This window comes from Thamnophis elegans, unplaced genomic scaffold (assembly GCF_009769535.1).
Source record: "Thamnophis elegans isolate rThaEle1 unplaced genomic scaffold, rThaEle1.pri scaffold_166_arrow_ctg1, whole genome shotgun sequence".
NCBI classification, from domain to species: Eukaryota; Metazoa; Chordata; class Lepidosauria; order Squamata; family Colubridae; genus Thamnophis; species Thamnophis elegans.
Genome location: NW_022473635.1, coordinates 1 through 69156, shown reverse-complemented (window position 1 = coordinate 69156; position 69156 = coordinate 1). Strand labels below are relative to the sequence as shown.

The following is a 69156-nucleotide window of genomic DNA, read 5'->3' as shown; positions in this document are numbered from 1 at the left end:
GGGTGCGGATCTCCACGGGGAGATTTCCAAGCGTCGAGCTCAACTGAGAAGGCCCCCTCCCGTAGTCGCCAGTCGGCACTGACTGGCGGATGGAATTCAGAGGAGGCCCCTCTATGCGATCTGATGGGACGGAGGGAGGTAATTGGCAGAAGGCGGTCTCTCAAATAGCCAGATCCCTACCATGGAGCGCTTTATGAATGGTAAGTAGAACCTTGAAGTGCACCCGGAGACCAACAGGTAGCCAGCGCAGCTCACGGAGTATCGTGTTTATTGTGGGCGAACCGTGGTGGCGCCCACAATCACTCGGCTGGCTGGGGCGTTCTGGACTAGCTGTTCCCGGATGCTCTTACAGGGCGCCCCATGTCAGCGCAATTGCAGTATTCCAGCCTAGAGATCACAAGGACTCAGTGACTGTTGTGAGGGCCCCCTTTCAGGAGGCCGCACCTGGCGCACACAGGCGAAACCTGGGCAAATGCCCCCCTGGTCACAGCTGACAAGTGATGGGTCGAAACTCAGCTGTGGGTCCGAGGACTCCCAAGTTGCGGACCCTGTCTGAGGGGTATAAATTTTGACCCCCCAGCCTGAGTGATGGAACATCGGCCAAATTGTTGGGAGGAAAACACAACAGCCACTCGGTCTTGTCCGGGTTGAGTTTAATTTAAAATAGATTTAGCTTACAAGCAACTTTATATAGGATAAAAAATAGGTTTTATGCCTTGATATTGACCAAACCACTTGTATATTTGATGGCTTAACTATGTGAAACATGAAGAACCTCCAGTTCCCCTGAACATTTACATCTTCCATGTTTAAGTTTATCAAAAGTTTCTCTACCTCTGGGTTAGTTTCTCAATTATTTTCTTCCATAATTTTAATATTAAAATAAATTTTAACCTTAATTATGGAAGTCTCCATACATTAAAACTAAAACCTTTTATTTATATATGTATTTTACAAATATATATTTAGTCCACTTTTGAATGGTTCTAGGTGACATAACGTGTAGTGTAGTAAAATATAAAATATAATACAGTATGTTTATTTACTTACTATAATTGGAAGTTATACTACAATAGCCACAATAAAGTCACAGCACAAATGAAATTTTTTTCCAGTCCAACCGTGGTTGGCTATGTTGATATCTCTATATTAGTTCATATAATGAATTTGGTTTGTAGTATCTGGTAGAGAGCTCATTTACTTAGCTTAAAATTCAAGATGGAGAAGAACTTGGAAGGTGAAAGAACATAATCCCTGTTATATGTAAAGTTCATTTGTATATAAAGCTATAGAATTAAATAATTTTACAAGACCAATGAAAAATGGGGAAGCTAAAAGAAAAAGAGGATATTTGTGGCACACACCTGCATATTGTAAAAAGGAATATATGGCCATGAATTTTGACATGAAAATGTTTTATATTTAGTTTGCTATAAAAAAATAAGAGAACTATTGAATTACCTTTTGGCTTAGAGTTGTATGTATGTGTGTATCTTTGTTGTGTTTTTGCAGTCAAATGGACTTGAACCTCGAGAAAGTTTAGCTCAAGACTTGGGCATTTTAGAACCTAAAGCTCTAGTAGATGGGCCCTTGCTACTAGAAGTGGTCAGAAGATGTCAGCAGAAAAAAGGCTTTTCTAACAGTGGAGACGTAAGACTGTTAACATCCTAACCATGTTAATGAATTCTTCATTTTGATGTAGGTACTTTGAAGAGCAAATTATTGTTGAACTAGTGATGTTGATTTAAAATGTTTTGTAGTGTTTCCTTTGGAGAGAGTATGTCAGTACCGTTTTTGTGTGCATGTCCAAGTCAATCTTGATTCCTATTGATTAAGCAAACAAGTTCCTTAAGTTTTCTTGGCAACATTTTCAGAAGTGGTTTGCCTTTGCCTTCTTCCTAGGGCTAAGAATGACTGGCTCCAAATTGCCCATCTGGCAGGACTCGATTTCCTTAGTCCTGTTTACACATCTTAACCATTAGACTATACTGTCCATTAGACTACTGCTTAATTGTATTCTAATAAAATCATATTTTATATTGACTTGTTTTCTACATTTCTATTTAGGTAGCTCCAGTAATATCTGAAAATGTACATTCACCTCCAAAATCATCAGATGAAAGGTCTAACATACTTTCAGTGCCAAGTAAGGTAAGCTGGAATAGTAAAATAAAGCATATCTTTAAAAGTGATATTTCTAGAATCTAATGCTAGTCTACGCATTCTTTGTAATGGGAAAATATATATTACCATAATAGCAATACCACAAATATATACATATATTAAAGCTAGAAACATGGTTTTATAGAAATAATTATGGAACTTTATATATGCACATATAGAGCAATTGTTGGTGGATCTTTCACTGTTTTCATAAAATTGCTGACTTGTGGTTGCCAAAATTGGAGATGAGAAGGGCTTTGCGAGGCTTTTTAGCCTAGCAAATCTTTATTTTTAAATTATTTGAACTACCCTACTGCTTAAAGATGTTTTGAGGCCTAATCACTGGCAGCTTATAGAGATTTTCATAGTTGTAATTGCAGCTCTGTCTTTTCTTGAATACCTCCCATCCATCTTAATCAGAAACTATCCTGGTTGATTCTTCTAAAAAGTTAAAATTATTCTGCCTAAAGCTTTTGGTTCTGTACATTTCTTTTAAGGATGAAGTTGTAAGACAGTTTTGCCAGAAATTGCTTAATGGGTTTGATTTGGAAAATATTTCTGGGTCAGCTTGTTATTTTAAAGCAAAACAAACGAATGTATAGTTAACAAAAAACATATGAATGGGTTTTTATACAATCAAATATTAGAACTGATGGTAGAAAGCACCTATTACAGCTTCCTATTAAATCTGAACCAAACAGATATGGATTGTTCAATAAACCATGAATAAAAATACCCTAATTTAGAATTATTTCTGATTCTCAAGTACCATGTTATTGGAAGAATTGTTCAGTAATTTTATTGTCTTAACAATCCAAGTTCACTCTACAGGTAGTCCTTGACTTACAACAATTCATATTGTGATTATTTGGAGTTATGATTGTACCGAAAAAAGTGACTGATTGTCACACTTACAACCATTGCAGCATCCCTATGCTTATATGATCAAAGTGCAGATGCTAGGCAACTGACACATATTTCTCACCTTTTATAACTTCTGACAAGCAAAGTCAATTGGGAATCCAGATTCACTAAACAGCTGTGTTATTAATCTAACAAGTGCAGTGATTCACTTAACTGTGGCAAGAAAGGTCATAAAATGGAGCAAAATTCACTTAACAAATATGCAAATGTAGCCTCAGACATTTTTGCAGGTAGTAGCTATCAGGGATTGTGTATCAGGATTGTTTCCTTCTTAGTTCATCAACCTGGGAAAGTACGGTTAAGCGTTACTTGATCTTACCAATAACAAAGATGAAATGTAGTATCAAAACCAGGCTTATCTCTTGAAGGAATGAACCTGTAATACAAACTTTTCCTACAGTGAGAGGCTACGCAAGCTCAAGAAGAGAAGTGGGCGATTAACCTGTTCTAATTTTTGCTTCTTCCCAAAAGACATTTAATCAAAATACTTATAATACAATCTCCTTAAGACCATAAAACAAATCTTACTTTCTTATTTATCCAATCAATTCCTTGAATCTAGATGTAATAACCTGAAGAAATGAACACAGATGGTTAACTGAACTTCATGCTGCTCTTGTTCTCAGATGTTAAAACTGAATTTTTACTCCCCATTTATCATCCTGTAATCCCTTAATTTGGAGTAGAGTCAGGGTGACTGGATGGAACTAAAACATCCATCCAGCTAATGGACCTGAATATTTTCACTGACCATTTTTCACAACAAGTGAAAGTCCTTGACTTAGGATCATTTGTTTAGTGGCTGTTTGAAGTTATAATGTCACTGAAAAAACTGACTTACAGTTGGTCCTCACACTTATGACCATTGTGGCGTACCCACAGCCACATATTCAAACTTTGGACACTTGGCAATTAGAACATCATGGCAGACAATGGCAAGGAGGCCAGGTGCAGGCAGGGCCCTCCGCTAAACGCAACAAGCTATCCCCTCAACCAAGGGAAGTAAAGGAGGGAAGGGTGCCTGTAGGAAGTAAAGGAGAGAAGCCTCCCTGGGGACTTCTGGGACTGGTGACAGGGCCAGGGAAGGTTCCCAACCAGGGGGGCTGTTGAGGTTAAGGCCCCATAACCACAAGGGTCTCGGTGAACATGAGCCCGAGGTGGGCTCGCCCACGTAGCATGGGGAAATGCAGACTCCCACTCCTTCCAGGGCAGCAAGTCCCCTTCCCTGATAGACGAAAGATCTGGGGGTGATTCCCCAGATGCATCCTGGGTTACCCCGATTCCCCTAGCTCCTCTGTCAGGGAGGAGCTGGGGCCCTTCCAAGGTCTCTCCTCCTGCTGAGGAGAGGTCCAGCTCAGAGAGGCATCAGGGCGGGCCTGTTCCAGCTAGGCCTCGGCCTAGGGAGGGCAAAGGTTCGGCCTTGTCCGCAGAGATGAAGGAGGTCATCACCATTGCCATATCCCAAGGGATCGCTGAAGGCATTAAGCACAGGGAAGCGGGGCCTTTGGGACCCCAGTCTAAGTGAACCTCGAGTTCCACTCAGGCTCAGGCTCCAGCCTCTCCGGACACTTCGGTCGCCACAGAGCAGTCAGTCTTAGGATGGGGGGAGGCTGGAAGTTTTGAATTGTTTGAGAATGAGGATTTGCCTCCTGACAAGCCAGCCTTTACAGGATTGTTCAAACCAACATTGTTTAGGTCCTATTGCATAAGGCCAAGGTGGCTACCGACTTAGGTTCTACCCCTAAGGTTACAGCTGCTGCATCCTCCTCTACCAAGGATCCCAAAGAAGGTCTGTTCAAGGAGACTGCTCCCATTCAGGAGCTAATTCCAGTTCCAGATCTGTTTTGGGACGTAGTCCAGAGAGTGGGTTCAGCCTGGTACCTTGACCAATCCTAGCAGTGGATAACAATGTTCCCTCTAATTTTTTTTCAGTGTGAGCGGAAAAGTATAGTGTTTGAGCGGCACATTTTCATGCCTGAGCACCTTAATTTTTTTCACAGATGTCACCTAAGACAACAACGAAATCAGTATTATTTGAAACTCAAAGTTATGTTATTCAAGGTACCCGCTTAATTAAAAGTGTTTATATAATATCAGTATCACTTAACAACGGTCCTGCTTAGCAACCAAAGTTGGCTCAGAAACTGGCATGAAGCGTGCAAGTCTTAAAGCTGTCAAGTTACAAGATCCTCGCACCCCTAACCCTTTAGGAAAAAACCCCCAGGGATCTTCAAACCTGACAGCCTTAAGCCTTGTGGACTTCAACTCCCAGAATACTTTTCTGCTCACACTGAAAAAAAATTAGAGGGACATTGCTGACGGGGTGAAGCATAGCTTGCATTGTCCCTATGCGGATTCTTTTCCCAGCCTTGGGAGCTGAAGTCCTCCGTCCTCCCTTATTCCTGTTTCCTTTTCCTTCATTATATTCAATTGTTTCAATATTAAGTGTAATCTTCCTTCCTAACATTTTTCCATTTTTTTCCTTATATTCTTTTCCATTTCAACATTGTCTTTGTTCCTTCCATTCTTCCTTCCTTCTTTCAATCCTTCTAATATTTTTTCCTTCATTCCCTTGTCTGTTTCAATATTAAGTACATTTCTTCCTTTCTCCTATACTTTTCCATTTTCTTCCTTATATTCTTTTCCATTTCAACATTGTCTTCCTTTTTTCCTTCCTTCCTTCCTATACGTCTTTCCATTTTCTTCCTTAATTATCTTTTCTGTTTCAACAGTCTTTGTTTCTTCCTTCCTTCCTTCCTTCCTTCCTTCCTATACTTCTTCTTTCATTCATTATTTCTTTTCCATTTCAATATTAAGTGTAATTCTTTGTTCCTCCTTCCTTCTTTCAATCCTTCCAATACTTTCCTTCATTCTCTTTTCCTTCAATATTAAGTGCAATTCCTTCCTTCCTTCCTTCCTTCCTTCCTTCCTTCCTTCCTAAGTTATTTCCATTTTCTTCCTTATATAATTTTTCTGTTTCAACATAAAGTGCCTTCCTTCCTTCCCTCCCTCCCATCCCTTTCTTTATGTTTTCTTCATGCTTCTTTTCTTTTTCCTCTGCTCTTTTTAACCCCCCCCTTCTTCTCCTCCTCTACATTTAGGTTGGATTAGTTTGTACAACGGTCATCAAACTTCTGAAGTAAAATAAATAATCATATTTAAGAAGAAGAAAAAGGAAGACGTTTTTAGTTAAGTCAAACGTTTTAATAAAGTTTCATCTTTTAAGATTCGTCCAACACATCCAATTGTAACCTTAACAGTAAAGAATATCACCCCAGCTGCTAAAGGTTCAACCAGTCTGAGAACCATTGAAAAGACAACAGTGCAAAATCCAAAAGACACAACTTCCTCACCGCCATTGCTTTGGTACCAAATCTTTGAGGAAGGGGCTCCAGAAAGAAGGAGGAGGAGGAGAGGAGGAGGGAACCAAAGAGAGGCTTTGACCGGGTCTGCGCCCCACAGCCAGGACCGTCCTTGCACCTCAAGCCGCGTTTCTTCCTGCAAAGCCCTTCGGGCAACCGAGAGTTCCGTTTGATGCCAGAAGGGCTTTGCAGGAAGAAACGCGGCTTGAGGCGCAAGGACGGTCCTGGCTGTGGGGCGCAGACGGCAAAAGCTCTCTTTGGTTCCCTCCTCCTCCCCCTCGTTCCACAGCCTGCATGACGCTGCCGCTCAGGCTGAAGCTGCCGCTGAAAAAGTTTGGGGAGGTCCTTTGCAGGCAGCCAGTTCTAGCCGCCTGCAAAGGACTTCCCCACGTTTGCTTTGAAAGAAACCTCTGCGCGGGAGTTAGAAACCTCTGCGCGGGGTTTCTTGCCATGTGCGCGCCGCGCACCTTAGAGGGAACAGTGGTGGATAAATCCCTTTATTTCATGGAGGGTAAAATGGAGGATGTGCTGAAACTGACCGAGGTGGATGCGCCAGTGGTTTTCTTAACATCGACCTTGAACCTGCCAGCAGACCTCCTGGAAGGTCTAAAGGCCAGCAGACCTCCTGGAAGGTCTAAAGGCGGAGGATAAATGTTCTGAGAAGGCCTGCCATAAGACGCACCAGGCGGCCACCTGGACTATCAGGGCATCCACCTCGGCCTCTTTCTTCATCATGGCGTCCCTTCTTTGGCTCAGACAGCTGAGGACTAGGCCTCCCGCCGGGGGATCCCGGTGGAAGCATGACCTCAGCAAGATCATTACGGCTGTGGAATGCTCGGCAGATGCCTCATTGAACACTGCAAAATTTGCGTCTAGAGCATTGGCATCAATGTCACTTCACGGCGGCTGCTGTGGCTTCGTCACTGGCAAGCCGACATGAAGGCCAAATGGAAGCTTGCTTTTTGGGGAGCTCCAGGACAAGTTTGTCATAGAGACGAAAGACAAACGTAAGATTCTCCCGGCCACCTTGAAGAAGGGCGAGTGCAAGGGTTCTGGTTCCCTTCGGAAGCAGTCCTTTCGGGCTCCAGACGCTAACCAGCCGTCCACTTCTTCCACCTACCAGAGACCCTATTCCCAGGGTGGGGATAGGAATCAGAACAGGGGTTCCTTGGGTCACATGGCAGGCAGCAGCAGCAACATTCCTTTCGGAAGCTGTACTGTGGTGGAAACAACTCCCGCCAGTTCCGTAAGGGCAAGTGACCATCACAGGGGTCCTCGCATAGGGGGTCGGCTACAGTTATACGCCAATGTGTGGGAGGAGATCACCACAGACTCTTGGGTCCTCAACACGATCAGGAGGGGCCTGGTGTTAGAATTTCTCTCTTTTCCACAAAGGACATTCATCGGTGCCCGACCCCAAAGAATCCCCTGAAGAGGTCCCTTATGCAGGAGGAAATTGCTCATCTTCTCCTGATCAGGGCCATAGAAGCTGTTCCCCAAGAACAGGAGAGGCAGGGTTCTATTCCATACTGTTCTTAGTCCCCAAGAGCTCAGGGGGGTGGAGAGCAATGTTCCCTCTAATTTTCTTTCAGTGTGAGCAGAAAAGTATAGTGTTTGAGCGGCATATTTTCATGCTTGAATTTTTTTAACAGATGTCACCTAAGACAACAACGAAATCAGTATTATTTGAAACTCAAAGTTATGTTTATTCAAGGTACCCGCTTAATTAAAAGTGTTATATATCAGTATCACTTAACAACGGTCCTGCTTAGCAACCAAAATGTTGGCTCAGAAAGTCTGGCTTTTGAAGCACGCAAATCTTAAAGCTCTTGTTACAACACCCTCGCACCCCTAACCCTTTAGAAAAAAAACCCAGGGGTCTTCAAACCGACAGCTTTAAGATTTTGGACTTCAACTCCCAGAATTGCTCCTCCAGTCATGTTGGCTCAGAAACTCTGGCAGTGAAGCATGCAAGTCTTAAAGCTGTCAAGTTATAAGATCCTTGCACCATAACCCTTTAGGGAAAAAAACCACAGGGATCTTCAAACCTGACAGCTTAAGACTTGTGGACTTCAATTCCCAGAATTCCTCCAGTCATGTTGCGGCGATGTCATCTACGTGGATCTGCTCCATCTTCGGGTTTTTTCACAGGGGGCAGGGCTGCCGCTGAAGATGCCAACGAGCCCCTCCACCAGAATAACTGCTGCCGCCTCCCCCTCCTCCTCCAGAGGACCACCACATTTGCTGCCCGGCACTGCAGCCCGAGGTGAAGCCTCCAAAGCTCCCGCAGGCGCCCCGCCCATGGCAGCAACGGCGGTGCCTCCCACTCTGCTCGAGGCACCTCATCTGGGCTCTGGGTTACCCCTGCCACCGCCTCCACCTCCACAGTGTGCTTTTCAGAAGCCAGGAGGCCTTTTTTCCTGCTCCCACCCCTTCTTTTTTTTTTTTTTTTAATATATTTTACATTTTCACATTCCATTTTACAATCACTTATATACAGGGTATTTGCTATAAGAAAAAAAAAATTAAAAAAAATAAAAAAAATAAAAAAGAAAACACAACTCATCATTCACAACCCCACCTGACACTTCCATCCTCCATACACCCCATCTATCCCCTCCAACTTTCCTTTCCTCCCTCTAACGCTCCCCTCCTACTTCCCTTTCCCCTCAAACCTTCCTTCTCCCCTTACTCCCAACACGCCCTCCTTGCATTCCCCTTACTCCTTCCTTACTCCTCCCTCCTCTTTCCCTCTACCTCCCTCTTGGTGTATTCCTTTTCAAGTGTTGTTTATTATAATCTGATAAAAAGTAAATAAACCAAGGGAAAAAAAAATTAAAGAAAGAAAAGAGAAAAAAAAAAGGAAAAAAAAACAACCGTATATAGTGCATTCTTGTTCTATTGAGACTATGTTAACACCCACCCACCCCCAAAAATCCCCATCCCTACTCCTCCCGACTTCCCAGGGCCCACACCTGGCACTGCCTTCTATCTAAAGTATCTATATTCATATGGATTAAAAATAAAAGTAATATATTAAAGGGAAAAAAAAAAACCCAAAAAAGAAAGAAAAGAACAAAGAAAAAAGAAAAAAAAAAGAAACTCTTTGTGTTAAGCTTAGCCCCCATCTTTTATATGCTTAAATAGTGTAAGTCATTCTATCTATATTTTATTCTCGTCTCTTGCTTCTTTGTTATTTACCCCGACCTCCTGTAGACTCTCCCATTCCTCTTCCTTAACCTTGTATTCAGATAAACATTTATCCAAATTTGTATAGACATCAATATACAATCTAACTCAAAAATAATCCCTTCTAGTAAAATTTAGCAGCGTGGATCATTCCACATATTCAAATATTACTTTACAGAAGAATAATCAAACTTTCCCTTTCTTAACCTTAATTTCAAACAATAATTCAAAATAATCTGACCAAACTTTCCTTCTTAGTAAAGTTTAAGCAGCGTGGATCAAGTATTACTTTACACAAAAATCAGTTTGCATTCTATCTTGAAATGATCCCGACCAGCTTTCCCTTCTAATAGGATTTAAACAACGTAAATCATTCCGCATGCATTTTGCCCTCATCCCTTGCTTCTCTGATATTTACCACTATCAAATTTATGCAGACATTAGTTTAAAATTTAGCTCAAAATAATTTCACCAAGCTTTCCCTTCTAATAAAAATTAAATAGCATAGATCATTCCACATATTCAAATAATACTTTCAACAAGAATCAGTTTACCTTCCGTTTTAAAAATCTCATCCAGCTTTCCCTTCTAACAGAATTTAAACAACATAAATCATTCTGCATTCATTTTACATATATACATTCAGTATCACCCCACCAATATACGTAAATCATTCCGCATGCATTTTACCCTCATCCCTTGCTTCTCTAATATTTGCCACTATCAAATTTATGCAAACATTAGTTTGAAATCTAGCTCAAAATAATTTCACCAAGCTTTCCCTTCTAATAAAAATTAAATAGCATAGATCATTCCACATATTCAAATAATAGTTTCAACAAGAATCAGTTTACCTTCTATTTTAAAATAATCTCTTCAAACTTTCCCTTCTAACAAGATTTAAACAGCGTAAATCATTCTGCATGCATTTTACATATATACATTCAGTATCACACCCACCAATAAATTCCGCTTTTCTGCCGGAGAGAGGTCGCAAACCCCATTCAATCCACAACTTTGGTGAATATTTTAGAATGTCTAAATCCTCAACTCCGCTTCTCTGCTTCTCCGAGGGAGGGGGAGCTACCCCTCCATCTTGCAGCCATGTGGTCTGTTGCTTGCCTTCTCCTTCGGCTTGTCTCTCCTCTTTTCCAAGTGAATCAGGAAGTCCCGCCTTCAAAGTCTTGTAATAGAAATCTCGAGCCTCCGAAACAGAATTGAGACGAAGTCTTGATTCTCAAATGTGACCGTAATGCCGGCTGGGGCCTCCAATTTATATTGAATCTGATGATTTCTAAGCTCTTTAGTTAAAAAGGTATAGTCCCTTCTTGCCTTTAACATCTGGAAAGGTATTTCTTTGAAGACAATCAAGTCCTGGCCATCAACTCTCAAACTATTATTGTAAAATTTTTGCATGATCGCGTTTCTGGATTCTTTTGTGGAGAAATATATGATTATGTCCCTCGGGAGCTGTCGCTGTTCCGCTACCAACGAATTCTGGCAATAGATTTCCGAATCTGCCAATCAAAGTTAAGTCCCGGGCTTCCCACCGCATGGCTGAGGGCTTCAACAAAGGTCTGTTTCAGATTCTCTCGCTCCTTTTCGCGGAATCCTCTGACTCTTATTGCGAATGCCTTCTTATTAAAGTTTATCATAACGAGCTGTTCTTGAGTGTCTCTAATTTTTTGTTGTAATATTTGAATATTAGTAGTCAAATTAGAATTAGCCTCCTCCAAACTTTCCAATTTATTCTCTATTTCAGCGGTATAATCTGACAGGGCAGACACGGCTGCAAACGTATTCGCCTTCATTTGGTCAATTTTAGACTTTAAATCACCATATAGCTCCAATACAAATTCCTTAATTTCTTGTTTAAAATCATTAAACATTTGAAAAAAAAAATCCTGTGTTAAGAATTCTCCAGTAGAGGGCGTAGGAGACAAGGGCTGCGATTCCAGTGTAAATTCTTTAAGTTCCTTCACAGATTCTTTAGGCACATTTGTAGAGAGACACTTCGATTTTGACCTGGGTGCCATTATAAGTAAACAAATAAACAGCGCTTTCGCTCCCCTCTGTTTCCAAAAAAAAAAAAAAAATTATTTTGTTAAGGAGCGGTCTGCAGGAAGGTAAAACCGGCTACGTACATCCCTATCAGTCACCAACGGAGAGAAATCGCCATTTTGAAGTCCGTTTAAACAAAGAAGCCTCTAAGACAAATGGTGCTGGTATTTAATAGTAATAAAAGCATAAATCTCACAGGAGTGGGACCCGCCCGTATTAATCCTAGCTTCAAACAACTTTGCTTTGTCCTGGGGGGGGGGGGGATCGCCTGTCTAAGGCTGCAAAAAAAAGGCAGCTGAGAAGAACTGGCTGGAGATAAAAGCTCCGCTCACGCTGGATCTAATCTCTGTCCACAGCCAAAAAAAAGAGAAAGGCTGTGAATTACGAATAGACCCTAGCACACAGAGCTACTCCCTGCCCCTTATAGCCAAAAAGGGGTGATATCTATGATCTTATTTAGATATACAGACCAGATCTCTGAGAGGAGCTCGGTTGAGCCCTCCTCGGCAACAGGCTCCGCCCCCCCGGAAGCTGCTCCCACCCCCTTCATTGCCTTTCTACTAACTCCCGTGGCCTCATGGCTCCTCAAAAGCACGGCAGAGGTGGAAGGGGAGGGATAATGTGCGGGCCAGCTCAGGTGCTCCGTGTGGAGGGGAGGGAGGGTGCTGCTGACGGGAGTTTTGGCAGCTTCATCTCAGCCGCGGCGTCGGGCGGCAAATCCGGTGCTGTTAGAGGAGGAGGAGCAGCAGATCTTCTGGTGGCGGCAGGGGCATTGGGGGGGTTACTTCAGCCGCAGCGCGGGCACAAGCGGCTAGGATTAGCGGCCCACAAAGGACCTCCCCGGGCTTGCTTTGCTGAACACAGGGCGACTGACGCTAGTTTGAGCGGCCGCGGCCAGCACAAACTACCGTCAGTCGCTCCGTGCTCATCAAAACAAGTCTGTAGAGGTCCTTTGCGAACGGCCAGTTCTAGCTACCCGCAAAGGATTTCCCCACGTTTGCTTTGGCAGAAATCACTGTGCGGCAGTTAAAACTGCTGCGTGGGGTTTTCTTGCCACGTGCCCGGCCGCGCAGCCACGCACCTTAGAGAGAACAGTGGTGGAGCCATCTTGGATCTGAAACGCCTAAATCAGCATCTGGCGTACAAGATGTTCAAGATGCAGTCGCTCCACTCCATCCTGGACTGCGTCAGGCGGGAGATCTTCTCACGTCAATAGATCTAAAGGAGCCCTACCTGCATGTACCAATACACGCAACTCACAGACAGTTCCTGAGGTTCTTCTACGACGGGAGGCACTACCAGAACCGTGCCTTGCTGTTCGGCCTCTCGTCCATGCCTAGGACCTTCACAAAGATCCTAGCGGTGGTGGCGGCTCAACTCAGGAACCACCCGATTCATCTAGAATGCTACCTGGATGACATCATCATTCACTCTGCAAGTTGGGAGCAGGCCAGGCGAGACGTCCAGCTGACCATTCCCACGTTGCGTCTACACGGCTTCTCAGTGAATCTGGCCAAAAGCCAGCTGGAGCCGACCACACGCATCCAAATCTAGGCACAGTCATAGACTCTCACCTGTCAGGTATTTCTCACTCCAGACTGCCTGCAGAACCTCAGACACAGAGTACAGCAATGTCAGAGATCCAAGTTGGTGCCGATTGTCATGCTGTCACAGCTCCTCAGGATCATGATCTCCTGTTTGAAGGTGGTTCCCTGGGCACATCTCCATGCCAGGGAGCTGCAATGGTTTCTCCTGCTGATGCAGAGAGTCAAGACCCAACTCTTCAAGATGGGTGATCTGGTCCCTTGCCTGGTGGAGGACGGCGACAGTCGAGAAGGTGCCTCTTCAAGGAACCCGAGCGGATTGTGGTGACTTCCGATGCCAGCCTCTTTGGGTGGGGGGCTCACTGTCAGGGCCAACTCACACAAGGACTGTGGACCCAGAGGGAAGCCTCCCAAAGCATAAACTGGTTGGAGCTGAGGGCCGCCAGCCTCGCCCTAAGGCAGTTCTCGAGCCTGGTTGCGGGGCACCATGTACTCTTGCTGATGGCCATGAAGGCTCACATAAACACAGGGCAGTACCCACTCCAAAAAGCTCATGGCAGAGGCGGAATCTCTGGGCAGGTGGGCAGAACACCACCTGGCATACATCAGAGCGGACCACATCTCAGGGTCCAGCAATCAGGAGGCAGATTGGTTGAGCAGGCAGCAGATTGACCACTCTGAATGGCAGCTGCATCCAGACCTGTTCCAACAGATTGTGAGGAGATTCGGCAAACCACAAGTGGACCTCTTTGCCACACATGCCAACACACATCTGCCATGATTCTTCTCCCAATACCGTTCTCAGTGGACGGAGGGGACAGATGCACTGAAGTGCAAGTGGCCTCCAGGACTATTGTACGCATTCCCTCCTCTACCTCTCATTCCGCGTGGTATCCAAGCTCATTGCAGAAGGTGCGGAGATCCTCCTGGTCGCCCCCATTGGCCCAGGAGGTCTTGGTATTTGGATCTAGTGGGTCTCTCGATGCAGAGACTGTGGAGGATTCCTCAGGATCAGATCTCCCTCTGCCAGGGGGGTTCGCCACCTGGATCCCCAGTGGTGCAACTAGCTGTCTGGCACTTGAGGGGAAGCTCCTGAGGAGGCAGAAGATCTTGGACATGGTCATTCACACTATCCAGGCTTCCAGGAGGCCTTTGACCACCAGGATATACAAGCTGACCTGGGTTGTTTTCTTCCTGGTGCCAGAAACAAGGCATAAGGGATGTGTCCGTGTCTGTTCCCCAGCTGCTGGACTTTCTGCAGGAGGGTTTGGACAGGGGTCTGGCCCCCAGCACTCTCCAGCGTCAGGTTGTGGCCCTTTTACCATCCTGATCAAGGGGTCCTCCTGGCCCTTGAGCCAACACCCCAGGTCAAGAGTTTCCTGAAGGAAGCGACAAACATCTGCCCCCGAGCTGTTCACCGTTACCCGTCCTGGGACCTGCCATTCATCTGGGGTCGCTTGGTCACAAAGCGTCTTCCCACACCACTGGGCGTTGGTTGCAGGCCTGCATCAAGCTTGCCTACGAACATCAGGGCAGGGCTGTGCTTAGCCGGGTGACTGCGCGTTCGATGAGGAGCGCTGCCACTTCTGCGGCTTGGGCGACCCAGGCATCTATTCTCGATGTATGCAGAGCGGCCATGTGGGCTTCTCCCACTGCATTTATCAGGAACTATAAGATTGACACCTTTGCCTCAGCCAAAGCCTTTGGGCGAAGAGTTCTACAGAAGGTTGTGGATGTTCCGGAGACTCAAGTTTCTTCCCACCAGGGACACTATAGCTTGGGCATGTCCTACGCTTGGACTCTCCAAGCAGCACACTGAAGAAAGACCGTTGGCTTATCTGAACGGTCATTCTCAGGGCTGTGAGGAGAGTCCAATCCCACCCCGGTCTTCACGGATGCGAGGGTGATGACTGGACATGACTGTATGGGCTTCCTGCTCGGTGGTTCCTCGTTTTTTAAACTGAATAATGGAGGCAAAGGGAGGCGTGGCCAAGAGAAAAACTCACTCAGTCCTAGAGCAGATAGACTGTGTTAACCCACACTTGGACTCTCCTCGCAGTGCCCTGAGAAACAACCGTTCACGTAAGCCAACAGTCTTTAACTTGAGTATAGTGTACAAAATATTTAAAAGTATATTGATCCATAAGTTTCAGGGGAAAAATATCAGAAAGAAGATTTCTTAAGGGACAGATTTCTCTCAGAACTATATTCTCTATTTTTATCAAAAACCAATTTACAGTTTAAAATATTTAAAGTTAGCAAATTGAAGTAGAAGATATTTTAGTTAGATTCGATGGATGATTTAAGAACATTTGTCTTATCAGAAATATTTGCAGGAGATAACCAGGCTGAGCCCGAGGGAAGGGTCAAATGCGTTATAAGTTACGAGTCCCTGCATGTTCACAAGACATGCAAGTCCAGCCCACCTTGAATGCTTCTCTTCTACTCATTCCCTTGACTGTTAGTGGGTCAGATTTGTAGAGAGCTTAAGCTTGCAATAAATCTTTATACTCATGTGAACTTCTGAATGTCTGATTTCCACTTGACAATATCAGCAAAACAAGGCATGTGTTAAAAAATCCTCTTATACCTAGCATTTCTCTGATAGTGAAATGTTCACTGATGAATATAATAGCTTTTATAGTCTTATAAAATTAATTGTGAAATTATGCTTCTAGGAATTGACACTTGTAACATCTTTTAGATAACTTATGAAAAGTTGTAAATAAATAGTCAGTCAGCTTTGCCAGCAGGCAGTACAGGTAGTTTTTCGGGTTATAAAGACAATTGGGACTGGAATTGCCATTGGTAAGCAATGCAGTGGTGCATTTTCATGTGACTGTGCTGCTTAGGGATGGCGATCCCAGTTTTCATCATTAAGAGACCATTGTGTGGATCATTAAACACCGACCTTACATGACAGTGACTTCCAACTTCCTGCTCGCTTCCCCATTGACTTTCCTACTGGAAAGTCAGCAGGAAACTTCAGAAATTGCACTAGCACCATAGCAGCTTGCTGCAACATTGCAATTGCAAACCAAGTGCCAAGAACCCAGATCTCAATTGTGTAACTGCAGAGACGGTGCGATGGCCAGAACTCTGCAGACCAATTGTAAGTGCCCCTTGTTGAGCACTGCCACAAGTTTGAAATGTTTGCTGACATGGTGTAATGCAAACACTGCTCCTAGTGCATGCTGCTTTAGTAAGAAAATTCTGATTATTGGACAGGTGTGCTGAATCTTTTCTATTTGAGAGATTAATAATGCTTTTTTCTTCTCTACAATTCTTTGTTCCCAGACATGAAGAAATCCGTGACTTTGCGAATAAATGGATATTAGAAAGAAAAGAAGTACTTCAGAGGACATCAGGACGGATGCCTCTTTTTACACCCCCCTCCGGATGGAGTTGGGGCTGGGTAGTCGTGGCGGCGGCGGCTACCCATTGCCTACTTGTTAGCGGTTTCCATAGCGCCTTCGGTGTCTACATGCTGCCCCTTCTCGTTCTTTTGAAGCGAGTAACTCGCAGATAGGTAGGTCATTGTTACATTAAGGTTTCCAGCATAGCTTTGATATATTGTACTGCAGTTTTGTTTATAATTATGTCTTGCTTATTAACAGTCTTTAAGCAAATGGTTTAAACTATATGTCAATGCTCTTGAAATCCACAAGAATTAGTGTCATTTACATCAGTAAAACATACAAGTGAGTTGATAATATTTTTTTAATGATTTTTTTTATATTTTAATTAAATGCATTTGTCTTTTTAAGCTTGGATTGGATCAATCAGCTATGCCCTGATTATGATGTTTGGTCCCGTGTCTGGAAAACTCCTGTGAAATATGGAGCCATCAAAGTGGCAGTCATTGGAGATTTGATGACCATAGGGGTCTAGTGGGTCATCATATGCTGACAAATTTAAAACCCTATTTCACCCGGGGAATCATTGTTGGTGTGGGATCAAGTCTGGCCTACACTCCAGGTAATGCTTTACATTAAAATCAAATTTTGTCACACACTTCTGTTTTTGAAAACATATTTTTGCTTTGCTTTGCTTTGCTTTGCTTGCTTTGCTTGCTTTGCTTTGCTTGCTTTGCTTTGCTTTGCTTTGCTTGCTTGCTTTGCTTTGCTTTGCTTTGCTTTGCTTTGCTTTGCTTGCTTTGCTTTGCTTTGCTTTGCTTTGCTTTGCTTTGCAGCACTTTTCATGAGAAAACTTGTTAGGTAAGCTTTCCATTGGGAGAGCGAGTACGTTCAGCGAAGCGTTGTGAGAGTTGTGTTGCAGAACACACAAACCAGCATACAGAGCAGTGGTGGGTTTCAACTAACCAACTAAGGAGAGATAGTATGTCAGGTGCCATCATTTTCCTAGGGAGGACTTCCATCCTTAAGTAGAAGTGGGCCAAAAGACACCAGCCAGGAACATGTACAAACTGAAAAAGAAGTAACGTAGGGGATAAAGAAAGAGAGAAATGTAGTTGTTTCTTGGAAAAGGTGGGTAAACTTGGTATGCCCCTTTTCTGGGTGGCCATTCCTAGCCGCTTGCGCCCGGTGCTGCGGTTGAAGTGAAGCCCCAAAGCCCCCGCCACCACCGGAATATCTGCTGCCGCCTCTTCCTCCTCCTCCAACAGCACTGCCAGAGTCCATCAAACAGTCCAAGTCATAAACAGATAAGACAGTCCGTCATCAATGTCTTTCAGTTAAGGGATAATCCAATAACATAGTCCATAATCATACAAACAGTCCGTTTGCTAACTGTTGCAAAACTTACAATAGCTCACGACACTCAGATCAGATCAGCCCAGCATCTAACAAACAGAGAGCTAGCAGTCATTCTGGCTCTCTCGTGGCCGATTGAGGAAAAACAGCAACCAATCACATTTTACCGTATGATTTAAAGAAACAATTACAACATTGCTACATGATTTATATATTGCCAACCCAACTGTTAGATTAAATTCCTAACAAAACTCATTAGAAATAGTAGCATGGTTTTTAATTGTGTCAGATGAAAAGCAATGTTTAAGCTTTCTCCTTTCCCAGATACCTTTTTCATGTTAAATCAAACAGAGGGTGATGTGACTGGACTTCAATATAAAAGAACTACTTTAAATTTCTGTTTGTTTCTTGTAGGTGTCATCATGGTTAGTTTGTATTTTACTAAGAAACGCTCTTTGGCTACTGGCCTAGTGATGGCTGGAGGGGCTTCAGGAACGTTCATTCAGAATAAGCTGCAGCACGTTCTCATCCAGCAGCTGGAATGGAGAGGCAGCCTAAGGGCCTATAGCGCAATGCTGGCCATATGTGTTCTTGCTGCCCCAGATCTCAGGTATTCCACTATAGATTTTTTGTTAACATCTATTCGTCCAAAATTACTTTTTATCATCCCTCTCATTTATCATTCTGTCTCCAATCTAATTTGGTTTTCAGATGATAAGAATTCAGGAAAGGGCTAGCTCAGTTATTGTCAGTAAAGAGACCTGTCACTGACTGCTTATTTTATTTAATAAATTTATAGGGCAGCTTTGGGAACAGAAAAGCTGGGGCATATTAATTAGGAAAGACCCTATCAGTATGCTTTATAGTAAAAGACAAATCCTTTCTTCTGGGAAATATTATAGTTTAATTCCTGAAATTCATGTTTCTTGTCTTTTTCATTTCAGTAAAACTGTTAAGAGTTGGTAAACACATGCTTGGAAAAAAAGACTGTTTTCAGTTTAACACCCCAGAACTTGAGGCATAGGACTGCACTAAAGCAACTCAATTCATTTCTTAAATCACCCATGCTGTTTGCTTCCAGGAATGCAAATTGCAAATGAAGCAACTAAGTAGTTGTGTCAAGTATGCTAGAACAAATTTCCTTAACCTAGGGAAAATTGAGTTACCGTATTTTTCAGAATATAAGATGCACTCCCCCCCCCCCCGAAAAAGGGGGAAAATCTGGGTGTGTCTTATACACTGAATACAGGCATTTTTGGCCTCTGAAACCCCGCCCCTTCACAAAAAAATGGACGTGCAGAGGGTTTGGGAGGACTGCAAAGTGCTAATGGAGGCTGGGGTGGGCAAAAATGAGCAAAAAACAGACTGTTTTTTGCTCATCTCCCCCCCCCAGCCCCCAAGAGCACTTGCAGGCCTCCTAAAGGCTATGTGTGCCCTTTTGTGGCAAAAGGGCCTGTTTGGAAAAAAAAAACAGCCCTTTTTGCTTGTTACACCCCACCAGACCCCAGGAGTACCTAAAGGCTATGCATGCCCTTTCTTTTGGTGAAATACAGACCACTTTTTCCTCATCCACCCCCGGCCCCCAGGAGCATTTTGCAGGCCTCTGAAGCTCTCTGCATGCCCGTTTTCACAAATGAGGCATGCAGGAGGTTTGGGACGTCTTCAGAGTGCAAAAACTTTTTTAAAATTTACCTGATGTGTCTTGTACTCCGGTGCGTCTTATACTCTGAAAAATACAGTAAATTGCAGCTCCTGTTATCCAGTCAGCCTTGCCAAGTAGACTAGACTTAGAAATCAATGCCACATACTTTAGGTCTAAAATTACTTTTATTCAAGAGCTATAGTAAAAAATTCTTGCAATTCCCAATGTGCTTCGTTTTGCTCTCATTTATCTTTGTGTGACGTAGAGAGGGGTGTGTCTGAGATGATTACTGAAATTAGTTTTCTTGGAATGGACTTAAGCCACGCTTGTTTGATGATTGCCTTGGTAATGGCTTTTCCTCATGTTTTCTAGGCCTTATGCCTTTCCCACCGAATATACTGGCTGCATTTCGGAAATTGTAGGCACCAGGGTAGGAAAAAAAAATCCCAGTGTGATTCCTATTCATGATAAAAGTAAACTTTTTGTGTACAAGGAACTCATTCTCTCTAATGCCTATACCTGCTCCAGCTGTGTCCAGCAAGACATGTTAACAGAGGTTCTTGTGGTATATAAAATCATTTTTTGCAATCATCCTCAAAATAATTGCTTAAACATCACACAAATCCGTCCTGTGCTCATTTGTGATGCACTTTTTATGTTATCCCGGGTTGCACATAACTGTTGTATTTATTGCTTTCTGGTGAAATTAATCAGTATTGCGTACACAGTATAATTTCTCTCTTTTTTACTTTGTATTTTACAGATAGAACTCATCCAAGTGTAGTTGAAAAATTTAACACATCGCCTCTAAGAGGGTTTATAGTCGATGTAGGTTTATGGAAAGATCGCATTTTTGAGATATGGGTCGGTTCTCTTGGATTAGCAAAATTTGGATTCTACATACCTTTTGTGCATATGGTAAGTTGCCATTATCTTTTTTTTTTTTTTTTGGCTTTTCTGTATAGCTTGGAACGAGAGTCCCCAACCTGTGGCCATGACCCACTAGTGGGCTTTGAGGGTTTTGCAACCAGGCCATGGTAATGGCCGGCTCGTGTGTGTGTGTGTCGATGCTATCTTCACTTGCATGAGCCCCAGCCAAGCACATACAACACGCTCCCTTTAAATGAGCAGTAGGTAGGTTGCATGGTACTTGCACAAATGGAGTGTGTTATATTATATCTATAGTGTTCAAGTCACAGTACTTTTGACAGTGAATGTATGCCTTTTGGATTCAAGTTCTGTAAAGATGTTGTTGCCTTAAAATGGCTTCTACTGTACAGCACAGTGGAGTTGCCATGGTACCGGCTTCACAGTACTCCACAAGGGGCTCCCTCCAATACCGGATTGGGATAAATACATACCCAGACTACCCCGATTTATCAGCTAATTCTAACTATTTTAAGACATGTGGCCTAAACATTCAATTTTTACCATTTTAATCCTTAACTCAATTTTGGAGAAGGGCTACATCAATTTGGGCCAAGTTGATTTATTTTTAGTAGCTGTAAGATTGTTGTTTGTCCATAATAGGTAAATGGTCACTGAGAGCAAGTGTACATTTATTTCAATAGTGTCAGATACACAACTGCAGTCTTGACTGTACTAACTTTCAAACTTGAATAATACTTGGTCAATTACTTTTGAGGAATAATTTTGAAGAAAACATCGTGTCATTGCCAAAGGATCTAAATTTTGGTGCCACCTTCATATATTGGATTAAATCCCATAGTCCCCTGTCAGTTTGATTTTTGCCAATGCATTATGGAGGCACCAAATTGGAGAACACTAATGTATCCACTGAAGATAGACTTATCAGGAGAGGAGTATGAAATGTTTGAATTGTCAGTCAGTTACATCTATTTTTTTTTGCTAACTATTTGCATAAATCTTTAAACAAGTATGAATGAATTTGCGGCTATATTAATTACTAGGTTAGCTTAATTATGACTAGTGTTCACTAAACAGAATACTTTAAAGCCGACATGTTAAAATCGTGCTTCATTTTCTTTTTTGCAGATGAAACATGCAGATGATTTAGGTATTCCTATGGAAAAAGCATCCTACATTATGGTGGGACTTGGAGTAAGCAGCATGATTAGTTGTCTTCTATTTGGAAGATTTGTGATATTAAAAGTGTCAACCGACTTTATGTGAACCAGACATCCATATTATGTGTTGGTAAGTTACACAGTAAGCTTCTGAATGTTTTTTGCCTGAGAAATTATGGTTTTAGACCTAGAAACATCTAGAGTGTCATTTCTTGCACATATGAGTTATATCAGCACAACTACAAGTTAACACTGTGCCTTAAGTTAATTATTGCCAATCTTCTTGAGGCCATTCGTGTGATGGCTTGAATTCCAGTTCTCACTGGAACATGATGAGTAGTAATTAGGAATTAGGAGAATGGAATCTGACACATGAGGTGGGTTCTCATGGGAGAACCTACTGTATTTTTTGGAGTATAAGATGCACCCTTTTCCCTCAAAAAAGAGGCTGAAAACCTGGGTGTGTCTTATACACTGAATACAGCATTTTTTGCCACCTGAAACCCCACCCCTTTCACCAAAATGGTCGTGCATACCTTGTAGGAGGCTTTCAGAGAGCTCCTGAGGGTGGGGAGGGCAGAAATGAGCAAAAAATGAGCCATTTTTATGCACATTTTTGCCCTCCCAGCCCCCAGGAGCACTCTATAAGCTTTCTAATGCCGTTTTTTTGAAAAAAAAAAAAAGGGGGGGCTGTTTTTCACAAGAAATGGGCTGTTTTTTGCTCATTTTTTGCCCCCGACCCACTCCCCAGGAACACTCTACAAGCCTCCTAAGGGCTATTCATGACCTTTTTTAAAAAAAACAGGCCTGTTTTTGTAAAAAATGGGCCATTTTTGGGAGGGTTGCAGAGTGCAAAAACTTTTTTTTTTAATTTGCCTCTTCAAAACCTTGGTGCGTCTTATACTTTGGTGCTTCTTATACTCTGAAAAATACAGTAATTTCTTTATGGCACTCTAGCAGAAGACACTTGGGCACTTGGAGCCAATGCATAGGTTCCTTAATATGAGGCACAGAAGATGCATTACTATCATACTTGAGAAACAAAATTTTGGTAAGCAGAACTAAAATATTGGAAATTAGCAGTGGCAAAGCCTGATGAGTGCTGTTTTATCTTAGTTTTCATTATAGAGTAAATAATACATTTGGTTCATATTGAAATCTGTGTCCTTCATGTTTTATTTTTCAGGTATGGTCTACTCCAGTGATGGGCAACCTTTTGGCGTGGTGTGTCAAAAATCGGCAAAAAAATCAGCATAACTCGCGTTGTGTGTCACTTCGACAAAAACATAATTTTGCGCAATTTATAGTTTAACTACAAAAATATATAATTGCAATATAATTGTATTTAATAAACCAAAAACAAATTATTTAACATAGCTGCTTAGTAACTTCTTTGTTCATCAGTCGTATGTTGCCCTTGATATATTATCAGTATCACTTACCAACGGTCCTGCTTAGCAACCAAAATGTTGGCTCAGAAACTCTGGCATTGAAGCGTGCAAGTCTTAAAGCTGTCAAGTTACAAGAACCTTGCACCCCTAACCCTTTAGGGAAAAAAACCCAGGGTCTTCAAACCTGACAGCTTTAAGCCTTGTGGACTTCAACTCTTCAACTAAAAGAGAGACGGATAAATATTAAAAAAAATAAAACCAAAAAGCAGCTACTGCAGTGGCTTAGAATTTTACTCAATTACTGTTGAGCCCATGGAAAGTTCTGCAGCCCAGGAGCAAAGGAAGGGGGACGGAGAGAGAGAGATTGGCTGTTTGGGGTGCTTGAAACCACCTGGCCCTCCCCAAAGGAAACCCTCATTTGCAGGATGAGCCTCGACTGGCTCTGCCCAGCGGGGTTACCCCAAGCGCCATTGGGCAGCGACGGATGCTTATCCTTTTTCCTTCGGCTGCTTCAGCTGGGACTTCAGACACCCCAAGGGAGGGACTTTATCGGCCTCCCCCTCCCCACCCTTTGAATGAAGGTGTGATATGGCTCCTCCATCCCTGCTCTTTAAACCCAGCCAGAATTACAGGAGGGCTGCCCCCGTTCTGCTTTCCGGGGGTGGATCTTAGCCGAGGGACACCAAGACCCCAGAATGGGTTGGGGTGGGGGAAGAGCTTCTTGACGGAGGCCACGATCGACTTTTGGAAGTTGTGTTTTCGTAAAATAAGATTAACCTTTGGATGTGTTTGTTCCGCTCGGCCAGCAGCGTTTTCTCCCACTTAATCCCGGCGGATCCTGATATCTGAGCTGGAAAACTGCAACCCCCCGGAAATGATGACGCCCCCGCTGAGTAGCTGGGACTTGCAGAAAAAGGCTGCAGAGAGAGAAGCGTTCGATCCGTAATCCGTCTGTGGGGGGCGCTGGGGACAGGCCAGGCCCCTTCTTCCCACCTCTATCCCCCCCACTCTTGAGGGACAAGCCCTTTCCCCTGTCCCAACGGTGGAATTTGAGGCTATCTCTGCTTTCCCTCTCCCTCCCTCAGTTGTGCAGCAGCGGCAGCGGCAGCTCTCAGCCTGGGCGGCAGCGTCACACAGGCTGTGGAAGGAGGGGGAGGAGGAGGGAACCAAAGAGAGCTTTTACCGAGTCTGCGCCCCACAGCCAGGACCGTCCTGGCGCCTCAAGCCGCATTTCTTCCTGCAAAGCCCTTCTGGCGTCAAGCGGAACTCTCGGGTTGCCCAAAGGGCTTTGCAGGAAGAAACGCGGCTTGAGGCGCAAGGACGATCCTGGCTGTGGGGCGCAGACCCGGTAAAGGCCTCTCTTTGGTTGGTTCCCTCCTCCTCCTCCTCCTCCTCCTCCTCCTCCTTCCACAGCCTGCATGACGCTGCCGCCCAGGCTGAGAGCTGCCGCTGAAACAAGTTTGGGGAGCATGTGCGTGTCACCCGAAATGGCTACGCGTGTCAGCACTGACACGCGTGTCATAGGTTCGCCATCACTGGTCTACTCTATTATTCCTTATTGCACATCTTTTACCGCTCTTGTAGTCATTTGCTCCTTTTTGGGATTTTTCGACGCAGGGAACTATGTTCTCCTACCTATCCTTACATTTGATTTGGTGGGAGAAGAAAGAATGCCTGTTGCATGGGGATTTATGATGGCTGTCAATGCAATTAGCTGTTTTGGTCCACCCTTTGCAGGTAAACCAGTTAATGCGATTTGTCTGTAAAAAACACTGAGCCTGGAGAAAACTATATTGCTAATGTGTCCAAGAACTGACTCTTCCCAAGGCCTGCCCGAGTATTTATTTGCTTATTATATTGTATGCCTGCAAATCTCACAAATATGGCATACAGCAGTGAATTAAAAAGAAAAACCAATAAATATTTAAAAACAGTCATGTTTCAAAACAATAAAATGGCACCCAAGCAAGGGGAATGATATGAGCCACAGTAAGATAGCTGTCAGCGTTCCAAATATCATCCAAAATTAAATCAGAGTCCAAGGCAGAATATTCCTCAAAGTTCCAATTTATTAAGAGAGACATGTTGGCACATATGTAGAAACCTGAATCTGAAAGCTTCCTGGGTTTCCGCACCCAGTTGAAAGTTCACAATATTGCCTCCACACCCACAAGTCCATCACATGGTCCAATATTCCACTGCCATGCTGGCAGTTTCACCCATCCAGTTCCGGTCAGGCTCAGAGAGGTAGAGAACAAAGATGACCTTGGCTTCCTAGAAAGGAATTTTATTTTGATAACAATACATTCTACTTCTAACTATTCCCCCTCCCAATTCCCTACTAATGAAACAGCATAGTAGAAAAGAATATTAGTGTGGCAGGCCAAAGATCCTAAAAGGAATCGGCTGCAGACCTGACAATAGCATCACAGGATTTCCCCAGTCTGCTAGGACCCCCAGGTCTGATGGTACAGCCAGGTCCTGAGGGACTTGAATATTGAACAGGATGGACTTTGCCTCACTTCTGGGGGTAAAATATCTCAAAATGGGAGTGCCACACCAAAGACAGTCTGCCTTCTGAGACCCAAGTTTAATTCCCTAATAGTTGGGACATGCAGCCTGCTTTCTCTGGTAGGACAAGCACATATAATGAGGAAGAAGCAGTCCCTCAGATCTCTCTTCCCCAACTACTCTCACCTGGAATCAGCCCCGGAGAAAGGAAGTGAACTGGAGCAGCACTCTTATCGCCCACCCTCAATCAACTCAATCCAGAAGGACTCCATGGTCAATGGTATCAAAAACTGCAGAGAGGTCAAACAGGGCAAGGATGGATGCCTCACCCCCATCTCACGCTTGCCTGGCTTCTTGAGGAGCAGGTGAGGCAAACTGACCATTGCTAAAACCTACTCACATAATCCCCTGAACCAGTTTAATCAGCAAAGAGGGACATGGATCTAAAGAACGGGGCTGAGCTTACAGCCCCAAAGACCCTGTCCGTTTCCTCTGGTCAGACAGGTCCATTCCTGTTCAGATAACGGCAATATTCCTTGCTAGGTATTTCCACTGGTTCTGCAACAAGGCCAGCGTCCACTTGGTTCTCTGAGCCCCTCTTAACCCCTCTTAGCTCCTCAGGAGCCCAGAAGGACACATGCCCACCCAGAACAGAGTGGCAGGACACAATAAGGTCTGCACATAATAAGAACAGAGACTTAATGATGCTTTGCCATACTTACCACCACTAGTTAGGTCTTTTTTCCTCTTTCTTTTCTATGTATGCCTATATAGGTACTCCTTCTTTAATGACTACTCATTTAGCAACCATTTGAACTTATGACAGCCCTGAACAAGGGTAGTTACAATGGGACTTCGTACCTACAACCATTGTAGCATCTTGCACTCAAGTGATAAGAATTTCTCTGGCTGGCTGCTCACAAAGTCAGTGGGGAAGCCAGCAGGAAGTCAGAAGCTATGCTCATAAGAGGTTCTCGCTTAACGAACTGCACAGTTCTCACTTAACATTGGTAACTGGGGATTGCAAGAACTGTTGCAGCTAAGTGGTATGGTCGCTATTTTTTTATATAAAACTATGTTGCTAAATTATGGCGTTTTCAATTCCAATTAGCAGTTAAGCAAGGACCAGCTGAATAGCTTTTGGGATCAGGAAGGTGTATACTGTGATTACTTAAATCTTTTTGATACTGGAATGTATGGTATCATTTGAAAGGAAATTCTGTTTTGGGAAAGGAAGCACAAAAGTAAACAACATATTTTTGTTTCAGGTCTAATGTATGATACATATGGCAATTATACAATTGGCTTTGTAGTAACTGGGGTTTGCAATACTGGAGCAGCTGCCATACTTGCTTTAATACCCTCGTTGTAAAAATGATCAGTCCAGGCAACAAAAACTACATTAATGCTTCTGTATGTGCAATAACCAATACCATCGTGCCTTGGCAATCTCCAACTATTTCATTAGGGGTAAGGAGTATTTGATGACATTTCTTTCTCTAAACAAGAAAATTTCTTTCCTCTTCTTTTTCTTCCTCCTCCTCCTCCTTTGGTAGTATGTGTTCTGTACTAACCTGATCTTTGATAGGCATTTTATCACAATGACCCTTTCAGTTATTAGCATTTCTATTGACAGGTGGTAGAGAAATTAATATAGAATCTTCATCACGGTCTTCGTGATTTGCTCAAACAGGATGTGCCAGCTACATGAAGACTCATTTAAAACTCTCAGAGTTTAGAGGTTTTGGCATGAACCCTTGCCCTTTGTGTGGTTCCAGCTATTTTTTAGAAAAAATGCATCACAAGCAACATATTTGGCTAATTTCTCTGGAGATTCCCCCCCCAATTCTGTTATTTTCTTCATTTCATTCGTTCCTAGACAAATGCAAAGTATAAAAAGTAGTTTCATTGCCGTTTGCCTTTAAGATACTTAAGGCCCTTTTAATAAATTCCAATAGTAGGGAGTAACCCACTCTGAAATACCTTATACCCCTTTTGTCTGGGAAAAGGCTGCATTACACAGGCTGTTAAAAAATATCAGATGTTCATAAAGGAGACCTGATATAATTACTCTTTCTGTCAGAAATTCATTGGATACAGTACTAAAGCTGTTGAACCCATAGCAGCTGAATGTCTAGATTGAGGCCTCAGTCCCCATCTGTCTCAAAAACTGTATACTTAGTTCTTGTTTAGTGACCACAGTTAGGACCAGCAACTCAGTCATTAAGTGAAGTAGTTGCTAAATGGAGAATTATGTGACGGTTTTTGCATATGATTTTACTTGAGCCTTCCTGCTTACAGTATCAGAATACAACTCCAGTTGTATGGTTGGGAAGGTCCCCAGATTTGATACTTGAGAAAGCTGGGTAAAAGATTGGATCTTATAGTCCCTTTCCCTCACTCCAGTGCCCTCTGGAATGCTTGTCTTCATGCTGCAATAATTAGGAGGACGAAAGGAACAGATGCTTTAGATATTTACAATCTTTAGAGAGGAAGTGATTACAAGACAGTAAGGCTTGAGTTTTGGTTTGGGATCACAATTCTTACAAGCTGATTTAGGATGTTGGGAATTATAATAATCTCTATATATATTTTAAAATTGTCCCAAAGCAGAGTTTAAGGCTATGTGGAAGGATGGTTTATAGCTAATGAATCCAAAGATTATTTAAATTATAGATTTCAAAAGGAATATGAGTGATCATGATAATAGATGATAAGACTTTTAAAATCAGATGTACACTGTCTTTATCTCAGATACATAATGTGTATTCAGATTACGAGAGGAAATGGAAGAATGCTGTTGAACTGCCATCATTAATACTGTCTTTCATAATACATTTTTTGTTACAGAGTGTTACTTCCTCATTCACAAAATCTATGATATCTCCTGCAGCAAGTACCTCAGGCCATTCAAAAGGATTCAGCATGAAATCCTTTAAAGCATACTAAAATCAGATACAACATCTGTTAAGATGACATCAGAACCTAGGACCTCTGTGGCGACTGTGGAATATATGAAGGCTTTCCCGGATCAAGAGAACGATACAGGTGAGGGGAAATCAGAATTCGCATCTGTTCAAAGTCAAACTTCAATCTCCATGACCCAGGACCTACCCATACCTTGTAAAAAAGAAGATGTAGTGGTATTGCATGAGTATGAAAGTGACGAGGAAGCTGAAATTGCAACTGGGGGTAAAGCCTGGACAAGAGCTAACCGTGCCAGAACTATTCATGAAAAGAGAAAGGTCAGACTCTAAACAATTGGAGCGTTTTCCTCACAGAAGACAAGATGGGGTGGTTTTCTTAGATGAGTATGAAGGAGATGAAGAAGAAGCTGAAATTGCAACTCGGGTAAAGCCTGGACAAGAGCTAACCGTGCCAGAATTATTCATGAAAAGGGAAAGGTCAGACTCTAAACAATTGGAGCGTTTTCCTCACAGAAAACAAGATGGGGTGGCTTTCTTAGATGAGTATGAAGGAGATGAAGAAGAAGCTGAAATTGCAACTGGGGTAAAGCCTGGACAAGAGCTAACCGTGCCAGAACTATTAATGAAAAGGGAAAGGTCAGACTCTAAACAGTTGGAGCGCTTTCCTCATAGAAAAGAAGATGGCGTGGCTTTTTTAGATGACTTCATTGGTGATGAGGAAGAGCAGTTGAGATATGTGCCTTCTCCCTCTAACAAAAAAGAAGATGAGTTGGTGGTGGAGGATATAGAGGATAACCCTTATGATTATCAAGAGCAGCTTAAGAGCACAGCTACACTGAATCCAACTGAAGAAAATAAAACTTCTACATCATTGAAAGACTCTGGAAAGACTTCCCCACAGAAAGAGCAATGATGTGATATTTGCTAAAGATGAAGTTAGCAATTTACCGTCATAAGAGAGGAAATAGCAATAGTAGTACTATTAGTATTTAGGATTAAGTAATATTAGCATTATTAGAAAAAATAGATAATCCAATATTTTATTGTTTTCATGATCAATATAGGAAAATATAGGGGGGGAAACCAAAAAACCCCCCAAAAAAAACCAAAACAAAACAAAACAAAACAAAAAAAACTAGTTCTAGCATTATTAGCATTATTAACTTTATTATTAGTAGTAGTATTAACAGCATTTGATCTAGCACATCTGCATGACTTCCTAGTAGCAATTTCTTTGTGTTATTCTGTATACTTTTTCATGCTCGTTTACCTAACATTTACAAAAACAAAAAAGAACTAATTTTGTTCATCATATGGTGCACATATTCAGTTAACTATTCTTAATGTTGAGAAATTAGACAATCCAATATTTTATTGTTTTCATGATCAATATAGGAAGATATAGGGGGGGGGGAAAAAACCCCAAAACCCACAAGAAAAACAAACAAAAAAAAAAACTAATTTTGTTCATCATATGGTGCACATATTCAGTTAACTATTCTTAATGCTGAGAAATTAGACAATCCAATATTTTATTGTTTTCATGATCAATATAGGAAGATATAGGGGGGGGGGAAAAAACCCAAAACCCACAAGAAAAACAAACAAAAAAAAACCCCTAATTTTGTTCATCATATGGTGCACATATTCAGTTAACTATTCTTAATGCTGAGAAATTAGACAATCCAATATTTTATTGTTTTCATGATCAATATAGGAAAATATAGGGGGGGAAAAAAACCCCAAAACCCACAAGAAAAAAAAAAAAAAAAAAAAAACTAATTTTGTTCATCATATGGTGCACATATTCAGTTAACTATTCTTAATGCTGAGAAATTAGACAATCCAATATTTTATTGTTTTCATGATCAATATAGGAAAATATAGGGGGGAAAAAGAAGGTGCTAACTTCTGCCTCGCTGTTAATGTGCAGCCCCCCCTCTTTCCTTCCTATTGCAGAGCAGAATAAAAGAACAAACAGTTTTTCTGAGGCAGCCCCCCCCCCCCCCGCGACTCCCCTCCCTCTTCAGAGAGAGAGACAGGAAAGGAGCAAAGCTCTTAATTGCCAAGGCAAAGAAATGAAGACAAGAGAAAATGTTTTATCAGAATTCATATTCCTCACTCTCGTGTCCATTCCATTCACGCCAGAGTCCTATCTCCACATAGGACATTTCCCCATAACCGTCGTAAATGGGAGTCAGTTGTCCAGCCTCCAAATGTAAATCCCGGGACCAGGGAGATGCTGCAACCTCATCACTTAGCAAAACAATTCTCCATCACCATAAGTAAGTGAGGACTACTTGTAGTACAAAATAAACCAATACAATTATGCCACATAGACAAATATTGTACCCAGATCCATGTTGTCTTTTCACTCAGAGTGTACTTTTAACATCAGGTTGGAGGCATTATTTTCCTCTTTAACTTTAAGCATAAATGCTTCATTATCACAAAACACATTTTATCTTAGTAAATCTCTATTATATTAAATACAGTATGGCGCATCACAGATAATGTTTATTGCATTTTTGTGAAGGACAAAAATGTATGTTTTTGTTTTCAGTTGTGGTTATGAAGTCCATAATCAGATACCAAGCAAGTTATATCATATATTTGTGACAGATGAAGTTTTATTTACCATAATACAAAATAGCTACTCTCAGTACAAATAAGTTATTTGCATAGACTTTCATTTTCCACTTCATTACTATAGCAAAAGAAAACATATTTCTATTTATATTTTTTCTATCAATTTTAACTTTGTTTATAAAGTGACAGAACTTTAATTAAACCTGTATCATGTGTCATGTATATAAATTAAAATCTAAACAACCTTAAGAAGAGAAAACATGGAAGATGTAGTTATTTTATAGTCTCCGAGCACGATTCAAGGTGTTGGTTATCACCTTTAAAGCCCTACATGGCCTAGGACCCGGATACCTGCGAGACCGTCTTCTGCCACATACCTCCCTTAGACCAATAAGATCGCACAGGATGGACCTTCTCCGGGTGCCTTCAGCGGGACAATGCCGGCTGGCGACGCCTAGGAGTAGGGCCTTCTCTGTTGCCGCTCCGGCCCTATGGAATGAACTGCCCCCAGAGATCTGGGCCCTGCCCACTCTCATGGCCTTTCGCAAAGCCATAAAAACCTGGCTTTTCTGGCAGGCCTGGGGCTGTTGACCCCTTGATGGAGGTCCAGCCCCCTTTCGACTGGGTGTTTGTTGAGTTCCTTTTTTTAACTTTGTTGTGTCCCATTGTTTTTAAAGATTCTTTTTATTTTATTTTTTCATTTCTGTAACCCGCCCGGAGTCCCTCGGGATTGGGCAGCATAGAAATTCAATAAATGAAATGAATACTGGGAAAAATACTAGGCTACAGGAATATGATCCCACTCAATCTCAAGATTTCCAAACATGAAATATTTACCCAATCATATAAAAAAGAAGTTAAATTGGAGAAATTGTTTTGAATATTCAAAACAAAGTACCCATTGTCACTAGAATTATTTCAACACAGTAAGTTTTTATTGACATTTGTATCTATATTAATATGCTATGTTTTAAAGCACTGTAGATACTAATGAAATGCATTTATATTCAGAAAACCTGAATGTGCTTCCACTTGAGAATTCACATTTCTAGCTATTTATAAATAAGCTAATAGTTTTATAAGGAAACTTTTATTTAAATAAAGCTAGCTGATCAGACAGATAAATGATAGCATAATCAAGATTGCCATTTTTTCTAAAGATATGGATAAACAATTCATTAAGTGCAGAGGAACAATAAATGAAATAGATTGGAAGAAAAAAGTCACTTTCACAGGATTATCACATTTCTAAAGAGAAAAAACATAAACCTAATAGATAATAATTAACAATCTTCTTGCAATTATTGGGAATTATTTTGTGTATTTGGTTTAAAATAAATGGCCTAAACAGTGTACTAATTTTAGTACATTTTACAGTTAAAGGTTTAGCACTCCCTCTGTCATGATTAAACTATGTTCATATGTGTGGAAAAATTACTTGCTTCATTACTTTATATAGAAATCAAGGAATATTAGAAGTCCCTTGCTCTGCCATACTTTGGCCTGTATGTAATAAAGTCTGAAGATATTCTGCAAACTCTGATTAATGAACTGTTCTTGTCATATTAAATCCAATATATATATATATATATATCCAAGTGTTCTTTGAAAGTGAAATAAATTCAATAAGAAAAATAAATGCAACATTTTTCCCCCCAATAAGTATGTTTAATATTGCAACAGTATTAAAATCTTATTGCATTCTTATCACAGTCATGGAACTTCACCAAAACATCAAAATACCACTTTGAAAACCTATAAATCTCTAGTTTTGCCAGACTTTCTCATGCAGAGTTTTACATATTTTCTTAATAATGCTGTAGCATCACTCAAATCAACAGCGGAGAACCTATCCACATTAGTTTATTAAAATGAAATTTCACTAGATTTAACCATAAACATCCACAGAGACTCTAATTAAATACTACAAATACCGTATTTATCGGCGTATAACACGCAGTTTTAAAACTAAAATTGCAAGCTTAAACCCTGCCTGCGTGTTATACGCCGATACGCCGGGTCCCAAACTGCCTGCTCCAGCTGATTCACCGGCGCCCATGAAAGGAAGTTTTCTTCCCTACTGAAACAGAAGCCACAGCAGGAGAGCGAGGCTGCTGCCGGCCGTTTCACCTTGCGCAGCGAATTTGACTGGGTCCCGGGGCTTCTGCCGGGCGGCAGAAGCCCGGGAAGGCGAAAGGAAGTTTTCTTCCCTACTGAAACGGACGCTCTCCATGGATACTTTGACCTTCCTACAGTTGCTTTTCTGAGCAACTGGGAGACAGAAGGGACGCAATCTCCTTTCATTCTCCCTCTGCCTTATTCACTCGTTCGGGCAGCAGAGAACGGAAGAAAATTGCATAGCCAAGGACAAAGGAGCCTGCAGCCTCCTTCATTCAAATGTTCAGGCAGCGGGGATGGGGGGGGGGGGGCTTTCTCGCATGCCTTCTTTCTCTGAAGCGCTGCAAACCTTGGGATTGTGTAGCAGCCAAAGATCGCCTGGTTAAAAAGGAGGAAGAGGAGGCTCCACTAGTCCGGAGCCCATCCGCGGTGGCAGGGATCCCCCACACACATACACACACACACAAGGAGGGAGGAGAGACAGAGAGAGAGACAGACACACACAGAGAATGACAAGAGAGACAGAGAGAGGGAGGGGGGGAGATAGAGGTAAAGAGCCACACAGAGAGTGAGAGACAAACAGATACAGGGAGAGGGAGGGGGAGAGGGAGGGAGTGTTTATGCACAGAAGGAAGATTTAAAACTTCGGAGTGAATCCGGGAAGAGGGAAGAGATGGAGGACTGACTTTTCACTCCGATTTCTGAGCCCCCAGCTGTTAGTGACGGAGAAGGACGAAGGAAGAGATTGCATTTTTGTTAGGCTGAAAGAGCTGTGGCGTTTTAAAGAAGTCCCGTTCTTTTTATTTAAGCACGAAAGGAAAAATCTCCAAAAAGCCCGGGGCTTGCAAAGCATCACGGTCTCAGAGAATGCAAATGAAGGTGCTTATCTCCCTGCCCGGCTCGGAGTCATGCTGAGTCCTATTCAGAGGGCGGAGGGACGCTGTGCTTTTTTTTTGTTTTTTTTGTTTATGTTCTCACAACCATGCAAAGGTGGGTTTTGTGCTACAAGGATCTTTCTTTCTTTCTTTCCCTGTCTGCGGTTCCTTGCAGTTGCTTCGGTTTAAAGCACCGTTTCTCATTCCTTGCAAAACTGGGGCAGGACTGCCTCTCCTTGCAGCAGGCTCGGTTGCAAAATGTTTCCCTGATTTGGTTTATAAGTTCGCAGCAAGGCAATCCAACAAATAGGAAAGTTTTAATAAGATTTTCTGACTTTATTTGGTCTCTGCTGCCACCCCCAACCCCAACCCCTCCCAAGGAGAGAGTGGGAAGGAGAGGAAGGAAGGAGGGAGGGGGAAGGAAAAGAAGGGAGGGGGGAGAAGATGGAAGGAGAAAAGATGGAAAGAAGGAGGAAGATGGAAGAAGAAAGGAAGAAAAAGAAGAAGGGAGGGAGAAAAGAGGGAAGGAAGTGGGAAGAAAAGGGGAAGAGAGGGAAAGAGCAGAAAGACGAGGAGGATGAAGTTGATAGGCAAGAGGAAGGAGGAAGGAAGGAAGAAAGAAAAAGGGAGGGAGAGAGGAAAGAAGAAAAGATGGAACTAGAAAGGAAAGAAGGGAGGGAGGAAAGAGGAAGACAGGGAAAGAGCAGAAAGACAAAGGTGAAGGTAGATAGGCAGAAGGAAGGAAGAAATAGGAAGGAGGGAAGGTGAAAGGATGGAAGGAGGAAGGAACAGAAGCGAAGAGGAAGAGAGAAATGGAAAGAGCAGAAAGACAGAAAAGATAGATAGGTAAAAGAAAGGAAGTTGAAAGAATGGAAGGAGGAAGGAAGAGAAAAGGAGGAAGGGAGTGAGTGAGGAAAGAAGAGAGGATGGAAGGAGAAAGGAAGGAAGAGAAGAAAGTTTGCCTTTTAAGAGGAGTTAATGTTATAATTCATGTTCTAATGTTATAAATTTTAATCCAACATTAAGTTCCGAGCTTCCAAGTCATTTATTTTTAATGAAAAAAATTTTTACTCAAATTTTTGTGTTAAAATGGGGGGTGCGTGTTATACGCCGGTGCGTGTTATACGCCGATAAATACGGTACATTTTGTTACAGCTAAATACGAAGATTTTGGTTTATGTAGGTAAAGTGGTTTCCCTCCCACCTCCCTTTTTGGTTTTATTTTCACTCAAATGTCATTCCCCCCCCCCAAAAAAAGAAGAAGTTAAAAATCAATGCAGCGTCCTTTTCGTTCCCAGTCTCCATAACGAGTTGGTTCAGGGCCTCTGGGACCACCTTTTTCTTTTGTTGTTGGATTGATATCATTGGGAAATTCTAAACAAATAGGAAAAAAAGAGGGGAAAGTATGCAAACATCTTAAGGAATAGCAGATGCATTCAAATATCATCCATAGTTTTGTTGAATTGGAGAATTTTTCTTATTTTTACCACTCCATTCATTACCAGCACAATGGCAAAAAATTATTCAGTATTTTTGTGTGCTAGTTCTCAGTCAATTTGATGACAGAGAATCTGCTTTTCAAATGCATTTCAAATAAAAGAATTTTGTCAATTGTTTGTATGCCTACAGGTTTTATGAACCATGGTGGCACAGTGGTCAGGATGCAGTACTGCAGGCTAGTTCTGCAGACTGCCAGCTGACTTCAGTTCGGCAGTTCAATTCTCACTGGCTCAAGGTTGACTCAGCCTTTCCTCCTTCTCAGGTCGGATAAAATGAAGACCCAGATTAGTGGGGGCAACAAGGCTGACTCTGTAAACTGCTTAGAGAGGGCTGTAAAGCACTATGACACGATATATAAGTCTGTGCTATTGCTGTTCTTGCATTTGCAAAGTTCTGGGATAGCCAAAGTGTAGTTGTGAATATCCTGTCTGATACTTGGTATATTTGCTGCTTCCCAGGTTTCCATGCTTTACTTACAGATAGTCCTCAACTTATGACCACAATTGAGCCCAAAATTTATTTTGCAAAGCAAAACATTTAAGTGAGTTTTGCTCCGTTTGATGACCTTTCTTACCACCGCTGTTAAGTGAGTCACTACAGTTGTTAAGTTAGTAACATATTTGTTAAGTGAATGCGACTTTGCTTGACAGAGATGGCAAAAGGTGATAAACTTGACTCTAGGACACTGCAGCCATCACAAATATGAGTCAGTTGCCAAGCGTCTGAATTTTGATCATATGACCATGAGGATGCTAGAATGGTCGTAAGTCTGAAAAACAGTCACAAGTCACTATTATCCAGTGCCATTGTAACTTTGGTCACTATACAAACTGCTGTTAAGTTGAGGACTACCTATATATCCATGAGAAATCTTTATATTGGCTTTCTTCAAAGTGAAACGTAGGGCCACCCAGGGAGAATCCAGAATAGAGGGGGGGGAAACAATTGTTGGCTACCACCAGTAATAAAGTAAGCATTACACCCCTGCGAAAATTTGAAAGGAATGCCACAATACTCCAGAATGAGGTAGAAAATACCAATTTATGTCATAGAAAGGTCATTTTTGCAAAACCAGAAGTCAGATTTTATACAGCCTTATTTATTATATAAGCCAAATTAATGGACTGTCTACTTGTTCTAGCTTTATCAATGGGATTAAAACTACCATGATTCACCCAAGTAGAACTCAAATGACATAGTGGTTTGGTATTATAAGGGTTTGAGGCTTCTCTTAGGCATAAAAGACAGCTGGGGGACTTTCGGCCTTTCACTCTCTTCAGTCCAACCCACCTCCCCTTATTGTTGAGGGAAACGATGCAGGAATATTATGTATGTTGCCTGCCTTGAGCTCAATGAATATGAATACACCCACCAGTGGTGGGTTTCAAAAATTGTTCGAACCTACTCTGTGGGTGTGGCTTCCTTTGTGGGAGTGGCTTGCCACTCATGTGACCTGATGGGAGTGGCTTGCCACTCATGTGACCGGATATGAAGATGCCGACGACACTTGTCAGAACCACCTTAAATTACCTCACACACAGCACTGGCGTGCATAAGAATATGGTGTAAACTTGTTTTTTAAAAGGCATCTTTGGTTTGCGTTAAAACAACTTCAACACACGCACTGTTCTGATTGCACCACAAACGCAGTAGTCATCCTTACCTTTCACAGAGGCACTGAGTTTTATAAATAGGAGCATGATAGTGTAGAATAATCATATCCAAGGACCAGTGGTGGGTTTCAAAATTTTTTGGAACCTCTTCTGTAGGTGTGGCCTGCTTTCCGGGTCCACTGGTGGAACCTCTTCTAACCGTTTCGGTAGATTTGACGAACCGGTTCTACTAGTAGGAACCCACCTCTGACACCCACCCACACTGACACACCTGTTGGCTTTTAGTTTCAGCATGACTGGATTTTATAAATTTATAGGAAGTTCTACAAGCAATAGCGTTTGGGAATAAACCACTTTGGGAATGGTTCCCATGTTATGCAATTACTTAATTACAACTTTTTTAGGACAATGTGTAATGGAAAGAAGTATCCAGAGGGAGCAGATGACAAGCACACTGAAAAATAATGTGTACACTTTATGAATTTATTATGTTCATTCCTAATATCATGTGACACGATACCTGCATGGCACATTTGACCATGACACAAGGGTCAAAGATTTTTTTAAAAAAGATATTTTTTGTACTGCAGTAGAGCAGCATTTTTAAACATTATATTAGAAAATGCAGTTACTTCTTTGAAATGAAAAACTTTGAAAAACTCAAAGTTAATGATGTATTGTCTAAAATATTATATATCACAAAATATTTAGCTTGCATTTATATTTAAAGAATAAAAGGTATTTGGAAAGCCAAAGAAAAAGTGTAAAGTAACTAAAGATTTAATAAGACATCATGTAGGAATTCTATTTTCTGAAGAGACAGGCATAAAAGAAAAAATCGGCTCAGAGTTCATAAACATAAAAAACGTAAATGGAGAATCAATGGGGCAGAAATATTTTCAATTTTTCCCTCAACATCTTTTTCAAGAACATTAAACAATCTTCCAGACATAATTTCTATGGATTAATTTCCGTTACTACTTCCCTGAAGATATTTATAGCTTCTCAAGACTATACCTGTTTTAACACCATTTATTATATTTATATTTTACACACCCGCACTTACTTTCTAGTAATTCCTTTTCTACATTGGATTCTTCTGGTGTATCAAAACGACCTGCTGGTGTTACTGGCTTCTTAAGTGGTTGCTTGGTAGGTTCACTACTTCGTTTTGCACTAAAAGTATTACTTCTACTGTGCAGAAATGCTGAGCCTGTTACATGTAAACATAAGATGTATGTTATAGAAGGCCTAGATTTTGAATGGCCCATGGAAATGGGCAAAACCAAAGATAGTTATCATGTAAGAAAAGTGTAAATATGGACGCATACAGAATACTTATGGACAGGTTCCTGTTTGTGTCAGAGGCCAATTTAAGAAGGAAAAGGCCCAGAGTCAGAAACTGGATGTGCACTGAAGAAAGTGCTATATGAGTATGCGCAGGATCGCATTAATGATAATCTGTGACCAACCTCTCTATACAGTAAATATAGTAATAAGGTTTTCATTGTGATCTCCACGACAGAAATACTGTGAAGTGCCTCTCTTTTTTGTGCAGTTTTACAAGACCGCGTTTGGAGCACAGGGCAACTGCTGTATTTGCTGTTTTCAAATCCTGGTAGCGCTAATTACAAATGGAAACTACTCCAGATTTGGACCTCTTTAATATGACAGAAGTCCTATATGGTATCATGATTTGCAGGTGAGAATCCCATACAATGATCCATGTGGTATGCTTAAATTGAACAGCATGTTCAGAATTCTGCTCCACTACACATAATACATTTTTCTTCCAAAAAGAAGCATGTATATGTACGATTTTCCTTGTTTACCTATCAACTGCCCAGAGTCAACATGTGTGTGTGTGTGTGTGTGTGTGTTGCATTTGTGCTGATAAATAAATAAATAAATAAATAAATAAATAAATAAATAAATAAGAGACTAGTATAGATCTATTTCAAGCTATTTAGCTCTCATCAGCTAGCCATACCCTTACTGGGATTTGAACCTGGGCTATATTACATATTAGGCAGTTGTGTTAGCCACTAAGCCACAGGCTCTCCTCCTTTATCAGCTAGGCCAGGGAAATAGGTATTTATATGCCTCCTCCCATATTTGGGCATACCAGGGGTTGTGACACAATATGTATGTATGTATGTATGTATGTATGTATGTATGTATGTATGTATGTATGTATGTATATGTGTGTGTGTATGTATGTATATATATATATATATATATATATATATATATATATATATATATATATATATATATATATATGGTGTGTGTGTTTGTGTGTGTGTGTGTTTGTGTGTGTGTGTGTGTGTGTGTGTGTGTATGTATACACACACACACACACACACATACATACATACAAGTATTCTACAACACTTTCTTCTTTATGCACACCTTTCTTGCCGAAGGAGAGGTAAGTTAAGAATACATTTTTCTACAAATCCATCACTTCTCACTCCACAAAAGCTTCATTTTTTTTTTTACAAAGAAAATCCAATCCCTTTCACAAAACAATTTACAGAACAACCCTTGGACCAGCCTGGTGGAACAAAGGTGAGTTAGCAAATATTTATTAATTATTTATTAAATTTATGTACCACACATCTCACTATCCAAGCGACTCTGAACAACTTACAACAGAGCAACCATTAGCATTTTATTGGGAGAGGAAGACATTCTTGTATAGTGACTTACAAGAAATGAATCTGAAAATCCTGAAAAGCTTACCTGCTCCAAGACAGAGAAGCAAAAATAGTGGAAGAGGTTGTATCTACCCAGGTACCCCAGAATAAGTCCTATTAAATACCTGGGACTTAACACTACTCCGAAGTACAGGTAGTCTTTGACTTACAACAGTTCATTTAGTGATGGTTCGCTAAAAATAGTAAACTAATAGTTACTCATTTTAATAGTTGCTAATTTAAGAACTGCAATGTTTCACTTAACACACGTGGCAAGGAAAGGTGGTAAAGCGGGGCAAAACTCACTTAACAAAGTTCTCACTTAGTCTCATGAATGTTGGGCTCCGCTGTGGTGGTAAGTTGAGGACTACTTGTATTGGGCAAACGAAGGGCACAAACGGAGACTTCAGCCAAAGAAGAGAAACAACGTGAAAGAAACCACGTAAAACCCCTTTTATGAATGATCCGAGCGAAGAAGGTGCCGGGGTGGGTGGGTGGGTGAGCAGGCAGAGGCTGCAATCCAGGGCTGGCCCCCGCAAGAGCTGCCCCCTTAAGAAAAACTCGGGGTTGGCCTATCGCCTCCCACTACTCAACCTCCTCCCCAGCCCGGCCGCCAAACTCCGCTCCCCGCTTACTGGCTTGTCCGCCGCTGGAGGTGAAAGAGCGGCCCTGCCGGAGCGATAGGCGCAGAGCCATTTCCTGCCAAGGACCCGCGCCTTCAATATCCCTGCGAAGTGGGCGGTGCTTGTCGAGGAAACCCCGCCCCCGCCCGCCCCTTTTCCTCTGGCCTCCCGATGGAGGACAGAACTGCGTTTTGGGCTCTTTGCAGCTTTTGTCATGGAACGTGGCTTGTGGACTTCAACTCCCAGAATTCTTCAGCCAGCTTTGCTGGCTGAGGAATTCTGGGAGTTGAAGTCCACAAGTCTTCAAGTGGCCAAGGTTAGAGACCCCCTGATTTAGAGTATATACAGAGGAGGAGACGGGAGCCTGCTCGCTTTTAGACGAGGCCACGTGGACTTGAATCGTGGCCTGAGTTTTTCGCCAGGGTAAAGCGGCGTTGGATCGCGATCGATCCTTGCAACAGGTCTAAGTGAGCAACTAGTAGTGGTACTGTTATTCTTTTTAGCGACGCCCTTTCCTCTTTTTGACAACCTCTGCAAACTATATTGGAACTCTATGGGAAACCGCTTTCTCTTGGGACGTGGCTTTGATCCATAGGAGTAGGTCCTATTAGGCGGTTAAGCCTCTTGGAAGTCTACTTTGGCTCCTAGTGGCTGCATAGATAAACCTTGATGCGCTCTTTTTCGCAACACTATAAGTCGGTTTTGCAATGATTTTCTTCAAGGATTTTTTTTTTAAGCTTCCTAATCATTTGTCAGCGACCTCGGATTCTCTCGAGGTTTTTTCATCTAATCCCCTGTGTGGCATCACCCTTAACGCACTATTTTGGCTCAGAACTGCAAAAATGCCGTTTGCTGAATTCACACGCGCAAAACCTAAGCAAACGTATTATGCCTTAAGTAGATGGTCATATTCGGGGTGCGACTAAACGGCGGTAGGATAATCCAGTCCTGTGTGTTGGGCAAATGCAGACAAATTGGCATGAGCAATCAGCTTTTATGGCTATATAAATTATATATATATCGTGCCCTGCCAGGAGACAGGAGAGATTAAATCTGGGGTACCCGACTGCATAACAACTGGCCTTCAGTGCATTGCAGCTTTTTGTTTTGGAAAGAAGCCAGTCTTTAGGGACCATTTCTTGAAACCCTGGTGGAATGGAGGAAAGCCTATACTGGCAAAGATTTGGGGCTCCTAGTATTTAAAACAGCACAAACGCTAGCGCAGTGATGGGCAACCTTTTTGGCGTGGTGTGTCAAAAATCGGCCAAAAATTGAGCATAACTCGCGTTGTGTCACTTCGACAAAAACATAAGACTCTCTGTGCCGGCCTGACTGGAGAGAGGCGCGCACTGTTCCTGCGCTCCTCTCCTGCGGGTCCTCCCTCGCCGCACTGATGACGTGTGTGCACACGGCACGCACGCCTTACCAGCAGCCCCTGCGCTCAGAAAGGGGCGGCGGCGATACAGTAAGTGAGTGTGGGCGTGGGAGATCACACGTCCCGCCCCCCCTTCCTCCAGCACAGATTCTTTCATCCTCGGTGGCCGTGCAGGAGCCGAGGATGAATCGCATGAAATCCTGTGCGTGTCACCCCAAATGGCTACGCGTGTCAGCACTGACACGCGTGTCATAGGTTCGCCATCACTGCGCTAGCGTGTTTGTTCCTAAAATTGCAGATTTTGTACTCTTAAAAGCATTTTGTGCCTTAAATTACAGTTCCTGGGACTTAACCTAATCAGTGCGAACTGGGCAGTAAAGGAGGCTGCTCATTATAGTCCCTCTAACTTATAAAGCCAAATGATAATGATAGTTCTTGGACACACGTTACGTAAGATAATCCAAGTTAGATATTTCTGTAAGTCGTTCATTCTCTTCCTTTTAATTTTATTGGCTATGTTGGAATCTGACAGTTGTCATGTGTTTATGTGCGACTGCAAACAATGTGAAGCTGCTTGAACGTAGAGAGAATCAGTGGAGTTCTTCTGACTCCTTTGAGAGTTGCAGCTTCCCTCTGGATCCCACCTCCATTTCCAGGTGCTGGAACAACCCACTTGGAGGCCTTCTCTCAACACGGAGAAGTACCACATTATATTTGAATGCCTTTGTCAGGATTCCAAATAGCATCCAAAAGTAAATCAGAATCCAAAGCAAAAGAGTCCTCAAAGTTCCCATTTATTAAGACAGCCATGTCGGCACCTCTGGGAAAACCCGAATCGGAAAGCTTCCAGGTTTTCCCCACCTAATTGAAAGTTCAAGATCTTGCCCCCACACCCACAATTCCATCACATGGTCCAATCTCCCACTGCCATGCTGGCAGTTCCACCCATCCAGTTCTGGTCAGGTGCAGAGGTGCAGAGAAAAAGGATGCCCTTGGCTTTCTAGAAAGAATCATGTTTTGGCTACACAGTAGGTAACTCCATTGAATCCCCCCTCCCATTTTCCCACAATAGAAAAAGGCATAGTAGAATAAAAGAAAGTGTGGCAGGCCAAAGATCCAAAAGAAAGCTGCAGGCCTGACAGTCTTTTTATTTTGCAAAGTTGCTTTGGCATGGTGGAAATCTTCCTTGCATTATATAGGGCTGTGCAAAATGCCACCTAAGTGCAGCAGAATCCTTTGATCTTGTTTGATGACTTGATCTGGAACACAGTGGGATGCTTCTTCAAAAAAGGTTTCTCCAATTGGGGCCTCATTTTGATTCAAGTTCATAATTGGTGGGGGAGTTTATAACAACTCATCATTGGAAAGCTTCGTTGAAGACGTTTCATTTCTTAATATAATAATGTTAATGATTTGATCTTCTAGGATGCAACTGTCAACGCTGCTTACATCGCCAGCGTCATTCTGCTGAGCAAATATGATGATGACGTTGTGCAGCAAATGCCGATCTGGAGGAAGTGAGAAGCCTTGCATCATCTAGAGGTACGTACAATTAAGCTTGTGAATAAGATTATCTTTGAACGAAAGAGCTATTCTGGCGTGTGGGCTAATTATTTTACTTAACGTAAAATGTGAGTCATTAATGAGATAGCAGTGAGCACTTCTCCCTCATCAGTGCTGGATGCTGTGGTCTTCCCACTGAGGCCAACGTCAGCCTCTATACAGCATCTGTAGAAAGAGGAGCTTCCTACATCCCGGGGCTGAAATTAGGCTAAGAGCTTGGCTCTGTTCAAGAGTCCCCTTGAGAAACTCACCTATAGGGAAACCACCAGGTCAAAGGAAATTCTATTAATCTGGATCTGGAAGTCCAGAAGGGAAGGCTGCATCTCTCAAACCGTTGATTTTGATTTATATACAGGATGGTTGCACATCCTGGGTTTTCAGACCCTTCCAAGAAAGTTTCCCGAATAGACTGATTTGCTGATTGAGTGAAATAGCTTCCTTCTTTCCTGCCCCATGCAACCCCTTGAGAATGAGAAGGGAGAATCTGACAAAGAATTTTCCTTTTCCTTCCACCAATTTATGTATACTGTAGTTTTAAATTAATGGGGAGTTTTATTCGTTGCAGAGGTTACTGTTGTGTATACTTGAACTTGCTTCTCCTAAGTAATCTTTCTCTTATCTAGAACATCCTAAAGGAGACGCCAAGGTGCGACCAGGAGATCATCAACAGTGAAAATGCAGTGAAGGCCGTCACCCTTTTGTGGTAGGCATTTTTTTCATATTTCTGTGCTTTTCAAAAATGTTTCATACACACACACACACACACACACACACACAACCCAAAAGCCATGAACAGAAGCCATGCAGAGGGTTAAATAATTCTGCTCAATTCCCAAACTTGAAAGTGCATGAGAGGGGCAAGAGAGGGTGAAATACCCAAGTTGACCCTGCAAGTCCCAATGTCAGCAGCAAATTTGCCTGATGATACTGTGATGTCTGTTTTATCATTCTTAAATGATTCTTAAGTACCAGATGCCTTTGTTCTTAAATGCCCATTGTTCCAAACTAACAGACAAACTTGTTTTTTTCTGCTAGGACTTAGCATCCACCCGTGCAGTTCCCCCGAACATCAAGCAAAGTCTCGAGACAAATCCATAGGATGAGTTAGTAGTAGATACTAAATGTTCCTCTTGTTTGCCATAGGTTCACCATCACAGGTGTAGGGTCTGCTTGGGCAGGAGGTTAGACTAGATGACCTACAAGGTCCCTTTCAACTCTGTTTATCTGAATCAGCATCTGTATTCTGGTTTCCTTTGTTTCAGAGGTGTTGCTCGGTTGCTTGCAAGGCGATTTCTGATATTCTAAAGAGCCTTCTGGCGTGGCAGACAGATGAAGCTCACCTGAACAGAATAATCAAGGTACGATCGTGTGTGGAATAGTGCAATGAGATTTGCAATGTTGTCCCCAGACCTGGCCTCTTGCTTGGTGTTGAATCCTATAAGTCACCGGACACAAGGTGTGATACAGAATTATACTACTTTTATTTTGGTACCAAGACTTAAGGACCCCTTCTCTCTATAATTAGGAGTTTGATTTTTCCAATGGTATAAACCAGCCATTGAGAATGGAGCACATACCCACACCTGACGTAGCTCCCCCTCAGCTCCTGGCAATGCAATTTCCCTTAGGTGTGATTGGAGTTCTGCCTCAACTGCTCCCTTGGGCCGGGTGTGTGGTCCAGTTTATCTGTCCCTTCAGCAACCTTTTTGATCTCCTTCCTCCTGGTCCCACCTACTGGGACCGTTGGTTCTTTTGAACCAATATCTGATTCCTCCTTTTGTCTCCCTGGGTCTCCTACACCTTCAGTGCCAACCATTTCATGCCAAGGAGACACAGGCGGAGGGCACTGATGTCAGAGACCCTCCTTTTTAATGTTCCGGTTTTAGATTCGTTATCTGGGATTTGATCCCTTTTTACCTTGCCTCCTGTAGGCTTATTACCCATCCTTGTGACTATGTCTCACACCTTACAACCCCTGGGGGAGTCCCCCACAATAGTCTCACCTCGTTCTCTGGACGGTTAACTTCTGCCACTTAAGCTGAAGAAGCCTGGCTTTTGGTTCCAATATCTTTCTCCAGGATGAAATTGTCCACACCTTGATTTTTCTGGGCTTCGACCTTTGAGTCACACACCGTCCAGGGACTTATCTCAGGGCCAAGTCCAAAAGTAGGCAGGTTATGGTCATTCTGTCCCCCTTTCTCTGAGTTGGCTGCCTCTGGATGAATACACAGCCAAGGTACCTGGCCAGATATAATTCTTAGGAACAATTCACTCTCCCCTCAACTGCCAACTTACATGACCTGGAGGCCTCCCCTTTGATTTGTCCCTCAGGCAATGGGGGATCCAGACATGTTTGCCCGCATTCTCCACCAAACTCTTGTCCCCAAACCTGGGTTCTTGCTTAGTGTCGAAACCGATAAGTCACGGGACACAAGGTGTGATACAGAATTATACTTTTATTTTGGTACTAAGATATACAGACCCCAGTTTGAAAAGCTAGCCAAGGACCAAGATTAGAATCTTACACCAGTTTTTATAGTCAAGGGATGGTCGCATTCAACCCTTTGCCCTCCCCCTCATATGCAAGCAAAACAGATAATACTGATTGGCTATTTGGATATAGAAGTTGAGATATTGCACAACATCTCAACTTCTTCCACTCTGCTTTCTTTTCCATCCTACCAGTGAATGAAAACCATATCCCCCAGTTCAAAATCCCTCTGGGGTTTCTCACTTGCTGCTGTGCAGATTTCACATTACAAAGCACTTGAAATTTTAAAAGAAACCATTTCTGCACTTACAAAAGGAAAACCAACAAGAACAAAATTATTCCAGCCCATGCATAAGAAATAAAACACAAATTTAAAAAGTCCTTGGCGGAATAAACATAAAATAGTATTTTTCATTGTAACGATTATAGTTTTCTTTAATTGTAAGTATTTTTTTGTAAAACATAGCAAGATAGCAATACGTGTCTAGAAAACGGAATTCTCTCCGCTTTTCCTAGGCCTTGCGGAACTGGCTGACCTCGCCTGACCTCACCTTGCGTGAGAGAGCAACCCGGTCCCTGAACCAGCTGCTTCAAATCTATAAAAGGCAGATCCCATCCGAGGTGAGTTTGTTGAGGAAGCAGCCTTTCTTACCCCTGGATGAGATGGGCTTGCTGTTGGGTTCCAGAAGGTTAGCCTTGCATTTACCCTGGGCCTGTCTTATTCCGCAGAACCCGACCATCAGAAACAAGGGACACTGGATCGGCCTGTTGGTCCCTTTCTGTGTCCATACAGAACCTGCCTTCCAGTACTGGGACCTCTTGGCTGCTAAACATGAAATTCCCAGCTCCAGCAACAGGTAGGTTTCCCTCAGTGACTTATGGCCATTTTTGCACCCTTACGTGATTTCCTAAACAGACGGATATTACGAAGAACGTGTACTTCAGAGAATATGAGCTCGGATGACTCTTTGGTACAACCCCCTCCGGATGGAGGTTGGGGCTGGGTTGTAGTGGCGGCGGCTGCTATCCATTGCCTGCTTGTTGGTGGTTTACATAGCGCCTTTGGCGTCTACATGCTGCCCCTTCTTGGTTCTTTTGAATCAAGCAACTGGCAGATAGGTAGGTCATTGTTACATTAAGGTTTCCAGCATAGCTTTGATATATTGTACTGCAGTTTTGTTTTACTGCAGGGACTGTCCTCCAGTATCAGCTGCAGCACTATCTAATCGATAAGTTTGGCTGGAGAGGTAGCCTGCCTGCATATAGTGCTATTCTACTCATATGCATTATTGCTGGCTTTGCCTACAGGCCCCTTCAGAACCGTATGCCTATAGCGCTATGCTAGGTATATGCGTTCTGGCTGCCTTTGCCTACAGGCCCCTTCAAAAAGGTATGTATCTGCTTTGGGCATTTTAAATTAAATATCTCCTTTTTCCTGTGTGTGTGTGGGGGGGGAGAGAGAGCAACCCGGTCCCTGAACCAGCTGCTTCAAATCTATAAAAGGCAGATCCCATCCGAGGTGAGTTTGTTGAGGAAGCAGCCTTTCTTACCCCTGGATGAGATGGGCTTGCTGTTGGGTTCCAGAAGGTTAGCCTTGCATTTACCCTGGGCCTGTCTTATTCCGCAGAACCCGACCATCAGAAACAAGGGACACTGGATCGGCCTGTTGGTCCCTTTCTGTGTCCATACAGAACCTGCCTTCCAGTACTGGGACCTCTTGGCTGCTAAACATGAAATTCCCAGCTCCAGCAACAGGTAGGTTTCCCTCAGTGACTTATGGCCATTTTTGCACCCTTACGTGATTTCCTAAACAGACGGATATTACGAAGAACGTGTACTTCAGAGAATATGAGCTCGGAGGACTCTTTGGTACAACCCCCTCCGGATGGAGGTTGGGGCTGGGTTGTAGTGGCGGCGGCTGCTATCCATTGCCTGCTTGTTGGTGGTTTACATAGCGCCTTTGGTGTCTACATGCTGCCCCTTCTTGGTTCTTTTGAATCAAGCAACTGGCAGATAGGTAGGTCATTGTTACATTAAGGTTTCCAGCATAGCTTTGATATATTGTACTGCAGTTTTGTTTTACTGCAGGGACTGTCCTCCAGTATCAGCTGCAGCACTATCTAATCGAGAAGTTTGGCTGGAGAGGTAGCCTGCCTGCATATAGTGCTATTCTACTCATATGCATTATTGCTGGCTTTGCCTACAGGCCCCTTCAGAACCGTATGCCTATAGCGCTATGCTAGGTATATGCGTTCTGGCTGCCTTTGCCTACAGGCCCCTTCAAAAAGGTATGTATCTGCTTTGGGCATTTTAAATTAAATATCTCCTTTTTCCTGTGTGTGTGTGTGGGGGGGGAGAGAGAGCAACCCGGTCCCTGAACCAGCTGCTTCAAATCTATAAAAGGCAGATCCCATCCGAGGTGAGTTTGTTGAGGAAGCAGCCTTTCTTACCCCTGGATGAGATGGGCTTGCTGTTGGGTTCCAGAAGGTTAGCCTTGCATTTACCCTGGGCCTGTCTTATTCCGCAGAACCCGACCATCAGAAACAAGGGACACTGGATCGGCCTGTTGGTCCCTTTCTGTGTCCATACAGAACCTGCCTTCCAGTACTGGGACCTCTTGGCTGCTAAACATGAAATTCCCAGCTCCAGCAACAGGTAGGTTTCCCTCAGTGACTTATGGCCATTTTTGCACCCTTACGTGATTTCCTAAACAGACGGATATTACGAAGAACGTGTACTTCAGAGAATATGAGCTCGGATGACTCTTTGGTACAACCCCCTCCGGATGGAGGTTGGGGCTGGGTTGTAGTGGCGGCGGCTGCTATCCATTGCCTGCTTGTTGGTGGTTTACATAGCGCCTTTGGTGTCTACATGCTGCCCCTTCTTGGTTCTTTTGAATCAAGCAACTGGCAGATAGGTAGGTCATTGTTACATTAAGGTTTCCAGCATAGCTTTGATATATTGTACTGCAGTTTTGTTTTACTGCAGGGACTGTCCTCCAGTATCAGCTGCAGCACTATCTAATCGAGAAGTTTGGCTGGAGAGGTAGCCTGCGTGCATATAGTGCTATTCTAGTCATATGCATTATTGCTGGCTTTGCCTACAGGCCCCTTCAGAACCGTATGCCTATAGCGCTATGCTAGGTATATGCGTTCTGGCTGCCTTTGCCTACAGGCCCCTTCAAAAAGGTATGTATCTGCTTTGGGCATTTTAAATTAAATATCTCCTTTTTCCTGTGTGTGTGGGGGGGGGGGGAGGAGAGAGCAACCCGGTCCCTGAACCACCTGCTTCAAATCTATAAAAGGCAGATCCCATCCGAGGTGAGTTTGTTGAGGAAGCAGCCTTTCTTACCCCTGGATGAGATGGGCTTGCTGTTGGGTTCCAGAAGGTTAGCCTTGCATTTATCCTGGGCCTGTCTTATTCCGCAGAACCTGACCATCAGAAACAAGGGACACTGGATCGGCCTGTTGGTCCCTTTCTGTGTCCATACAGAACCTGCCTTCCAGTACTGGGATCTCTTGGCTGCTAAACATGAAATTCCCAGCTCCAGCAACAGGTAGGTTTCCCTCAGTGACTTATGGCCATTTTTGCACCCTTACGTGATTTCCTAAACAGACGGATATTACGAAGAACGTGTACTTCAGAGAATATGAGCTCGGATGACTCTTTGGTACAACCCCCTCCGGATGGAGGTTGGGGCTGGGTTGTAGTGGCGGCGGCTGCTATCCATTGCCTGCTTGTTGGTGGTTTACATAGCGCCTTTGGCGTCTACATGCTGCCCCTTCTTGGTTCTTTTGAATCAAGCAACTGGCAGATAGGTAGGTCATTGTTACATTAAGGTTTCCAGCATAGCTTTGATATATTGTACTGCAGTTTTGTTTTACTGCAGGGACTGTCCTCCAGTATCAGCTGCAGCACTATCTAATCGAGAAGTTTGGCTGGAGAGGTAGCCTGCGTGCATATAGTGCTATTCTAGTCATATGCATTATTGCTGGCTTTGCCTACAGGCCCCTTCAGAACCGTATGCCTATAGCGCTATGCTAGGTATATCGTTCTGGCTGCCTTTGCCTACAGGCCCCTTCAAAAAGGTATGTATCTGCTTTGGGCATTTTAAATTAAATATCTCCTTTTTCCTGTGTGTGTGTGTGGGGGGGGGGGGGAGAGCAACCCGGTCCCTGAACCAGCTGCTTCAAATCTATAAAAGGCAGATCCCATCCGAGGTGAGTTTGTTGAGGAAGCAGCCTTTCTTACCCCTGGATGAGATGGGCTTGCTGTTGGGTTCCAGAAGGTATTTCTTGCTTACTTATTTTTTTAATTAAAATATTACATTGGTGCTTCTTTTGCCCCAGGATGAATAGCTGCAGTGGGTGAAATACCAAAACAACTGGAGCCCAATTTGGACCCCATCGGCATTGACAATCTCACCATCAGTCAGTTGCCAAAGGCCGCCTTCCTTGGAAGAGCTGACATCCAGTCTGAACATCTAGCTGACTGTGTGAAGAACCACAATCCCCCTCTCCCCCATGAGGCAGGACCTTGACATGGTTGTGGGGCTTGTGTGCTCTGAGGAAGATTAGGGCTACACCTCAGGTTCAACCATACTGAACAGGACTCATGAGAGGAATCGGACAAAGAGTGTCTCTCCCATAAACAATAGAGGAAAGCACATATAACAGAAACCCAGATTGGCTCTCTAGTTGCCCAGGTCAAGAAGGACCATGCCAGGGCTTCAAATTCTTGGACATCTGGTGGAAAATGACCTGCAAGACTCAGGGATGATGGCTGAGCATCCAGGACTGGCAGCTGATGAACAACTGGAAGGAAAGTGTTTTTCCTGACTCTCCCTAAGATGGCATCCAGACTCAGCAGGGTTTTTTTTCCCTGCTGAGAGATTCCTGGTTTCCTCACCTGAACTGGTTCTTTTCGTTTTTCTTTTTATGTACTTTTTATGTAGTTTTATTTAACTTTTGGGGCTTGTTGTAATTTTAATTACATTTTTTGGAGGTTTTGAATAAAATAAAATTTGATTAAAAAAAGAAATGATATGACAAAAAGTATAAATGAAATCTTAATGAAAGATTCACATTGTAGCTGCCATTCATTTGTTCTTATGTGAAATAAAAGGGTCTTGTTAAGTCCTACTGCTAAATATTATCTATTTTTCTACTAGAGTTTACTTATGCACTCTATTAGGAAATCGTAGATATTGTTCTAAAAGCTGGATGGTATTTTTAAAACAAGATCAAAGTAGCTTTATCTAAGAATTGGTATACATGTTTGATCACAAAATCCTATTTCTTCAACTATCCCGCCTGTATTAATGACAACATAGAAAACTAGATGAGCAAGGACCAATTGCTATTCACACCTCCTCAGTTTTATGAGGCATTATCTTAATTAATTAACTTAATTATGAGGGAGTACCGTAGTTAATACTTTGCTGGATCAAGGCATTCCGCAAACTATTAAGGAAGTGTAAAGATAAGTGCAAATAAAATATGGCACCAGGCTAGAAAGTGGAAGATCCTGAGTTCTAGTCCCACCTTAGTCATCAAAGCTGGGTGACTGTCGGTCAGTCACTATACCTTCTACTTCACAGGGTTGTTGTTGTGAGGGGAAATAGGAGAAGGAAGGTGTGTTTGATAGATTGACTGCCTTGAGTTGTTTATAAAAATAAAGGAGTAGTAACAAATAAATGACCTTGGGGAGAGAAGGAGATGCTGCTGCACAGGGAATAATCAGATAAGGTGGGGGAGCCCCCAGGTGCATAACTGGCACAGAAAGAACCTCAGAAAGGACCCTCCATCATTTTTCAGGCTTTCAAAAGAGTTGGTGGGAGAGATGTACTTTCAGACTTTCAAGATTATCTTATGTATCCTTCCAATAAAGTAGAGTACCTCATTTGGTCATATTTCCTATCTGGTGTACCTGGGAGGTGATGAGTGGGGGGACTTGCTACCTTGTGTGCCAGGTGAGTCTGGCCAGAGCTGGATCTGGGATCTCAGATGCGGCTGCTGCAGACTTTTGAGGTGCTTCTTCTTGTTTTCCCTCATCTTCTGAAGAGGGGTGACTTTCTCAGTTGGCTGTAGTGGTTTTTCTGCACATGGTAACTGTGGTCCATCTCAGCCACTTCATGTTGCAGACTCTGGAGGTGCTTCTTAATGTCTGGCAGAAAGTTCCTCGCCTCTTTGAGGTTTTTCTCAGTCAGCCTTCTCTTACTGGAGATGGACACTTGGCTAAGTAACCTCATGCAGTTCTTTTTAGAGTTCTTTAATGTATTTCACCAAAGATTTGTTCTCTAGCTCTAACTGATGGCATGATCTTCTGCAAATCGTCTGTTGTGGTCTTAAGTTGATCCACTTTCTCCTGGAGATAGCTGTGCTGATCTTTCATCCACTGATTATCTTTCTGGAATTTCTGGGTCTGAAAGTCAAAGGAGTCTCTCAGTTCATCAACCTGGAAGTTGGGACCATCAGTGGTCGCTGAGAGATCATCCAAGGATATTGGCTGTACGACCATTTCTTCCTTGTTGCTGACCTGTTTGAAAAATGGAGACACAGTCACATCCTCTCTCAGTTCAGGTCTAATTTTGCTAACCTGCCTTCTCAATTCTGGCTTTTTCCTAAAGTTTTGGAGTCCATCATCTTCTGCTAGCATGAGATGCAGCAGGAGTGGATAACCAACAATCTGCAGAGGGGGGTCTCCTGACGAAGGATCCTTTCAATATAATCTACCCAGATCTCAACTAAAAACCATCAGGTTCAAAATATCATATTTGAGCCACATCAAGTGAAAATCAGCTCTCTGGAAATGTTCCTAATGCTGGTAAAGGTGGAAGGAAAGAGAAAGGGAGGAAATTTTAGGGTAAGGTTGGTGGATTTGATTACTGTGTGGATGGGTGAACTTTTGGGAGACCGGAAAATCCAGACTGGCAACAGGTGATCTATTTACCTCTGTGGTCACTCAGAGTCCACACAGTTTCCATGCTGTCAATCAATGCAGACCAAACTCCCTGGAGAAGTCTGCAATGCTGGGAAAAGTGAAGGATCACCCATAAGCAGCTAAAATGAGGCTGGGGGAAGGTTGGGAGACCCAGAGGACCAGGTTGGGGACAGATCTCCATGGAGAAAATTGATCTATGGGCTACTAGGCATCAACATTCAACTTGATGACACATAATCAATCTATCAGTCAGGCAGGCAGGCAGGCAGGCGGTTAACTTACAAGGTCCCTTTCAGCTCAAGGCTTCTGTTGTCTACTTCCTTTTCATTGTTGCCTTAACCTACAAACAGGGAACAGATTAGGGTTAATGCAATCAAATGACAAAAGCCTAAAGCAGGGGTGTCAAACTCAATTCCATTGAGGCCTGTATCAGGATTGTGTTTGACCTAGTGTGTGTGTGTGTGTGTGTGTGGCCAGGGTGCGAGTAGCCAGTTCGACATCACTCGTGTAAAGAGGCACCCCTCCCAGGCTCCGTTTTGAGCAGCGACAGCCTCCTGCAGTGCTCTACCAGCGAACTAGGGCTTAGTAGGGCCACTCGCGGCCCTCTCAAGCTCCGTTTTTGTTGACAGAGGCGCCATGAGCCAGTCCGCTATTTGTAGAGTGTCCTGTGGGCCGGATCTAAGCATTCTGCAGGCCAGATCTGGCCTGTGGGCCTTGAGTTTGACACCCCTGGCCTAAAGCAGTATAACTTTGTATAAAAACACAAACTTGGCCCTTTTAAGGCTTGAATGGTCTTCAGCTCCCAGAATTCTGCTTGCTGAATGGCTGGCTGGGAGTTGAAGTCTCCCATACCTTAAAGGGGTCTAGTTTGAGAAACGCCAACAAAATCCCTCAATACTGGTCTCTCTTCAAACTATCCTGACTTCCCATTTGATTCTGAATCCAACTCAAGGCATCTCATTGCTCAAAAAACCCCACAGGAGTCGGTATCAGCTCTCTATCAATTTGACTGTCTTTGTATTGCTATGATTTCTGATAACAGGAAAAGGTGGTGACCTTTGGAATTAAGACAGACCCCCCCCCTGCAAGTACTTACTACGAGTCCCATCTCAACCATGAAAGCCCAGTGAGTGACCTTGATCCAGTCCTTCTCTCAGCCTTCACAAGGTTGTTCTCTTGGGGATGAAGAAATCTTAGATATGTTCACTGCCTTGAGCTATTTAGAGAAATAATAAAGGTGGTATAAAAAATCCAAGTAATAAAAAATGAAAACAAACGTTCAGTTGCCAGGCCAAGTGTGTTATTGGGAAATAACTACTATCTGGCCAACAAAATCAGAGTTTAGTAATTTCCCCAAATCATTAAGCAGATCAACCTCTAGCTTTGTGGTTGCAATGCCCACCCAACTGGGACAGCCTGAAGCCATTTTTTTGGCCCCTAAACATTGCAGGTTTTTCCGAGTGCGCTTCACCGCCACAAAGCCAGCCAGGCCCAGCCCCTTTCTGGTGACAGGAACTTTGACATGATGGATGAGGAGTTTGGTGACAGGTATGGAGGCTGCCAACATGGCAGGTATCAGCATGTCTGTGAAGTTTAATGGAATCCCCACTTTTCTAATCTTCCCCCCTTGGTTCTGCCTTAAAGTGAAGGGTCTCTCCCTCCTGAGGAGCCCAGGCGAGGGAGACCCTGCGATGCCCCCAGTGCCAGCCATCCAATCCAGCCACTTTCCAGGGATGTTGAGCAGAGCCTCCATTATGTGGTCCAGACTCCCCAAGGATGCTGGAGGTTGCCATGGCGAGCTTCAGCCAATGAGCTTAGGAGGAGCCTCTGACATCATAGGCCAAGGCTTTGATTGGCCTGGACCTGAGATTTAAACAATAACCACCAACTGGCTGCCTTCCCTTGAGGGTATGGGTTATCCATTGATGAGCCAATCCTGAAGGGGCTTCGAGCCCCGAATTGGCTTCAGCCAGAGCGGCTCCCTCTGAAAGGGAAACCCTCGGTCACCTGGAGAGGTTGGGGAGCCCCAGATTCCACCCCTTCTCTGGGAGTGAAATTAAAATCTTGTCCCTTGGAGTATAATCTGGTGTTAAGAGATCCAGAGAATCCAGGTTTCCCTCTCTAGGCCCAAATGATGAAGGGAAATATGCATAAAAGAGATATGATTCATATTCAAAAGGCCTTGTGAGAAGGTGCCTGAAGAAACCCATGAATCTTTGCAAGCTTTAGCTATCCTACTCACTGTCTGCGTTGGCCAGATATGGCTTCAAGGCCAGGTGATAGACTGTCCCCTACAGGCAGTGAGAGGGACAGCTAAATCATGGAAAGAACCAGTGGAGAAGGACCCTGATTGCTGACTGGGGAGTTTTTGGAGCTGAAGTCCACTCTTCTTCAGGTTGCTAAGGTTGAGAAACATGCTCTAATAGATCTTGCACTGGGCAGTTGGACAGATGACCTCTAAGGTCTCTTTCAACTCCATTTGTCCATTATTCCCTGCTTACCTTTTTATGGAAGGAAAAACAATCCTCTCTAAAAAGGGACTTGAGCAACAAAATGGAGGATGTGGGGTCTTTGCCAGTTTTAGCTGTCCTACTCACTGCCTGCAGAGGCCAGGCATCACTTAAAGGCCAGACTATAGACTGCCCCCTACAGGCAGTAAGAAGGACAGCTAAAGATGGCACAAGCCCCACAGGGTCCTCCATTTTGTGGCGGGAAAGAGGGAAATTGGCAAAGGAGAAAAGTGGAGAATTGTGGAGTATTTTCTGTGTGTGGAACCTTCTCTCTTCTTTTGGCACCTTGAATAAAATCCATCTTGGTTTTGTTGTCCCCAAAACTGGGCTCTTGCTTAGTGTCGAAGCAGATAAGTCAGGCAAGGCAAAGAAATGAAGACAAGAGAAAATGTTTTATCAGAATTTATATTCCTCACTCTCATGTCCCATTCCATTCACACCAGAGTCCTATCTCCACATAGGACATTATGGTTAGCCTTTATTTTACAACAAAGCGTTCATTTGCCACTGGATTAGTGATGGCTGGAGGGGCTGCAGGAACTTTCGTAAAGAATAAACTTCACTATTATTTCATTAAGACTTTTGGATGGCGAGATATTTCGCGTTTGTATAGTGCAATTCTAAGCATATGTGGATTTGCCTACAGGCCTCTTCAAAACCGTATGTATCTGCTTTGGGCATTTTAAATTAAATATCTCCTTTTTCCTGCAGGAACTTTCGTCCAGTATCAACTTCAGCATTATCTAATCCAGAAGCTTGGATGGAGAGGTAGCCTGTGGGCCTATAGCGCTATTCTAGGTATATGCGTTCTGGCTGCCTTTGCCTACAGGCCCCTTCAAAAAGGTATGTATCTGCTTTGGGCATTTTAAATTAAATATCTCCTTTTTCCTGTGTGTGTGTGTGGGGGGGGGAAGAGAATCCATATTGGGTAAAATAAGGATACAAAGTAACCCAAAGAGTTCTTTTCAGGTTTCTGAATTTTCCTACACAATTACTCAGACACAACACAACTATACATCCCTGCCCCCCCCCCCCCAATAAATAAGTAGCAACACGGGAATGAAAAGAAAGTAAATCCAACATTTAGGACAACTATTGGAACCATGCAATAGTGTAGAAACAATTGGAAAAGAACTGAATTTTAAATTATTATGCTTTGTAGCTCAATTGAGTTGAGACCATGTTTTTCCTGTTTGGGAGTTTGACCTTGGGATGGAGAGTCTTGGAGGGGAAGCACCAACCACTGAAACCAGAGATTGACTCTTCTTCCTTCCTCCCTTTTCTCTTCCAGACATGGATCCCAATGAACAGCTGCAACCATCATGGTCTGATCATGGTGAGCCTTTATTTCACAAGCAAACGCTAGATGGCCAAGATATAAATTAAGTCTATTTTGACATACTGCAGTAAATTTTATGAACTATTTTGCTCAAAACAGAACTCCCAGCAATAGAAAAAAAAGAGCACAATTTGAAGTCAGCAACCTTCTACATAAACAAACTGTACTTAGAAATGCATATTGATTTCTTAATTGTATTTTATTGCTGTTAAATCGCATTAAAAGTATTCAGAATGAAGCTGTTCCTTGAAAATATTTTAAAAACCATATACCTAAAATAGATCTCAATATAGTTTCTGTCAACAGATGCAAAAGGCAATGCATTTTCTACTTAGGTAGAACTTTAGAAAATGTTTTCTCAAGTAGGGCCCCTTCATCAAATATACCACAAATGAGAACTGACAGAATCAGTTTTCCAAATGGCATTGGCTGCCACCTCATCAATGAAACAGGCAAACAAAGTACCAAAAATGTCACTAGGTGAAGTCCAAAAAAAGACCTCAGCATTCATATTTTCTATATCATCTAAAAGTTATTTTAAACTAACTGATCTGAAATATAAACCTACAAAGGCACATTTGAAAAGAAATATTTAATCTACATATTGCCATAACCTAAATCATATGAAAGCTAGCTATGTGCAGTTTTAACTTTCTTTCATTTTTACTTCCCATTTAAAGTCTAAATCTGGACAGATGGAAAGAAAGAAAGGCGGAGGGAGGGAGGGAGGGAGGGAGGGATTTTCATCATTATTGAGGGCAGACTGATGAGTCTGTATTGAAAAATATCTGAAAGAATGATTAAATAACTAATGTATTTAATCTTCAACTTCCAAATATTAAAACAATGTTTTTTAAAAAAGAATGATTAAATATTAACTAGACAGGCATTAAGAGAAATATGTACCTCTTCAGGAGGAATACACTGAATCTTTGGCATTACCGTATATACTCAAGTATAAGCCGAGTTTTTCAGCCCACTTTTTGGGCTGAAAAAAGCCGGCTCGGCTTATACTCGAGTCTACAACTGGATCCGGCAGTGCTGTTGCCTGTTGGAGGAGGAGGGGATTCCTTCCTGCGAGACCCCGTCCAGAAAAATGCGGGGAGCGGCAGCGGAGCCCCGGGGCTTGCTTCTGCTCCATCCGCTGGACTGTTTCCTCGCTTGCCCGCCCGCCCGCTCATTCATTCCGTTTCCTCCCCTGCCTGCCTGCTCGTTCATTCCGTTTCCTCCCCTGCCTGCCCGCTCGTTCATTCCGTTTCCTAGCCTGCCTGGCCACTCATTCATTCCGTTTCCTCCCCTGCCTGCCCCTCGTTCATTCCGTTTCCTAGCCTGCCTGGCCACTCGTTCATTCCGTTTCCTAGCCTGCCTGACTGTAAGATAATAAATGACAGTAAAAATATAAAGCATAATTATTCTTTTTCTTTGCCATTCTTATATTATTATTATTCCATTTGGAAGGTTATAAGGTATAGTTTAAAATGCTTTGAAATCCCCATTCCCTCGCCACTCCAGGGCAAGGATACTATGAAATCCCCCAAATCCTCCCCACTCCAGGGGTAGGATACTATGAAATCCACATTTCCTCCCCACTCCAGGGGTAGGATACTGCAAAATCCCCAATTCCTCCCCACTCCAGGGGAAGGATACTATGAAATCCACATTTCCTCCCCACTCAGGGGAAAGATACTATGAAATCCCCAAATCTCCCCACTCCAGGGGAAGGATACTATGAAATCCACATTTCCTCCCCACTCCAGGGGTAGGATACTGCAAAATCCCATTCCTCCCCACTCCAGGGGAAGGATACTATGAAATCCCCAAATCTCCCCACTCCAGGGAAGGATACTCTGAAATGCACATTTCCCCCCACCCAGGGGTAGGATACTGCAAAATCCCCATTCCTCCCCACTCCAGGGGAAGGATACTATGAAATCCCCAATTCCTCCCCACTCCAGGGGAGGAAATAAATATTCAAAAAACGTTATTGGTATCTATTTTTATTTTTGAAATTTACCGGTAGCTGCTGCATTTCCCATCCTAGGCTTATACTCGAGTCAATAACTTTTTCAGGTTTTTGTGGTAAAATTAGGTGCCTCGGCTTATAATCGGGTCGGCCTATACTCGAGTATATACGGTATATTGTAAAAATTTTCAAGAGCTTCTTTGATGACTGTCAGCTGAAGATTTTAAACATGAAATAAATAATATAAAAGAATCAAGCATCTGTTTAACAAAAGATGTGTTTTCATAGTCTAGAATTATGAAAACTCTGTATGAAAATAAGAAAAATAATAATACACAAGTTGTAAGATGAAAGTCTGCATTTGTAATAGAATTGTCTCTTTTCATACTTCTTCCCAAAGTTAACTCTTAAATTCCTGAAATGAATTTTGATTAGATATGTTTGTTCTTCTAATGGAATTCTTCAGTGGAAAGACTTAATTAGATTCTCGTCACCACTAGTTATTATACAACGACAATTAAGGCTACAGTTTTGCAGAATGCAATGGCAGAGTGACCTTTTCTCTCACCTGATAGTAAGTAGAGCCTGGCATTATCCAACTTTTTGAGAGAACACTGAAGAGAAAGAACTACTTATCAAGCATTAAAAAGACAGAATTCACTATATAAAATTAAACAACAGAGAGATTCATCATTATTTTCCCACATGGTAAAAGATTACATAGAAAACACATATAAGACTTCAAGAAGGCAAATTCTTGAAATCTTCTATGTCTACACAGTATGTCCAACATTGTTTGACTAGTATTACATTTTGCTGCTCACTTTCTCTTAAATTGTTATAAGGCCTATTGTATATAGCCTGGAACATTGGGTAATAATGCTGAATTGATAATCCATAGAATAAGTGAAACCTTACAATGTTCATAAAGTACCCACTCATTTTAGGGCTACTTATACATTGTACACTGACAAACATTACATGACATCAATTTTCTAAAAACAGATTGAAAATTCCTGCTGTATCATTTCAGGGAATGCTTGGAGCCCTGAAGCTCTTTATTAGGAAAATGTGTTATGGCAGACAGGTTTCTAGACAAAGCTTCTAGTTTATGTAGTTTTTGACCAATGCAGTAATACAGTAGTACAGTAATTGTGCATATTTTACGATGTCCCATCAGAGAGGGAAAATTGAAAAGAAATAGCTAGCAACCTACAAGAAGTGAGTATTACAAAATATTTCAAATTAGCCAACTGAGACTATTTTCCAAAATGCTGTGTTATCTCCAGTCTTCTTCATTATCTGTCTCAAGGATACTGTATATGCACACATATAATGGTTTCTTGTTTGATATTTATGACTATTTGAGGAATTGCATTTCATTTATTGATCCACAATATCTAAATTTCTCATGGTCATTTAATAGTTATATTTGATAATCACATACAGAACAATGCTTACAGCCAGATTGTCTTGGACTGGCACTTAGTGATGTCTGTACTCACCTGTACTTACTTGTTTTTTAGCCCAGCTGAAAGGCGCAGCAAACAGATTGCTGCACCTCAGCTGTTTTGGGCACGCCTCAGCTGCAGTAGAAGGTAGTTTTTTAGCTTTGTTTTAACCTACTGCATGAGCGTGCAAAGTGCAAGCTCAGCGAACTGGTTGTTATCACAGGTTGAATCACTGCTATAATACCTAGAGTTGGGATCTTCCACCAACAACAGAGACTCATGAGAGATCTCAGCAATACCATAGATTCAAGACCTAGTGATGGTATAATGTTTTTGTTATGTATCAGCAACTTCCCTGAACAAATATTTTTCAACTTCTAAACCTTTAAGGAAGCATTAGACTAAGCCCTACATACCTGGCAGACTCAGAATATAATAACCACTTTTATTTCTGTAAATAAATGAAATACTGCATACTCCTTAACAGAGAGTCTTACATATAGTAAGAAGTAGTAGTGACTCTGAGAAAATAATTTTCCCCACCTGTTAGGTCAATTTTTCTATAGAGTTCCAGTGTCTTCTGAAAATACTTTTTTTGTGAGTAAGAGCCTCTAAGTCCTGCACAATGTCCCATGTTTTTCCCATTCATGTCTCCTATGGAAAGAAAAAAAGGTAAAAAATAACTAGTATCTTGAAACAGCCAATGTATTTGGAAACTATACAAAATTCTGTAATCTATATTATTGAGAAGAAAATCTCATTGTGAGTCTAGTCAAGATTCTACACTTTGCTCATTGCATGGAATCTAGAAAATTCAGCATAAAGCCAGCTTTAGTAATTGTTCTTCTTAAGAGATACAGTTAGATATACAGATCTAATGATAGGTAATATCTTTACATTCTGTATGATAATGCATGTTTTGGCCACTGTAACTTCTTTTATAGCTTATTTATTATTTATTTAAATATTTTGACCAGCTCAACCTCCAATGAACTCAGCGCAACTCAAACTATATTCCTTAGGGATGCTCTAAATCAAGGGTGCTTAATTCTGGCCCGCAGGGGAAGAATTAAATGGAAACGGTGAAGGACCATCCCGCAGTGTCCTCTGCCAGTGAAAATGTGTATGGCCCCCGGGCTCCGTTTGGCTGGCAGAAGGTTTCAGAAGGCCATCCATGCCAAATATGGGACCCGAAGGCCAAACAAAACAAAAGGAGAAATGTTTCCCCTTTTGCATTTAAGCATCCAAGAATGGACAGGAAAGGAGAAAGGGAAAGAGGAAAGACAAGGAAAAAGATGGGAAGATGGAAAGAGAGAAAGGAAGGCAAAAGGAAAGAGGGGAAGGAAGAAGAAAGAACAAAGAGGGAAGGAAGGAAGGAGGAATTCCTGCCTTAGCACTTGGCCATCAGCAGACGGCAAGGGTCCTCTGGAGGACAAGAGTTTGGCGCTCTCCCTGGACACGCCTTCCTTCACTGGAGGCAATGGGTCCCCTCAGCCCCGCCCAGGCCACCAGCATGAGTAATGTCAAAACGTTGGTCATGCCCATCCTGGCCATGTCCGCTCATCCCCCAAGGTCAAACACAATCCTGATGCGGCCCACAATGAAATTGAGTTTGACACCCCTGCTGTAATGGTACTCTCAAATGTGTATTTTCCAAACTCCTCTTATATATAAATTATCTCCTTAGTATATATGAATCTCTTGGATAGGTCTCTTTCTGCTGAGAAAAGGATTTCTTTTTATGAATAATTTAAATTAAATGACAAGAGAAGTGAAGGTGTGATGGTTAAGACACCAGAAGTTTGGAGTCTTCTGAATTTGCTTTTCAAAAGCAAGAAAACTTAGCATTTGAGAGAAGACATGCTGCAGTCATTTTTCATGTGGAACTGGAAACTATGGAAACCACAAAGTGTAAAGAAAAGCTTTGTTTTTACTTTATCAAATGAAAAGAAAACAATCTTGTCCTTGTGCCTAACAAATAGTCATTTTGTAGCATATCAAGGACATTGCTACCAACTTGATGGACACACAGAATAACAAAGGTTAATTGTTGAATACATTTTTTCAGTGAAAAATGTCAGTACGGAAACTTTACTTCCCATCAAGGTTACAAATCAGAAAAATAAAAGCAGTTCTAGTATAAAACAGAAGACAAATCAGTTTATCTGTTCAAGTCTTAAAGCATTCATTTTTTTTCCTGGTGGGCTGTATTCATGAGGCAGACTTAAACAAAATATATGGCATCTTATAATGTAGTCTGCATTTTTCATTCATAATTCCTTACTTTTAATGCTGTGTTCATATATTTTTGCTTTATGGTATTGTGGTTACTACCAATGTGGAATTGCATTTGCCCTGCATGTGGGCCACATTGCTGCAATGTGGTTACTTACAATCTGCTTAGAACCCACTCAAACTAAGGTAGTGTGCATGTTCCATAAACAAATAATATTAAAATAATTACTTAATTTCAACTGAACGATATGCAGCTGTATAAATGAGGATAATACATAAACAGCCATTTCTCAAAAAAATCTTTGCTTAATTGCTATTTCATGTTAGGGCTATGTAGTATTTTAGAAATGATTTGGAAAATGAGCTTTGCAGTTTACAGGAGTATGAATATAGTACCTGTTTGCAGTGTTTAAAGCAGCTTCAGTAAATTGGAAATAGGTGTTACATTTACACTCCTGTGCTCAACAAAGCACATGCTCCAGGGATTGTGTGGCTGTACTCTATAGTGACTCTGATTCTGGGAAAGTTGTGGCTCTTTAAAGAGCTACATACTAATAGGCTATATATTATTGGGAAACGTCTAGCCAGGCAGAGGGGAGTCTCAAATGGGGGATTAGCCTTGAATTGCTCCACAGGTCCAAGAGATTTTTCTCCACCCCCCTTTTTAAGTGCCATAGAACCTTATTTATCTGTTCCCATGAAAAGGCAAGCAGTCTGGGGTTATTTTTGTATAGTAGAGAGATTATAATAAAGTATTAACTCATTTTCCTTTAATGTCTAGTTTGGGCTTTTGTTATATGTACTTCTATTTTAAACAGAAAAGCTAAAGGCAGTCATAATGATGCAGCAAATTAAGGTTAAGGATCTGAACGATGATGCAGTCAGATTACTTCTTCATACTTTTTAAGCACTTTCCCAAGTGCTTAAAATTACTTGTCATTGGTACAATATATTGTTCATCTTTTAAAAATAAGCACAAAAAGGTGCAGTCAAAATTGTACTTAGAAGAAATCTTACATGGATATGTTCATGTAGTCTCCCAAAATCAGGTAGAGCTTGGGGAAGCTTTTACCTTTCTTTACTGGGAATCAATGGATATTGCATACTAGAGCTCTGAAATTATTCAGATTTGATTCCAAAAAGTTGCTTTGAAGAGTACAGGGATATGAACACAGCACCTTTTTCTGAAACATGTGAGTTGTATCTTTTTCTGGAATTGTGCAGTAGCTGCAAAGGGCAGTTAATAATCCTAGTTAAAGATACATTTATGTTAATGTGCCAAGACAGTATTTGTCATGCTCCAAATTAGCTTTATAGAATTGGAGCCAAAGTACTCACAGTACAGTGTATTAAACATAATACAAGCTTAATGGATTTCTTTTCATAATCAATATACTGGATACTTTACAAAATAATGTAACAGGACATAATTAGTGCCATAAATTTTAACTAAATGTTCTTAAAGATGAGTTTGACTGAAAACATTAAAACTGAATTTTATAGTTGAACTCTCGTGAGGGTCAAAAATACCATCTATATGTCTAAATACAGTATGTTATTTGAGAAAGCATGAATGCTGAAACAAACTAATCGTCAGAAATCCATAGTTTGTATTATCTGCATATCTGACTCCTATTGTTACCTAGGGTGTTTCATTTAGAAAGGCAACTAAAATTAAGCATTTATGCAAAGCCATCAATAGGGTTAAATGTGACACAACTCACCATAAATAAGTATGGTTTGTATGTAGTATATCTGGCCAATATTCGTTCATGTCTTCCATAAAATCCTAGCAATATAAAAAACCTATAAAATTAAAAAGCAAGGATATGATGCAAACTCCATCTAGATTTTTTCAATGAATGTTTCATTTTATTTTATTAGATTTTAATCTCTTTATTGTTTTATAAAAATTGAAGATGGCGAACATAACCTTTTCTCCACAACAGCCCTGTGAGGTGAGCTGGAATGAGAGAGAGTGACTGCCCCCCTTTCATGTATAAAGTAGGACTAGAACTCATAACCTCTTGATTTTTAACCAGAACTTTAACCACTACATCCAACTGGCTGTATAAAATAGCCTCGTATCTATAAAATACTTCACACAACAGCTTTAGTTAACATGTGATTATGATAATATTGGAACTTGTAAGCAACTCTGCAAATTATTTAAAAAGGGACTCAAAAATGAATGGCTCATCCTCTTTTTCTAGTTCCTGGTTTGGTAATAAACGTTTGCTGATTGAAATGTATTAATAAATAATACCACTTTGGCAGAATACCCTAAAGCTTTTCTGAGTCCAGTCAAATTCTTGAATTAATTATTATTATAGTTTTTCTTCAAGTACTCAGTACCTACAATTTATTTGATTCATACCTTAAGTTCAGATATATTGAAGTGCCAACTTCTATTACATTCTGCAGCTTTATCGGGCCTGGGGAAGAAGCAGAACAAAAGAGTGCAAAGCGTGAAAACCCAACTGTTCTTAATGGTAGTGGAATGCATTCTCCTTCTCTAACATACATCTTGTGAAATGGGAGACATCACAGGATTGTCTTGAGAAGAGTTAAGGACAGATGATATAGTACGTACCTTATTCGATATCATAAAGGTTAAAAAAATTGAGAACATAAAAAAAAATTATATAATGTAATCTCATAGCAATTTAGCATAGAGATGTACAATTAGTGATTCCATAACTTCCTTTTTTGGGAGACAAACAAATCCTAGTAAATAAACCAAACTATTTATAAATATAAAAGGAATATTAAATTTTAATTTACCTAGAAATCCTGGTATAAGTGTTTTGATTCATGGATTACCATAGATTATTTATAATAACAAATCATTTATTTAAAAAAACCTTATCTATAATAAAAACTTTCACCTTCTATGGGCATCAGACCAGAATATTTCAAATATAAGATACTATGAACTTAGAAAGACTAGCAATACAAGATTTTTTTCTCCCAAATTTATACCTTACCAGAATCCATGGATTGTCCAGTACATTGGTGGTTCTTTGCATTCATTTTCGTTCATCTAGAGAAAATAATGGGCTATTAAAGGAAAACCATTTTATGCAGAATGGGAAAAATAGGGTCTAATTCAGCTGTGATTCAAATTATTAATTCTGACTGTTGTTTCAATTTGTCTCAGATTTGATTGAGGCATCTGATGTAATAATTCAGCATGAATTCAATCTATTTGTTTTGATTTAGACCTTGGAGTCAAACTTTGTAACCCTAGAAGGTGAGTGTTTTAAGGGGGGAAAAACAGAAATCATCAATATCCAATTGGGCTGACAGACAACCTCACAACATCTGCAAAATATAGCAGAGGTTCCTGTTCACAAGATAAATATGATGGTGGGCAATCTCAAACTGAGTATTAACAACATTGTCCAGAAGAAAAAGCAGAAAGTAATTTAAGCTAATCGTTTCCTGATGAATTAGAAAGAGGAACAGTTTCTTCCTGGAATGTTTTATCCATCATTATATTTTTTATCTACAATAATACTTACAGAGTCTTGATGTAGTTCAACAGTGCTCAAGTAAATAAAGATGGTGTGGAAGAATAATGTTTTATTTTGGAACACAGCAGTCCTTTTTTTACTTATTAATTTAAAAGACACTTAATTAACTGTGGGAGCCAAACTGTCGCCATAACAGGCTAGGTAAAATAGCTAGGAAACAAAGAAGAATAGACAAAGCTATCTGAATTAAGAACCTAGTGGAAATTTACCAAGGCCGTGTCAAAGATAAGAAAGTGTTGGAATTCATTCCGGGTGTTTATGTGCAGGACAAGCCTCTGCTATCTGAAACACAAATACACAGGGATGAACAACCTTGCACCAGAAAACATCTTTATGGCCTAACGGTCATAAATACAGCCTCATGTAACAAGAACTATGTGAACCAGCTACTCCCACACATGCCCTTTCTCCCCCTATGCTGAGTTATAACTTTCTATCCCCTCTCTCCCCCTCTCAATGCCATGCAGCTTGTAAATCTTCTGTTCCCCCTTTTGCCCACCCCTTGCCATGATGTGATTTGTAGAATGCTGTGAACTTTTTATTAGTTTACTTATGCCATGTGTGATTATATATGCCTTTTGATACGTTCCTTTTTGATGACACTGTAACTAACTTTTTCTAATAAATACGCACTCTGAACAAGACAGAGATTGCCACTTTATCCAGACTGCTGCCTTTGTGTTTCATTGGGAAGCAGTCTTAGGAATTGGGACCGTGAAGTGGACCACTGGTTGGGGAGACCCCTGCATCCCGCAGGCGTTGTCTCTTCAATTAACTTTAGTGAGACACTGAATGTGACAGTCAACCAAAGAGGTATCCCAAAGATACTTTTAAATAACCTGGACTTAGACTGTGCAGGCCTTTGTGGATTATTTTAGAAAATACCTTCCCATAAATGGCCTAATAGTTGAAGCTGATAAATAGTATTCATCTCATTTATAATTATTCATAGGCCATTGTAACTGGGAGAAAAAACCAACAATACAGTTTGATGCAATTTATCCAGCTACCATTCTTTCTGGAATGTTACACTGAATGTGTATGAAGACTGAGTGGTGAAGGATTTGGTTCTACATCTGCTGTGCTATAATCTCAAACCAGTAAAATTATATGGAGATACTATTAGCAAGCTTTATTTCATCAAGAAGTGCTAATACTGGAAACCCCGGAAAGTTGGTCCCATTTTCATAAAAATAAAAACACTGGTAAACTATTTGAAAATAGCCTCTCAGAATACCTAGTATTAGAAAAAAAAAAGTTGATAAAATCAGAGTAATTTGAAATTTATCTAAAATTATTAGTATACAATTTATCTAAAATTATCTTCATTTTGAATTAATACTTTGTCATATGAAGTATTCCATTTAATGACAAAATGGACTGATAAGCCATGGGTGTTTGAAACCAGTTGTATATTTCTGGTTTTAAGAAAACAACCCTGGGTAAGAAATGTAAAATTTACGCAAGCCCAAAATCTGAGGGAGAATTTCTACAAGATGTTTTAAAAATGGCATTTAGATTCTAAAAAATTGGCTTATATGTATCCGAACCTACAACCTAAATGCTGGAGATGTGATTGTGCTGATGCTACGTATTATCATATATGGTGGACTTGTAAAAAGGTCAAAGCATTTTGGATAAAAATATGGTGGATTATGCAAAATATCTTTAAAAAGGGGATAAAGTTTACCCCTCAGTTATTCTTGTTAGGTATAACTACTGATTGTACTGTTATAGAGACTAATTTGATTTTGAACCTAACAATGGCAGCAAGACTGTTGGTGGCACAATACTGGAAGAAGGAAGATCTGCCTACTATTCAAGACTGGACATTAAAAGTAACAAATTTAGCAGAGATGGCTAAAATATCAGCATACCTCAAGGATCATTCAGACGAGAAATATAAGCAGGAGTGGAGAAGATGGATTGATTATATTCAAAATAAATATGGGACTAAGAAACTCCAGATAGCCTATGATTGAATCAGCAAGGAATGACATGACCTGTTTAGAGTTAGCTTAACAAAAGGCGAGTTAAAGTACAAGTGGGGGATGATGCTAAAGTCTCTTAGTTTATTTTAGAATATGGTTCTTAAAGATTTATACCCTGTTTGCTCTGGGAGGTCGGGGGGGGGGAGGTTGGAGGGGAAGGTGGGTTTGGGTCAGAGAGGGGAGGTAAATATTTGTAAAACCTTTTTTAAAACTTTTAATAAAAAAAAGAAACTAACTCTGTGTATTCTGACATGGTCCCTATTTGTCAAGGCTTTTTTTTCTTTAGCGCTTTTTAGAAGCATTTAGCTTACTACTAAGAAGTAAAATATTCTACTTACTCCTTATATTAAAAACAACCCTTTTAGCCTTGCAAACCTTTTCTGACCACATTCACTGCAATGGTCACCATGCATGTAAGATGACATCTGGGACCAAATAAAAATTAACCACCCTTACAATGTTTGTTCTGAATGAAGGTTGGAATTGGACATGTGCATGTCTCTGAATATTTCACATTATTCTGAAGTTGTCAATTTTATTTATAATATTGGAAAGGTAATTATTAGTTTTGAAATGGTTGCTTGTATTTTATGTTAATATTGACGGCTAGCTTTGCAAAACTTTCTGATATAACATACAGATACAGCAAATAAATGCTTTGAAATTGAATCCTTTTTTCTATGAAATTATTAAATTTCTTTTAAAAGTTATTTCTAAATATAAATGCTTTCCTATTTTTAAAAATGGCTGTAGCTGGCTCTTATGTGGAAGACTATCACGTAAGACAATTTAATTGAAATCCAGAAATGGAGAACATATAGATCCAAACCATTTTGGTAGGGAGGAGTGAATTAGAACCCCATCTAGGTCTAGTATATAAAAACTATGTCATTTTAAAAAGTCCCCCCCCTTTCAACTCCATCTCACTACCCATTGCAGCCCCTACCTTTCAGAGCATGCAGTGCACCATCTAGCTACCAAAAGCCTACTTTTGCATTATGATTTAAGTTGGTTTAGAATATGGCAATATTTAAGTAAAAAGTGTGGTTTAAAAGTAAACAATCTTCTTACCTGGTTTTAAGGAAGGCAATACTCCCATGTTAGAATTGCAGAGTGCTGTAAAAAGTAGTAATTGTTTAACAAAACCCTCTGGCAGGCAATTTTTCATATGATAAAAAGAAAGTTGTAAATCCTATCACAACTGTTTTTTCCTCAAAACATTTCTTAGGCTACTTTAAATATGAGTCATAAAATGCTTGCCATTTTTTC

At 41.7% G+C, this 69156-nt stretch overlaps 1 protein-coding gene and 5 long non-coding RNA genes across 19 annotated transcripts; 3 read left to right on the top strand and 3 right to left on the bottom strand.

Annotated features, from left to right (window-relative positions):
- The first annotated feature begins 661 nt into the window (after positions 1–661).
- LOC116523312 lies at positions 662–16677 on the top strand. The gene is made up of 3 exons (XR_004257061.1): positions 662–1650; positions 2068–2151; positions 16541–16677. It is a non-coding gene; the product is annotated as an uncharacterized LOC116523312 (long non-coding RNA).
- A 459-nt stretch (positions 16678–17136) lies between these two features.
- On the top strand, positions 17137–22873 carry LOC116523316. The gene is made up of 5 exons (XR_004257077.1): positions 17137–17221; positions 18370–18565; positions 20361–20515; positions 21614–21775; positions 22832–22873. It is a non-coding gene; the product is annotated as an uncharacterized LOC116523316 (long non-coding RNA).
- A 12331-nt stretch (positions 22874–35204) lies between these two features.
- LOC116523313 (succinate dehydrogenase assembly factor 4, mitochondrial-like) lies at positions 35205–40611 on the bottom strand. Its single transcript, XM_032238421.1, has 3 exons — positions 40504–40611; positions 38236–38382; positions 35205–35430 (listed from the first exon to the last, which is right to left on the bottom strand). The coding sequence occupies exons 1-3, from the start codon at positions 40562–40564 to the stop codon at positions 35321–35323; spliced, it is 318 nt and encodes a 105-aa protein (XP_032094312.1). The 5' UTR covers positions 40565–40611; the 3' UTR covers positions 35205–35320.
- LOC116523314 lies at positions 39561–50724 on the top strand. Of its 11 annotated transcripts, none has more exons than XR_004257067.1 (6): positions 40895–40958; positions 43292–43408; positions 44053–44132; positions 44692–44787; positions 46437–46541; positions 46650–50724. It is a non-coding gene; the product is annotated as an uncharacterized LOC116523314 (long non-coding RNA). The 11 variants fall into 11 exon arrangements; XR_004257072.1 differs by having other exon boundaries at positions 46437–47310; positions 47548–50724; XR_004257069.1 differs by having other exon boundaries at positions 46437–47439; positions 47548–50724.
- A 1108-nt stretch (positions 50725–51832) lies between these two features.
- On the bottom strand, positions 51833–59283 carry LOC116523315. Of its 4 annotated transcripts, none has more exons than XR_004257076.1 (4): positions 59243–59283; positions 53959–54078; positions 53145–53202; positions 51833–52457 (listed from the first exon to the last, which is right to left on the bottom strand). It is a non-coding gene; the product is annotated as an uncharacterized LOC116523315 (long non-coding RNA). The 4 variants fall into 4 exon arrangements; XR_004257074.1 differs by lacking the exon at positions 59243–59283 and adding an exon at positions 58726–58765; XR_004257075.1 differs by lacking the exon at positions 59243–59283 and adding an exon at positions 55658–55792.
- A 1467-nt stretch (positions 59284–60750) lies between these two features.
- Positions 60751–69138, bottom strand: LOC116523317. The gene is made up of 6 exons (XR_004257078.1): positions 68959–69138; positions 66106–66178; positions 65348–65403; positions 64738–64795; positions 64085–64149; positions 60751–60779 (listed from the first exon to the last, which is right to left on the bottom strand). It is a non-coding gene; the product is annotated as an uncharacterized LOC116523317 (long non-coding RNA).
- Between the last annotated feature and the right edge of the window lie 18 nt (positions 69139–69156).

Coding starts and splice junctions, on each gene's coding strand:
- LOC116523313 (XM_032238421.1), bottom strand. CDS start 40,564: ATGGCTCTGCGCCTATCGCTCCGGCAGGGCCGCTCTTTCACCTCCAGC. Junction 38,383..40,503: donor CTCCAGCGGCGGACAAGCCA/GTAAGCGGGGAG, acceptor TACATGTAACAG/GCTCAGCATTTCTGCACAGT. Junction 35,431..38,235: donor AGAAAAGGAATTACTAGAAA/GTAAGTGCGGGT, acceptor CTATTTGTTTAG/AATTTCCCAATGATATCAAT.